This window comes from Dromiciops gliroides, chromosome 6 (assembly GCF_019393635.1).
Source record: "Dromiciops gliroides isolate mDroGli1 chromosome 6, mDroGli1.pri, whole genome shotgun sequence".
Taxonomy (NCBI): Eukaryota; Metazoa; Chordata; class Mammalia; order Microbiotheria; family Microbiotheriidae; genus Dromiciops; species Dromiciops gliroides.
In genome coordinates this window covers 2,606,142-2,667,089 of record NC_057866.1, presented here as the reverse complement: position 1 = coordinate 2,667,089, position 60,948 = coordinate 2,606,142, and the positions used below count along the sequence as shown (strand labels likewise).

The window sequence follows — 60,948 nt, the reverse complement described above, 5'->3', positions numbered from 1 at the left end:
GACTGTTCCCAGGCCATCCTTCTGGCTGGCTCCGGGCTGCTTTCCCATAAGGGTGCATGTGACCATCAAAGTGTTCTCCTGACACCTCCAGGCAATCCCACCATCTTTTCTGACTCCACTGGGCTACTGTAGCCTGCCTGATCCCAGCCTTCCTGGGCCCTTCTCCTGGGAGCAGGGATCCTCTCCAGGGAGATGCCAAAGGGAGGGCCTGTGGAGTCTGTCAGTCAGGAGCTGTGACGGTATCCCTGCTTCAGATGTTGTGACACCTCCAGACTTCATGGTGATGTTGAGTGCCTCTCTGGGTGCTCCCCAGGGGCTCCCTGCTCCATCATCTCTTCCTCCACGGAGGACTGCCAGTAGGGTGTAAGGGGTTTTTAAAAGATCCCCCAGGTTCGTTAAGCCCCGTACAGGCCACCAATCTGTAAGGGCCAAATTTAATATGGGAAGAGTTAATTGGGAGGCTGGCTGCAATATTGGAACTCAGAAAACAATGGGGGACCTCTAGGCCCTGAGCCTCCTCTCTTCCACACTGTCTCCTCCCCAACTGTTTCTCCCAGACTGATAAGAAACAAGATTTAAAAGCTTCGTTTCAAGAAAAACACAAAAAACCCAAGTTTTATTGATGAGAACAAATTTAGAAATAAGGACAAAGAAAAGCAGGAAATCCGACCTGTAAACTCGCCCACTGGACTCAGCTGCTTTGTGTTTAACTCTCTTTATCCCCCTGTGCATCCGAATTTAACTCTCTCCCCTCCTGCTATGTTCTCTTCTCTCTCTCTTTCTCTTCTCGTCTCCTCCTCCTCCTTTTTCCTCTACCCCCCCCCCAATAAAAAACCCTTCTCTTACAGGAAACCTGGGCCAACCACCCACATACCCCAAGCTAATTTGTTGGCACCCCTAGGGGCAGTGCCCTAGGCCAGCTGGGGCATGGGGTTTCCTTTGTGTACCCCTGCTGGGCGGAGGGAGCCAGGGCGTGCCTGAGGCTTTCTCATATTAACCAAGATGGGGTCCCCAAAACACAACCAATTCTTTTTTTTTTTTTTTTTCTTTTTGTGAGGCAATTGGGGTCAAGTGACCTGCCCAGGGTCACACAGCTAGTAATTGTTAAGTGTCTGAGGCCAGATCTGAACTCAGGTCCTCCCGAATCCAGGGCTGGTGCTCCATCCACTGCGCCACCTAGCTGCCCCAACACAACCAATTCTTACAAGGGAGAGCCCAGGTCTAACTTTGTGCTGTCAGCTTCTCCAATATAGTTCCATGGCCACAGTTCTCAAGTGGGGAGAAATCAGCAAAAGTAATCAATTTACCACCCCCTCAAATCTTCCCCTATGTGCACTGTTCCACCTATGGGCCTCCTCTCTGAGGGAGTGGGCATGGTCTCTTCTTGTCCTTTGTGATTCGATAATATTCGTTACTGGTTGTTTGGAGGGTAGTGCATTGCTGCCATCGCTGTCCTGCCTCTACTTACTTCACTGTGCCTCAGTTGGGTGAGCCTTCCCATGTCTCTCTGCATTCTTTGCATTTGTGGTCTCTTATGGCATATTGACATGCCACTGTACCCACGTATCAGGCTTATTTAGCTGCCCTAACTGATGAGTCCCCATCTTTTTTTTTTTTTTAGTGAGGCTATTGGGGTTAAGTGACTTGCCCAGGGTCACACAGCTAGTGTTAAGTGTCTGAGGTTGGATTTGAACTCAGGTCCTCCTGACTCCAGGGCCGGTGCTCTATCCACTGCGCCACCTAGCTGCCCTAGTCCCCATCTTTTTAAAAGATTGCACTCAAAGGTGACAACATCGAGATTCAAAAATTAAGGGGACTCACAGCCAGTACCGAATGAAACAGATATATCACACCTAATGAAATTTCAAAGGATGTGTATTAGGGTGTGTATGGCTATCTCTTGAACTTTTTAATGTATCGACCTCTATTACACAATGACACAAAGAGCAGGCATTCAAGGCTTGCTTACCAACAACAGACACAGCAATATTCTGTGCCAGCAACTGATAGGGAATAAAAGACAGAGGTGGTCGGCAAACCCAATAGACACCCCCAGAATTGTGACGACCTGCACATGGAGAGTGGCTCTCCTGCAAGAACCTGCTCAGACAAGCGGTTAAAAGGTAGGAACAGTTTCCAAGAGACTATTTGCGAGCTGTGAAAGATCCGTGAAAACGTGCCCCAAATAACAAAGGTAGGAGAAATGTCATGGTGGTGGGGCCATGGAAAGGATGGCCCATTGATTCACCGAAGGGGTCCAGCCATTGCGGATTTCCATCTAGAATCACTCAATTAAAGAGGCCATGCTGTCCACTCCCATTGAGCCAGTGTCCCTACAAATATGCACGAACCCTGGGGAAGTCAAGGGCAGAAACAAAGGTCTAGCAGGTACCCAAATCCTCATGGGGTACTCTTTTTGTGATAGCAAAGAACTGGGAACAATGTGACCAGAATTTGTCCCAATTCTCCTGACCCTCAAAAGCCCTCCCTGTTGCTATCTGACTGACCATCTTCTATTATTCATTCCTTCGGTTTGTTTTCTATTCAGGCCTGTATCTCCCCAATTGTTTTTATTGCTTGCTTCAGAACTGAAACTTACTTTTAAGAATTCTAGATTAGGGGGCATCTTAGTGGTGCAGTGGATAAAGCACCGGCCTGGATTCAGGAGGGCCTGAGTTCAAATCCAGCCTCAGACACTTGATACTTACTGGCTGTGTGACCCTGGGCAAGTCACTTAACCATCATTGCCCCCCCCCCCAATAAAATACATTTTAAAAAAAGAATTCTAGATTAAAAATGAGAGGTCCCAAGTCTGACTTTTGGCTCTGACACTATCTGTGTGACCCCCTAATCCCTCTGGGCCTCCGTTTCCCCCATCTATATAATGAGGGTGTTAGACTGGATGGCTTGTCAGATCCCTTCTGGCCCCAAATCTAAGAACTTGAGAGTTCAGAGGGGCTGAAGAAACTATGGCATACGAGTATAATGGGGTGTTATTTGTGGTGAGGAATGGAGAGGGATCCAGAGAAACATGGGACGATTTTATGAACTGATGCAGAGCCAAGCGAGCAGGGGCCAAGAACCAAGGAGAGACCGACTGCGACGGTGGAAATGAAGAGATGAAGGGGAACGGGCTGAATAACTGACACTGAGGCATGTCTTAGAGGAGAAAAGGCTGGGGACTCTAGGGCAGAGGGTGGCAGATGCCCACTACCAGGCCAGCTTCCCACAGAGGTTGCTTTTACTCTGTCCCAGGGGGGTTGGGGAAGGAAATGGTTCTGAGAAGAGGCCGAAAGGCATCAGTAAACCATGTTATTTATATCTTTGAAAGATCTTTAGAAGAGGGAGGGCTTCTAGAGCCCCTGGTTGTGCGAGTATGCTCCCAAATGGATGCTGTGGCTGCATCAGAGATGGGAGCTTGACACGAACGATTCAGGCCCAGAGCTGGTCACCAAGCTTCCCTTTTCTTGAGATGGCTGAGTTCTCCTCTGGTGTGAGTGGCTGACAGCTGGCTTTGTCTGAATGAGGAAGAGGAGGGGAGGGGCCCTTTGAGGAGCTGTGGACTTGGGGCCCCCTCTACCTGAGAAGTTGGGGGGATCCTAGAACAGAGGTCCCGCAGCATCCTTTTCTGTCATGGCCCTCTCTGGCGGGCCGGTTCAGCCCAGGGACCCCTTCTCACCATCAGGTTTCAATGCAGATAATACCAATATCAATAATAATGCATAAAATCACAAAGGAAATGATTTCTATTGAAGTACAGTTGTCAGAAGGTGACAAGTTACAAGGCCCCTCCAGGGGCCCAGGAATCCCAAGTGAAGACTCCCTGCTCTAGGGCACTGAGGGTGGTCGCTGGATTGTCGGGAACTCAGGGTGAGGGAGAGGAGGGGGACAGAGGAGGGCAGAGGGGCTGGGCCCCAATAGTGACTGTTCAGCTTCCCAACACTTTTCTCCTAAAAGTCCTCAGAGGTAGAGTGGAGGGGTCACTGTTCCTGACAGATGAGGAAGCTGGGGGTCCTAGAAGAGAGGCCGTCCTGGGTCACCTGGGGAGGGCATGGTGGCTGACTCCCACTCCCAGCAGCCTCCTGGGGGGCTGCCCCTGCAAGGGCCGGCTGCTGCCATCCTCAGGCAGGCTCCCGGGGAGCTGAAGGAAGGAAAGAAGACCCCCCCAACATCAGACCCTACTGGGGGGTCAGGGTGTACTGGCCCCTTCGGGCCAGGTTCCTGCCGTGATGGATGGTCAGCCAGAGGAAGGAGGTGAGAAACATTCCATAAACCTAAGGGAAGGAGACAGACGGAGAGTGAGGGGCCGGCCCTGGCGGGAGGGGCAGCAAGGAGGGGGACAGGCCTTGAGCTGGAGGCTCTGGCCTCTGCTGCTCCCTCCCTTGGGCCTTCCTGGGGCAAGACCCTCTGGGGGCTGGACTGGGCCATCGGTGGAAGGCCCTCCCGCCTCTCCACTCCAGGAGCCTTCTTTAGGAAGGAGCCCTTAGGCTGGGGAGTGTGGGAGGGAGGCAGGGAGGCAGCAGCAGAGCCCTGGCCAGGGCCTGGAATTGGGCACGGCTGCCCTCCCAACTCATTTGCCATTTCTCCTGCTCCAGGAGGACTGGGGGGAGCCGTAGGGACTTGCAAGTCCAGGTCGGTCCTCCTTTTACAGAGGAGGGAACTGTGGCGGCCGAGGAGGGAGGTGAGCGGCTCACACATGCACACACACACATGCACTCACACATAGGCATATTAACACATACCCCCCACAAATACACACATACTTACACACACCCACACAATGCACACACACACTCTTATACACATGCATACTCACACATACCCCCCACACTCTTACACATACACACTCATACAATACACATGTATATTTACACACGCATACTCACACACACATACATGCATATTCACACATACCCACAGACACAAATATTCACATACCACACACACATGTACTCACACACCCACACAATGCCCACATGCACACTCACACACATGCATATTCACACATACCCACACACATATCCACACACACTCTCACATGTACATACTCACACACATATACATGTAAACTCACATAACACTTAACACACACACTCACACACGCATACATACTCTCACGCACACACTCACAGATACACACTCACACATACCACACACACACACACACACACACACACACACACACACACACACACACAGTGAGTGTCAGAGCAGGAGTCATTCATTGGCAGTCAGAGGACCTGATTCCCTCTGTGGCTTGGGGTGAATCACACACTGCGTGGGCCTCAGTTTCCCTATCTGTAACATGCAGGCATTGAGTCTGATGGATGATCCCTCCTTCACTTAGAGGGTCCCCCCCCCCCCCGAGGGCAAGAAGGCCCGGACAGTGGGAATGGGAGTGGGTGGTCACGGGCCTTCTTCCTGGGCAAGGAGAAGGTGAGCCATCTTCGAAGCCCAAGCCTGTCCCTACCCCTGTCCCACAGGGTCACATCTCTCCCCAGTGGGGGGAGGAGGGGCAGAGTGCATACCACAAAGGCCAGGGTAATGCCGAGCAGGAGGCTGACGAATCTTAGGTACTCCCTCACAAAGCTTCTGATCTCCTGGAGGCATCCCTGAAGGGAGAGAAACAGGCTGAGCCAGCCAGACCCCCTCCACATTCCCACCTTGTGGGAGGATCAGGCCCCCCCCTTCCCGCTCCCTCCCCACCCTGACTCCCCATGTCCCATGTCCTGCCCGGAGCCTGACCTGTGGCTGTGACCCAAGACTAGCATTCCAGAAAACGGGGTCCCCAGACAGCCCCCGCAGGTGCCAGCCCTGCTGTTGCTACAGCCTGCTGATGACTAAGAGAACCCTCAGCCACCCACCTCCGCTGGGACCTGGGCAGGGGGCATAGGGAGCAGCCAGCCCTTGGGGCTGCTGCTTCGCTGAGATGTGCCAGGCACTTACTGGGCAGGCATTAGGTCATCAGAACATGCAGTTCCCATGCAGGGCAGAGAAGGGCCCATGGGGGGGGGGGCGCAGCTCACAGAAATGAGCCGCTTAGCCTCAGGAGAGATGCCTCCCATGGGGTCGGGCTGGGGATCAAGGGGGGTGATAACTGTCTGCAGGAATGGGAAGACTTCCTGGGGAGGGGGCTTAGTCTGTCTTCTTGGCCACAGAAGTCACTGTCTGGAGCCAGGGGAAAGGGCCGGAAGGTACAGAGCGGCAGACTTCATCTGCATGGCAGGGTGTACTGGCCCGGTGGCAGGTGGAATCGCGAATTGGCAGGTAGTGGCCTCAGGCGACCCCTTGCAGGGGTGCAGGAGAGGCTGCAACGGCTGGGCCCAAGCCCCTGACCCCTGGGGCTGGGTCCCCTCTCGGGGATGGGCAGCCAGGACAGAGGCCAGGGAGCCATTCATGCTTCAAACTGAGGCACAGGGTCAGAGACCCGGTTTTGGGTCCTGCCTCCATCCCTCACTCACTGTATGGCCCTGGGCAAGTCACCCAGTGCCCTGGAGCCTCAGTTTCCTCATCTGTAAAAAGGGGGCATACTTGCACTCCCTCCCCGGGGGGGCTGCCAAGGCCAGGTGGGAATCCTCCCTATGCTCCTCCCCTCCAAGCCAGGCCCAAGGTCTTCCCCCTTCCCAGCTGACCGGGCCTCGTCCCTACCTCTCTCTGCTGGTCTGCCCCACACAAGTCCTTCTCCTCCTGTCCAAGCCAGCTGAGAGGTGAGCTCTTTCCACAGCAGCCAAACTGGAAATGGCAGAGACCCCAGTGAGGGATGGCCGGAAAGGGGTCTGCAGCTGCCTGGCCGCCGGCCAGCAGGAGGGACAGCACTGACCACTCTCCTTCCCCACCAGTGCCACTGCCCATGCCCAGAGCCTGGAACTCCACCGGGCCCTGTCACGAGCATCTCCCCTCAAGCCTTGACACCCCCTTCACTCTCCTCATTTCAGAGACAGGGAAAGACTTTCCAGGGTCACAGGGAGACTGGAGGAGGGAGCCAGGCCTCCAATGTGACGCCCTTCCCATTTCTGAGTCCTGCTTCCTATCCTGCAGGGTGAGGCCGTGCTTACACTGGGGCCCTCCCTGGGGCATGGTCAGCAGTGGGCCGGCTGGGGCGGGTGCAACTGGGAGAGATCCTGTCAGCTGGAGGGCAGGGTCACACACCCTCGGCTCAGCCACTGAGAAGGAAATTTAGGGATAGGAGCCCCAAATGGGGGAGGGGCACCAGGGAGTGCCACGGGCAGCCAGGAAGAGAATGGTCATCCGCCGGCCTTGCCCTCCCTCCTCCTTTCCAACTCTGGGTCTGAGAACAGGAAGCCAACCCACACTAGCAAGTGAGACGGGTCATCCGCAGGGGTCATCTGCAGGGGTCATCCGTAGTCAGAACAGAAGCTCCTCTTAAGGGTGGGACTGTCTCACTTTTGATTCTCATTCTCCACACCTGGCATGCACCAAGGGATTAATAAATGCTGGAACAATTGAATCTTGGGGAGGTTAGCGGCCCACTTGTCAGGGAGGTATTAGAAGGGGCTCCTGGTGGGAGCTCAGTTAGACCTGATGGTTCTCAAGGATCCTTCCGAGCATGACATTCAGTGATTTTGTGAATCGATGACTGACAGAGGGTTGTTAGCACCAACAGGAAGGCAGAACAGAGATCTGTCAGGGCAGGCAGGCAGCAGCTGCTGCCAAGCCCCTGAGCAGGGTACCAGCCTCTCTCCCAGGGACTCAGAAAGAGAAGGATGCCTTTGTTGAGACTCGAGGCTGGCCTGTCATCGCGCTGCCCACCGAAGGCAGGAAAGATTACTTAGGGAGATGATGCAGCTCTTGGCCCGAGGCTGGAGAAAGCTGGCAGTCAGAGGTCATAGGACCCCTGTGTGATAGAAGGAGCAGGGCCAGGAATAGGGGTGAGAGATCTAGTGATAAGGGAGCTAAATGTTGTGGTGTCCATTTCTGACATGGACTCCTCCCTCTCTATCCTCCCCAGACCCCTCCCAATGCAAAGCTCATCTTCAGCCGACCCAGAACTCACCGTGTCATGGATGGCCACCAGCTTCTGCCTCCAGACATCGGAGGCGTTCCTCATCGCCTGTTCATAAGCCAGGTCATAGGTGTCAAGCACGGTGTTCTCTACCTGTGAAAGGGACCCCAGCAGGAAGGTGGTGAGGCTGGCGACTCCCTCTGTTCCCGCAGTCTCCTCCCCCTTCTCACCATTGCCCACCCCCATCATCACCGCCAAAGAGCCTCATCTGCCCCGGCGCACACAGCAGCTCCTCTCTCTCATCCCTGGCCCACTATGCCATCCCCATCGCCAACATCATCCTCATCTTCATCACCATCTGAAGGGACTGAGCAACGATCACATCTTATTAGGAAATTGAGAAAGTCGCTTTGATTCTCGTTTGGAATCGATTCTGTTCTGTCTCTTGACTGTTCTGCATAATCAGGTAAGTTTCTCTGAGATCAGTTATGAGGTGCAGGCTCCTCTCTGGGGTAAACCACTTTAATGAAAAGAAAGCTATTGTCTCTGTGCCACTAGCTGTCCTTGAAGCCGCGGTCACTCTGCTGTTAGTTATTCTTGCAGGAGGACTCACTCACTCACTCACTCACTCACTCACTCACTCACTCACTCACTCACTCACTCACTCACTCACTCAGAATTTCTAGCAACAAGATGGAAGCAGAGATTGTTGCTGGCCCCTGGTTCCCGAGGGCCTGTCAATCATCCCCCCCACCCCCCCCACCCCCACCCCCGACTCTGATTTTGTGACCAATCAGAGTCTTCCCCATCTATGAATCGGCCTTCTAGTTTGGGGCAAATTCATGCTCTGCTAATAAAGTGACTGGGCTCAGAGCTTGTGCCCCGGCTGACCTTCATTTCACTCATGATATTATGAAGAAGGAGACAGGCCCAGCCTGGTGCCATTTGCAAGCGTGTCCTGCCCTCTCCCTTCCTGACCGGGCGTGTCACCCGCCCATGTCTGGCCTTCACCTTCTACCTACTGAAATCCTCATTCTTTGAGGCCCAGCTCAGGCGCTGCCTCCTCTGTGACGCCCTCCCTGCACCCCCTCCCCCCCCCCCCATGAAATCCATCTTTCTTGGGCAGCTAGGTGGTGCTCTAGTGAATAGAGGGCTGGACCTGGAGTCAGGAAGGCATGAGTTCAAATTCCTCCCCAAACTCTTACTAGCTGTGTGACCTTGGGCAAGTCAATTACTTGGTTTTCTCATCTGTAAAAGGGTACCATGATAATCCCCACCTCCCAGGGCTGTTGTGAGGATCCCAGGCGATGGTGTCAGAGAAGCAATGTCTGAGTCTATGCCCGACCGACCCGTGTAAGGCTCCTCTTCTCACTTCTCATCTCCCTGGCGCGCTCTGCCTGGTGCTGTCTCTGCCCCACTCTCACATTATACTAATCTGCGTCTACGGCCCCTCTTCAGGCTTGTCCTCGGGCACAGTACCAGGCCCACGGGGCGAAGGAAAGAGAGTGGTGTTCCTCGCCAGGCAGGTTCTTCTGGGTGAGGTAGGCAGGTGGGCATTTCACCCAGACAGCAGACTGGCATGTCTGAGACACGCCTGGGCCACAGGGCAGGATGATGGTCAGCTGGGGCGGGGGAGAGACAAGGGGCCCCGGGGCTTTTTCCTCCTCAATAGAACAGGAAAGGGCAATGTGGCTGCCCCTCCCCCTTCTTCTCTGGCTGGGCCAGCCAATGGGAGGACCGTTCTACCCTGACTTCTTATTGATCCTCGAGCTCTGGGCACAGAGCCCAGGCTGCGTTCCTGCCAGGCAGAAATCAATGGGCCAGACAGCCAAGAGAGGAAGGGGACGCTTGAGGTGAGAACATCTCATCTTGCCCCATAACACTCGTAGGCCCAGGCTTCCTCCCCCTGTAGGGCCCTCCCCCCCAGGAGTGCTCCTGCCCCAGGGTGAAGCAGGCTCTCAGACCCTACATAAAGACCACTCTCACAGCTGGAATCTGTGCCCACTGTTCCCTGGGTGAGACCCCTCCCCTACCCCGCCCCCTGCCCAGGCTGGGTCAGGCCCCTCATCGGGGGACTGTCCACTCCTGGGGGCTAGCCTGGTACACTGCAGAGGATCCCAGGTTTGAGTGCTGGTCCTGCCCCTGTTTCCCTATATGGCCTCAGTTTCCCCCTGTGCCAAATGAAAGGGTTTCATAAGAGGACCCCAAAGGTCCAGGATGGGGGAGGGGGAGGTGAGCCCTGTGTCAGTCAAGAGGAAGCGGCTCAGGTCACCCCAGTCTGAAAGGGCCCTTCAGGACCCTGAGCCTCCTCTCAGCTGCCCACGGCTGATTTCCCTCCTAGATTTCAGGCTCTGCAGGCAAACCCAAGGGGTCCTTCTGCTTTGTCTCCTTGGCTGCCCACAAGGTCTCCAGGCCTAGGGTGGGTTCAATATTCTATGAATGAATACACGAATGAATGAACCCTGGGGATTTCCCAAGCCCTTCCCAAGTTTTCCTCCATTGCTTCCCCAATCCTTCTCTCCCCAAACCTCAGGGTGGCCCCCATTTCTTCCCACAACAAGTCCCAGAAGCTTTGCCTGCCCATCAAACCCCCAGCCCATGCACACAAGACATCCCAGTCAGACAAATGCCTGCAGGCTCAGCCTGGCATTCCAGGTGGGCCATAGCTTCCCTGGCTTCAGCTCCCTGGGCTGGTTCGCCCCTCCAGGCTCAGCTCCTCCCCCTCACATGCCAGGCATATTCCCACCTCCGAGCCTTTGCTCATGACATCCACCCAGGAATGCTTTCCTTCTGTAATGAGGGTCTGTGAGAAAATAATGATGAATAATAGGTTTCTTGGGGGATCCAGAGACACGTTCCTCAGTCCTTACCCTACCCCCCCCCAAAAAAAAGTCTAGCTCTCCTTGATCTGGGGCAAACCCAAGGGAACAAAAGAAATGTCTAGCTCAGTGAAGGACTGATAGAATCAAACCATACCTAGACAATGGACCTTGCCTTGAGCTCCTTCAGGGAGGGTCTAGTGCAAACTCTTCCTCAAAGTCATTCTTTTTTGGGGGGGAAGGGAGGCAATTGGGGTTAAGTGACTTGCCCAGGGTCACACAGCTAGTAAGTGTTAAGTGTATGAGGTCACATTTGAACTCAGGTCCTCCTGAATCCAGGGTTGGTGCTCTATCCACTGTGCCACCCAGTTGCCCTGTGGCAGCTGTAGAGTTCATTTTAACGTGGACCACCCTCAAGTCATGGCAACCAATGGAATTGAATGTCTTCCTCTATCCTCTTCCTCTCCTCTCCTCTCCTCTCCCTCCCCTCCCTTCCCCTCTTCCTCTTCCTCTTCCTCTTCCTCTCCTCTCCTCTCCTTTCCCTCCCCTCCCTTCCCTTTTTCCTCTTCCTCTCCTCTCCCTCCCCGTCCTCCCCTCCCTTCCCTTTTTCCTCTTCCTCTTCCTCTTCCTCTCCTCTCCTCTCCTTTCCCTCCCCTCCCTTCCCTTTTTCCTCTTCCTCTTCCTCTTCCTCTCCTCTCCTCTCCTTTCCCTCCCCTCCCTTCCCTTCTTCCTCTTCCTCTTCCTCTTCCTCTCCTCTCCTTTCCCTCCCCTCCCTTCCCTTTTTCCTCTTCCTCTTCCTCTTCCTCTCCTCTCCCTCCCTGTCCTCCCCTCCCCTCTCCTCCCCTCCCCTCCTCTCCTCGGGCTTTCCTCCTGCTTGCACTGACCACCATGTTGAAGCTCCCTCCCTGCTTCCTCTACCACAGCCTGAGACCATGAGAAGTTAGGGAGACACGCAGTCAATCCACTACCAGTAAATACTATTAATAAATCAATAACACGCACATGGCCCAAACTGTTGCCAACAGCTATAGCAATTAGATATTAAAAAAACACAGGAGCAAAGGGCAGCTCAGGGACCAAGGTGGGAGAGGGGTGAGCTGCCCCTGCCTGGGGCTGGCCACTGTGGAAGGAGTCTAGGCCTGCTATGGGCTCCCTCCCCACCTCCGCCATGGAGAGCTCTGCTCTAGTGCCAGTCCTGACCCCCTCAGCCTGGCACCAAGGCAGTTAGGCAGTGGCCTTGTCTAGGAGAGATGCTGACTTATCTGCTAGGAGAGCTTCCCTTCGGTACAGTGTAATCTCCCCGAGGGCAGGCAGTTGTCTTCATATCCCCAAAGCTTATTCCTTATTGATAATAATGATGATAAATAAGAACTGGCATTTCTATAGTGCCTGCCATGTGCCAAGCACTGAGGCAAGAGCTTTACAATTGTTACCTCATTTGTCCTTCACAACAACCCTGGGAGAGAGGTGTTATTATGATACCCACTTTACAATTGAGACAAACAGGGGAAGTGACTTGCCCAAGGTCATACATGGAGGAAGTGTCTAAGGCTGGATTTTAACTCAGGTCTTCTTGCCTCCAGGCCCAGTGCTGTATTCACTGTACCACCCACCTGACCTCCCAAGTGACTAAAAAAAAAAAAACATCTTCCAAACATGATTGTTGAATGAATGAATCCAAAATAACCAGGCCAGAGTTAATGATTAATACGTTTGTTGACTGACCGACTGACTGACCAACCAACTGCCTAATGGACTCAGAGGGTGCATCTACTGAGAAAAGTTAAGAGATCCTTTTTCTTAGATGTAAGATTGCCTTGGTGGGCAGGAGGAAGGAGTGCTGTGGTCCTGGCCTTGCTAAAAAGTTGGCCAGCATCCTCATTAGTAGCTGAAGTGCTCTGTCTGGGGGTCCTCACCTAGGCCAGGAAGGGAGCAAGTGGGAGGGAGATGCCCTGAGACCACAGAGGAGAGAGCAGGGCTTCCTTTGGTCCAGCAGGTGTAGAGTAGGGTTAGGGAAGACTGAATGGAGGTCTCATGAGGCTGCAGAGAACATTTGGGTAGAGGGGCAGGAGGCATGGGCACCCACAGAGGTCCTCCCTTCCCCTTCCCTCCCTCCCCCTCCCTTCCCCTTCCCCTTCCCCTCCCTTCCCCTTCCCCTTCCCTTCCCTCCCCTCCCTTCCCCTTCCCCTTCCCCTCCTCCTCCTCCCTTCCCTTCCCTCCCTCTCCCTCCCTTCCCCTTCCCCTTCCCTCCCTCCCCCTCCCTTCCCTTCCCTCCCCCTCCCTTCCCCTTCCCCTTCCCCTCCTCCTCCTCCCTTCCCTTCCCTCCCTCCCCCTCCCTTCCCTTTCCCCTTCCCTTCCCTCCCCCTCCCTTCCCCTTCCCCTTCCCCTTCCCCTTCCCCTTCCCCTTCCCCTTCCCTCCCTTCCCCCTCCCTTCCCCTTCCCCTTCCCTTCTGGACCCCTGGGCTCTGATGAGGAGGGGAAGGACAGGCAGGACCTCTGCAAATTGTGCCCGGAAGGCTGGGGTAGGGAGGCCAAGGACAGTGCCCCCAGACCTTATCAGGCGAATGAAACCCTAATTGTGTGAGGGGGTGGGGGATGTGAAGAAGAGCCCCTCCCCACCCCCAGCACAGAACAAGCCCAGAGATGGGTTTTAGGACTGGCAGCGTCCCTGAGGTTCTTGTTCTGGGCTGGGCTCAAAACCTCATGGAGGTGAAGGCCCATGGAAGCCAAGTCGCCAAGCAAGGCTTTTTGAAGCACCTTCTATGTTCCAGGCATTGAATACCTTAGAGACCACACAGTGCCCGCCCTTTGTACAAATAGGGAAACTGAACCCCAAAGAAGGTTCACGCCTCGGCCAAAGCTTGACGCTCTATGAGCTCCCTCAGTGTAAACTTTGGGTAAAAAGGAACCCCTCCCGGAAGGGGATGTGCAGGAGCCTGTGACGCGGGCAGTGGCTGGGCTTCTCGGGTCAGTAAATCTGCAGGGTTATCTGTCTGCTTCCGTCCTCCCTGTCCACAGCCTTCCTTCCTGCCCCGGGCCCTCGCTGGGCTTTCCAGGAGCAGCTGTGGCCAGCTGTGTAGATGCCTGTGTATGGGTGTCTGTGCACATAAGTGCACACACACGTGTATTTATGTGCTTGTCTGTGCAGCATGCACACGTGCACTGGAATATGGTATATCTGCATGGTGCTGCACAGTGTGCATGCATGTGTGTTTGCACACGTGTGTTTGCACAAGCATACAGCATGTGTGCATGCCATGTATGTGCCCCATGCATTGCGTGCACATGTGTCTCGTGCATGCGTGTATGTTTGAATGTCTACATTTATTCGAGTGTGTCTTATTACATGTGTCTGCACGTGTTTTGGGGGAGGGGGCCCAGACAGAAGGCCAGGCCCCACCTCTCCTTGGCTCCTTGGTGAAGGATCATGGGGGAGAGGGAGGGGAAGTTGGGAGGAGGAAACGCTTCTCTCTGTAGAAGCATCTTTTTAGGGAGAGTGAGTGTGTCAGGAAGAATTTGGCCCCACAGCTGCTGCTCCCCCCTCCTCGCCCCAAGCATTTCCTGAGCGCCCCACCCCCATCTGCCTGGGAGCAGCCTCAGGCCGCAGACTGAGATGGGGCTAAGGGCAGGCCTCCCTCTCTCCCTCCCTCCCTGGGCAGATCCTGTTGCTGCTCACAGAGGACAGGGGCTGGTCAGCAAGGAAGCCCTGTTTCTGGGACACCTGACCACTCCTGTTTGTTCTGGGAAACTCAGTTTCCTCTTCTATAAAATGGGGGCTAGGACCATCATGAGGCTTAGATGAGTCACGGGGAGTCCTGATTGATCCCTTATGTGCTGCAGAGTGGCCAAGAAGAGCCAAGAAGGCCAGCGGAACCACCCTGAGGAGTCCCAGGGTGGGTCCTGTGCAGCAGCAGCTGGGCACCAGGGGCAGTGCCAGCCCTGGACCCGCCCCCAGGGGGCCCAGGAGGACTGGCTGCATCTGGGAGCATCCCAAGTGGTCTTTGCTGGGGTTGCAGTCCATCCGGGACCCCTCTCACAGTGCATTTCTTTACATCAAGCCTCCAGTGGCTCCCCGGGACAATCCCACTGATTGCTTCTGGTCCATCCATCCATTCATCCATCCATCAAAGTGGCACAATGGGTAGAGCCAGGAAGGCTCAAGTTCAAATCCAGCCTCAGACACTTACTAGCCGGTGACCCTGGACAAATCATTTAGCCTGCCTCAGTTTCCTCAGCTAGAAAATGGGGGTCCTAAGAGCATCAACCTCGCCGGTGGTTGTGAGACCAAGAGAGATGCCATTTGCAAAGTGCTTTGTAAGGCCGAGCTCTGAGCTCTGAGCGCTCTACTGGAGGCTGCCTTCTGAGGGGACAGGGAGCCATTAATGACTGTCGGGTCTTCCAGTTCAGCCAGTCCCAGCCCCCCCCCCCCCCCCGAGCTCTGCTAGCACCTGGGCACCTCCTGCTCTGATGGCTCAGCCTCGCTTACGGGGACCTGGTCTCAGTGGTGCCTCTTGGGACTTTCCTAGACGTTGGCCAGTCATCAAGAGCAGGTCCTACAGGTGGCGAGTTCACTGGCCCAGAGTTTGCAGGCTTTCTTTTCCTCCTCTTTGGGTTGGGGGCATCTCTCATTCTGCAGCCCCCAGAACATTTCCTGTCCTCTGGGACCTTTCCAAGATGTCAGCCCCCAGCTCCCATGCCTCCAGGACCTAGTAGTGTTTCATCTGGGCCCTGCAGGGCAGCCTCGGGAGCCTCTTTCATCCCGGGCCGGCCTCTTCAGTCCAAAAGGCCTTTTTCTTGGCTGAGAGGACAGAATAGGAGGGGAATCTGAGAGCCCTGCTTTCCTTGTTCCAGCCACCCCAACTGTCCCATCTACCTCAGGCAACTGTCCCAGCCCTTCTCTGGTCTCCTCGTTGTCCCTGTCTCTCCTCACGGGCTCACTGGATGGGCCACACTCTCATGTCTGCCGCCTGCCACCTGCCCTGCTTCTACCTTCCACACACACCTTGTAAACACACATAAACGCCGGGCCTGGCTAGCGGCATCCTCCTTTTGCCTGTTTGTTTCAGACTTTCCTTCTTATCTGAATGTGTACCTTTGGAAGGTTTTTCTTGTAATCTTCCCCACATTCCTGGGCTGACTTTCCATGGGACTCTGCCTATCCTTCCTCTGAAAGCCAGGGCATGTGACAGATCCAGGCCAGCTCTCCTTGTCTTCCCTGGCACAAACTCAGAGATGTACAAGGGTGTCTTCTCTACCCCCACCTTGATTTCCCTGATTTCCACTCCAGCCACCAGAGACAGAGACAAAGAGACAAATAGACAGAAAGGGGGAGACAGGCAGAGAGTAAGTGGGAGGAGACAGCAAGAGAAGAGATAGAAACAGAGAGACATGTATGGAAAGCGAGAGGCAGAGACATAGCAAGAGACAGGGAGACACAGAAACTGAGGGACAGAGATACAGAGACAGAGGGGGTTGGAGAGATCGAGAGAACGAGAGAGAGACTGAGATCAAGAGAGTGAGAGAGACAGAGAGCAAGAGAGAGCGAGAGAATGAGAGAGAGAGTGAGACAGAGAACAAGACAGAGAGTGAGAGAGAGCGAGCAAGAGAGTGAGAGAGTGAGAGAGAGCGAGCGTGAGAGAGAGCAAGCAAGCTGGATAACTGAAGACTCTTCTCTCCTCTCCCCCAACTACCCACCTGGGGGACACCCCCCCCAGGTGTGGCCTGACCCCAGGCACACACATAGAGGGATCACATATGACTGTGTGTGGGCAGGCCACCCCGACTCAGACTGCTCCCCTTCAGGTGTGCCCTCTCGGTTGTCTTCTACCTCTCAGACATCAGCCTCTAGAGACCACAGCTGAGGGGCTGCCTCTGCTCTGTAAGAGGGGTGGTCACTGCCATCTCTCTTTTAGTTTAGGGACTAGAGGCAAAGCTTCAGGTCTTTAAGAATGGCAGGGCTCTCAAACACTCAGTCATCATAGTCGGGGACACTTGCTTTCTCTGCATAAGAAGGGGACATTCTGCCGGTTCCTAGAGCCCCTAGCCCCCTGGGTGTCCACATTTTCTTAGAACATAGAACAGTCTGCTAATGAGAACCCATTGCCTGCCTTTTAGTCTTCCTCCTCTGCCTCCTAGCAGAACTGACATCTCCACCCCCAGCCTGTATCTGACTTAAGGTTAGAAGGTCTCCTTTCTGTTTAACCTCTCAAGGGGATCTTCTACCCTTAGAACCCATTTCCAAGAGCTTTGCCAGTAAAGTCTCATAGGCATCGTGTGCATTTGAAGCACTGTGCTTTCTCCTGGCCCCTCAGAATCCTTTGGACTTTTCCACAAAAATGAATAGATGAGGGACATCATCCCACTGTGCAGGTTCCTACGCTCTACCTTCCACATACAAGCGTGGCTAACAACCAAACTGCATGTGCTTTAATCTAGCCTCTATCCCCAGGTCTGGAATCACATGCTGACCCCTCCTGTGCAATGGGGCTGTTGTGAGGAAAAGCTTTGTAACCCTCAAAATGCTCTAGAAATGGGAGCGATGAACTTTACACAGGTTGGGGCTGGGCTCTGGGACTGGGATCTCACTGAGAGAGGGGACTCCTGGGCAGGAAGCTCCCTCTACCAGGGCAGGGCAGTGATTGCTCCTTGACTTCTGGTCTTGGCTGCCCAGAGCAAAGAGAGATTACATGCCCACGGTCATCCAGGCAGGGCTTGAACTCAGGGCTTCCTGGCTTTGAGGCCAAATCTCTCTATCTCTCTCTGTCTCTGTCTGTCTCTCTCTGTGTCTGTCCCTCTCTCTCTCTCCTCTCTTCTTTCTCCTCTCGTTCTTTCTTCCCTCTTCTCTTTTTCTTTCTCCTCCTCCTCCTCCTCCTCCTCCTCTCTCTCTCTCTCTCTCTCTCTCTCTCTCTCTCTTCCCCACCCTCCTCCCCCTCTCCACTATGGCTGCCATCTCTCCAATTATCCTCCTCATGAATATTATTGTTATTATTTCCTCAAGCTTTCATTTCCTCCCCCAGAAGACAGAAATGCTGCCAAGCAGCAGGGAACGGGTTCTGCCTGTGCCCCAGGAGGGTCCTCTGCCCCCCAGGGCCTGGCACCCCTCCCCCAACTGGCGCTCCTGTCCGCTTTGCAGCAGGAAGCTGAGTCTGTTGTTGCAGAGTCCTGGCTTAGAGCCCTTGGGCCCATCCCCAGTTCCAGGAAGGACTTGGGAGCCAAGTCAAGATGCAAGTCCCGCCCCTAGGTGTGTGGGGGGTAAGGATGTGCTTATGCCCCCCATTGACCCCACCCTGAGCCAGACACCTGGGCCTCCTCAAAGCTTCCCAGGTCTTTGCCACCTCCAGCCACAGTGTTCTCTGATATCTCTTACCCCTCCATGCCAACTGTGACTTGTCCGAGTCACTAGACCTAGAGGTGCCACTTTCTCCAGGAAGCCCCTTGGTCTGCTGGAGGGAAGAAGTGCGGGCCTCTCCTCCTCTGCCGTCTTTCCATCTCTCTCAGTTTTCTGCCCTCTCCTGGCCTTGTGGCTTCCAGGCACCTAAGGGTCCTCCCACCCATACTAGTACATTGTCTGAGTGAACACCTACACCTCAGAAATCAGCAAACACTACGTGATGGAAAAATATTAATGATGCAGATTAAACTATGTTAGGGGCACATCTCTCCCCTTTGCCCCAGAGAGCCGGTTAACCATTTATAAGCAGACCCCTAGTCCAGCTCAGAGTCCTCCTCCCCCCTCCCCAATCTCCAGAGCTTGTCTGAGGAGGCGAGGAGGCTTCACTCACCTTGGAGGGCTCCCAGTATCTCCAGAAGGTCACTTGCACTGCCACAAAGAACACCAGGGTGAAGGAAAGGAAGCCCTGGGGAGACAGAAGAAAGACAAGAGACATTTGTTCAGCTGTTCCCAGAGAAGCCCAAGGGCAGCAGGAGGAGGAGGAAGAGCAGGAGGTCTGGGTGCCCCCCCCTGTCCTGCTAACAGCTACAAATACAGTGAGGAGAAGCGCCCCACTTACAAAGCATTTAGGATTGGTGGGTGGTCATGCCCCTGGCATCAGCCCCTCCGGGCACCAAGTACTTGCATACAGGGACTGCTTCATTCTTTGTCCTCGGGTCCCCAGAGCCCAGTCCCACGCCTGGCACATGGGTGGTGCTTAATAAAGGTTTGCTGCTTGATGGATTTCTAGTCACACTAAGTGCTGAGATCTGTTGGGTGGCCAACTGACCCAAGGATGGGTGTGAAATGGTCCCCAGGTTCACCAGGGAAGAGAGAGTGGACCTCCGGACATGAAGGCAGCCCCCAGACGCCTCTTCCAGCCCCACTACCAAACTCACCCTGTGGCCTTGGGAGGTCCGCCCCCTTCTGGGCCTCAGTTTCCCCAGGTGTAAAGCCAAGGGGCCGTCTGAACTGTGCGCAAGGCCCCTCCCCACCCTGACACCCAGCCGAAGAACAGAGAATGCAGGTCTGGCAGGCCCGGGTCAGGGAGGACAGGCCCCCTTACTCAGCTGGTCACCATCACCACCTGCCTGGCCAAGCGCACTCCACCCAGGGAAGAAGCCATGAACTTTGGTCTGGGGTTCATCTTAAAGCCAAGGAAGTTGCAGCTCAGCTGTAGAGGGAGAGGAAGCCATGGGGCAGCATCTCCCAGCACAGACACTTCTCCTGTCAGGCCAGGAGCCCAAGCTCAGTGTCTGAGGTGAGATGCATGGGGGAGGTGTCCGGAGAGCCTCACCTGCTCTGTTAGATGAAGGATGTGAGAAAGGTCACAAAGGTGTGGGCCCTGTGCCCCACACTGGGACATCTCCCAAGAGGACCAGTGTCAGGAAGAAGGTGCCCAGAATAACCAACCCCGGCTACACTCAATGGGCAGCCAAAGGGCACAAAGTGTGACCTTGGAATGATGGAAGGAGGCTAGGGGTCTGCACTGTGCTCTAAGGCAGTGACCTGAGGAATTCAGAGAAACATGGGCAGCACCCTCTGAACCAGGTGTCGAGTTTGAAGAACGACACGACTGGAAGCAGCAAAGATGCCCCTGGGCCCTGGGTAATGGACACAATTATGGCCCTGGCATACTCCTGTGGGAAGTGGGGCAGTCTTTGGAGGCAGAGGAGCTGGGTTCAGATCCTGGCTGCTACTTAATGCCCAGGTCACTGCTCCCCTCTCTGGGTCCCAGGAACTTATTTTTTTTTTTTTGCTTTGAATAGAATTTTATTTTCCAAAATATATGTAAAAACAAATTTTAACATCAATTTTTTAAAAACTTCGTGTTCCAACTTCTCTTCCTCCCTCCATTCCCACCCCCCCACCCACAAGAACTCAAACAATTCAAAATAAATTATACATGAGTAGTCATGGAAAAATTCCCATATTAGCTAGTTGTGAGAGAAAATGGTCAAAAAAACCCCAAACTTCAGATTAAGGAATTGTCAAAGAGGAAAAGAAAAAAAAATTCTTAAATATGTTTCCATCTGTTTTCAGATACTATCAGTTCTTTCTCTGCAGATGGGCTGCAATCTTCATAAGTCCTTCAGGGTTATATTGGATCATTGCCTTACTGAAAATAACCACGTGCTTCCCAGCAGATCATCCCCTACTATTGCTGTTATTTTGTATACAGTACATCTCACTCTGCTGCAGTTCATGTAGGTCTTTCCAGGTTTTTCTGATAGTATCCTGTTCATCACAACCTCTATATAGTACCTTAAACTTGACAGAGAATCTTCTTCACAAAAGCCCGGCCAAGTAGGTACCATATGTTTTGCCATTATAATCGATCATCATAACTATTTCCCTCCATCTCACTCCCTTCCCATGACATTTACTCTCTCTTCTTTTTACCTATTCCTCCTCAGAGGTGTTTTACTTCTGACTACCCTCCCCCTCCCTCTGCACTCCCTTTTTTCACCCTTGGGTCCCAGGAACTTAAACCCAAAATGGGGAGGGTGTGAACTTGACTTCTCTAGTCTCTTCAGCTCTAAGCCTGTGACCCAGAACCCTCCCCTCTCCCAAGATCAAAGGGGGAGGGCAGGTCCTAGAGGTGCAATATGGTGCGGATGGGGGAGATGTAGAGTTGGGACAGGTGGTTTGGGTTGAATGATCTTCTGTGCTGAGGTGTGGGACATACAGCGAGAACTGCTGGGCTAGCTGGCCCCGAGGCCTCTGTCACAGGGTCAGTCTGCGATGAAATATAAGATAACCTGGACCCAGAGTTTCCAGCCTTGCTCAGCCTCAGTTTCACCATCTGTATGATGGGTCTGACAGTCCTGGCACTGCTGACCTCTCAGCAGTATTGAGGAAAACACTTTTACAAACCTGAGAAAATGGGAGAAAAGGAAGGTTCCATCCTCTCAGACCCTGTCATACCCATGGCTGGGGCACCTGGCAGGGGCCAGGCTGGGTGCATGTGGAAGCTGGAAAGGCTTCACAGGGCTGGGGGGAGAGGGGCGTCTCAGGCCTTGGCCAGGGGGGGCTCTGTGCCTGGCGACTGAAGGATTCCATGCCCCAGGAAGGTGAGCCGTGTGGTGGACCAGGGAGAGTTCCTTGAGGGTTACCAGAGCCTGCTGAAGCAGCCCAGGGGATCGTGTCGTTCCTGCGTCATCCCCAACCCCCCCACTGCTATCTGATTCCCCTTCCCAGGTGACATGATCCGAGAAAATGGGGTCCTGGTCGGGAGATCCCTGGAACCAGGTCCCCTGTTCTAAGCACCAGCTTCCTGGAGCCCAGGTGTCCCAGAGCAAGCTGGGCAGAGGCCCGAGTGGCCTCAGGACTGAGGAGGCTCGAGTGTCATGCCAATCTACAGTTATGCCCATGAGGATCCCTTGATCAGCCCCCCCAGCAGTGTGGGGCAGGAGCCTGGGCTATTTGCTGGCTATAATTATTATTATTAGGTAATACTTGTAGAAATGCTCTGTAAACTTTAAACATGACATAAAAAGGGAACTGTCAGCTTTCCTCAATTTCCTTGTTTTATGGGTGGGTAAACTGAGAGAGAAGGGCCGCGTCCAAAGTCACGCATACACAGCTAATACACAGAAGAGCTGAGACTGGAACTCAGGTCCCCCACTCGCCAGGCCAGGGCTCTGAGCTGCAACACGTCCGAGGCTTCTCGATAGGAAGTTCCCCAGTTCTGCCCACAGACCTACCTATAGGCCCCCACCAGCCAGGGCAGGGACAGACAGCTGCACACGGGCAGCCTGCCTGAAATGCATGTGGAGGCATCTGCTCGCTCCCCCAGCAGCCTCTGGGGCAGGGGAGGAAGAGAGCGAGAGGCCCCAGATGATGGGGTATCCCTGTCCCCTTGCCCCGGCTGAGCTCTCAAGGATCCCCAGTACCTCCAAGGTCCAGGGCAGACTGGGGGCTGTGCCTGCTGGCCCAGTGGCTCCCATCAGAGAGAGCTCAGGCTCCCTCCTGGGGCCCCGAGACAGGGGGTGTTAGGTAGGACACGGGTCCAGGCTCCCAGACTAGCCTTCCCCTTCTAAACTGGAACACGAGTGGCCGGCTTTTGTGTTTCTCTAGCCCTCGGCTCTTGTATCCTTCACCCTCCAAGGCCTTTCATTTCCTGAGGAACTGACCCCCCGAGAGGAGCTGCCTTAGGAGGTCGGGGCAGGAAGAAGCACAGAGGCCGCCCCACCCCCACCAACAACGAGGTCCTGTCTTCCAGGGCTGGGATGTCCTGGTTAACGGAGAATAATGGAAGGGGATGTGGGAGCACCCACTTCTGGCATTTTAGAGCAGAGGGGACCCGGGGAAGTGATAAAAGAACCAAACACTTTGGTGACTGAAGAAATGTTAGTGGCAGAGGAGAGCTGCAGAGAAGGAATGTGTCTGACTTTGGGGGGTCATCCAGGGAACAGGGGTCCTGGGTAGCCCCAGACAAGTCCAGTCTCCCAGGGGACAAGAAGGGAGCCGAGATCACTCCTCTCTCTTCAGATGGCTTGCCAGGCTGCCCGCTGAGCCCTGCCAGGTTCTCCTTGGGAAGGTAGACTTGTCTGCGGTCACACAGCAGAGGTGTCAGCGTTAATTAACGGTATTCATTAATTCAGTCTGTATCACAACAGCACCACTTCTCTAGGCTTCAGACTTTCAGAACACTTGCTGTTAGCACACTCATTTGCCAGAGCGGCTACTGCAAGCTGACTGGCTCATCCCTGAGCCTCTTGGGAGTGGGATGATGGGGAAACTGAGTGCAGGACCTGACACCTGCTGGGGTTGGGTGGTTTGGTCTGCAGAGCTGAGCACTGCCCAACCAAACAACACCGATGAAGTGCCTACTATGTGTCAGGCACCGTGCTGAGCAGTGGGGAGCCACCAGGGGACCCCCCACTGAGGCTCTGCTGACCACCGGCCTCTCTCCAGAGCCATCTTACCCCACAGCACACACAGGACACCGCAGCTCTGATCCAGGCCAGCAGCACGGGCCTCAGGCTTCCTCATGGAGCAATGGGACCAGGATGCTCCTGCCAGGTACACGTCCTGGTGGTCTTGATGCAGCTGGGGGAGAGAGTGCTGTCCTTGTGCTCAATCCCAGCTCTCACCCGCTACTTGCCACTCGGTGGCTTTGACCCCATCGCCTCTCATGCTTTGCCCTGCCCATCCCCATTCATTTGTGGCCCAGGCTAGAGGAGCTGCCCTGGCAGACAGACCCCTGTCCTCAGCCACAGGCTGCCTGTGCTGCCCTCTGGGCCTATAAAGTGGGGACCAAGACCCCCCCAACAGGATCTTGTTGAAAGAAGTGCTTCACAGAGCTAAAGCATGAAGAAAACTGGGGCTGTTGTGAGGACTCTTCAAGTGCGTGTGTGTGTGTGTGTGTGTGTGTGTGTGTGTGTGTGACACACACAAAGCCTTCTGGGGACTGCCCCTCTAAGACTCAGTTTCCCTCTCTGTAAAATCAGGGGTCTCTCTCCACAAACTCTTCCAGCTCTGACAGTCTATGAGTTTCCCATGTGCCCAGCTGGGGACTCTCCTGAAAACCAGGCCAGCCATTCTGACTTCCCAGGGCCCCTGGGGGGCCGGACACTCCTTGCCCAGGCAGCTCCCAGCCCAAGGTGGAGGATCGGCTGGGGGGCGGCTGGGAGAGCGGGTGGGGAGACTGTCTGGGGGGCTGAGGGGGATGAAGCATGGGGTAGGGCTGCTTGCCTCCCCCTGACTCTGAACCTCCATGGTGGGCACTGTCAGGGCGCTATGGGGCACCTCGCATGCCAGCTGCTCTAAGGGCTGGACAAGATGCCTGGACCCCTGGGCCCCAAATGGGACAGGGGCCTGCCAGGAAATCTGGGCTTTTTCCTTCTTCCCGGCCGGAATTTCCAGGCTGGGCCGCCAGTCACAGGAGGCTTGACTTTGGGGCCATGCCGCCCTCTAGTGGTCAAGGAGGGCACCGCGGCTCTCTAGGCCAGCCTCCCCTTGGGCTCTGGCTCCCTCCCTCCATCCATTCGCTGGCTCTCTACACTCAGCTTCTCAGAGCTGACAGACTAAAGCTAGCCTCAGCCAAGCCTCAGTTTCCTCCTCTGTAAAATAAGGGGGGTCTTACCAGGTGACAGTGCTGGCCCCCTGCCCCTCTGCCACCCCGCGGGCTCCTGGGCTGCATTTCCTTTGTGCAGCTCACTGTCTGACTCCAGACACAAAGGGAACCCTGTCTGATGAACATCCTGAAACCTCCCTCGCCAGCCTCCCGGCCGGGGCTCCCAGAAAGCACAGGCGCCCTCCTGCAGGGGGGGGCAGCCCTCACTGGTGCGGGCTCGAGTGCACACACACACACACACACACACACACACACACACACACACACACCAGCCTCCCAACTGGGCATTCCTCAAAGCTCTGGCCTGGACCCTCTTCCCTTCTCTCTCAATGATCTCATCCACTCATATGGGTTTAATTATCCCCTCTGCCGATCACTCCCAGATCAGCAAACCCAGCCTGAGTCACTCTCTGAAGTTAAAGTCCTGCCCCATTAACAGCCGGACATTTCAAACTGAATGTCCCAGAGACACCACCAACTCAACACCTCCCCACCCCACTCCCACTCAAGCCATCCTCTCCTCTGAACTTCCCAAATTCCTTTGAGGGCACTGCCGTCCTCCCAATGTTGGTATCAGCCTTGGCTCCTCTCTCCATCTATCTAAACAGTTGCCAAATATTGTCGTTTCTCCCTCCATAACAATCCTTCCATCTGTCCATCCATCCATCCATCCATCCATCCATCCATCCATCCATCCATCCATCCATCCATCCATCCATCCATCTGTCCATACATCTATCCATCCATTCGTCCATCTGTCCATACATCTATCCATCCGTCAATCTATCCATCCATCTATCCATGCATCTATTTATCCATCCATCCATCCATCCATCCATCCATCCATCCATCCATCCATCCATCCATTCGTCCATCTGCCCATCCATCCATCCATCCATCCATCCATCCATCCATCCATGAATCTGTCCATCTATCTGTCCCTACCTTTCCATGGCCACCTCCAGTGAGCTGCCATTTGACCAAACTAATAACCTCCAACTTGTCTCTCTCCTTTCCAACTAATTCTCCAGAAAGGTGCCAAAGAGACCTTCCTAAAGTCCATGTGTGACCAGGTCACCCAACACCACCAAGGGTCCCTGTTCCCTCTGGAACCAAATCACAAACCCTTCCATTTGGCGTTAGACCCTCCACAGCCTGGCCTCGTCCTTCTCCTTGGCTTTCCCCAGTATTTCATTTCTCTGATCTTTTACCTGTGGCTTATTCCTAGTTTCTCTTGCTTCCCCCTCCTAGAAGGACTTCTTCCTCTTAGGAGCACCACGACTCAGCAGCCTGCTCACCCTCAAGCACCCACATTGGCTCCCTCCTCTTACTAACGCATTCCTTCCCACATTCCCTTCCAGATCCCGAACACAGCTGCCGTGAGTCCTCCCCACGTCCCAGCTCCCTCCCTCCAGCCTCACATGTCTTGGACTGGAGGCCTTTCCGTCTCCCGATTTCTCTCCTCCAGTGTCTCTGCAGGGTCTTTCCTCAGATGAACCAAACCAAGTCCTCTCCACATACATTTGGGCCAGAACAGAGGACTGGGGACTTTCTCCTGGGGGGCAGCATGATGCGGGGAATGAAGACTGGTGCCAGAAGGCTTCATCTCCTCCCTGAGAGAGGCCTGGAGCCCAGTACTGGAGTGGAGGGGCACAGGATCCTGCAAACAGCCAGAATGAGCCTCAGTGGCCAGTCTAACCTCTCCATCATACAGGTGAGGAAACTGAGGCCCACTCTTGCCTCACTTCCTAGGCCTCTGAATCTCCCTTCCTCTGGTTTAGCACAAGGTTGAGCCACAGGGCTTCAGAACCCTGCATTTGAGGCCTGGGAGAGAAGCCAAGTCCCAATGGAAAGAGGACAGGTGCCTCCCCAACCTGGGAGTGGGTCCTGGCCTGGGACCTGAAGGAGAGGCAGGATCCTGAGAGGCCAGGGAGGGCCTCTTTGGCAGAAGGCATGATGGAGTCTTGGGCTGCTGACAGATCCACAGCCAGCCTGACCCCGTGGTTAGCCCCGACCCCTACTGCTCTGCCACAGAAGCCACATGTCGTGGGAGGGAGGAGGAAGACCTGAGCTTGGGTTCTAGCTGAGTGGCGCTGGGCAAGTCCCCTCTGAGCCTCCACTTGCCCTTTCACAGTGCTCTTGCAGGGGGCTGGGGAAGCTCCCTGGTCCTCGTGCACACTTGTGAGCTGAAGTCAATCCTACATCCCTGGGGGCGGGGTTGTCACATTGCTGTTGGGACAGCTGACCAATGACTGTCTTCCTGCAGCACGAGGTTGGGACATCACGGAGACACTGCACAGAATGGTCAAACTGATGACCACTATCCACATGAGAGGATGAAAATGCCACCACTAACATGAAGGGATAAAGCATAGGAAATGACTAGGAAATGGAGGGAAATTTGCAGATCTTGGGAACACAGAAGCTGCTGTCATCACTCATCAACTGAAGGTGGGGAATTCAGCGGAAGGCGGCAAGCCTGGTCATCCCCCAGAAGCCTAAGGGAAGGATGAGTGTCTGGGGTTTGAATGTCTGGCTGAACACACAGGCATGATGGGTTCTTGGCAAGGGATGGAGGGGAGTTAACAAGGGCCGGTTAGATTCCACCTGGAGTCTTGTATCTCCCATCAGGATGGAGGCAGGGAAGAACGCTCACAAAGATCTGACAAGGCTTGTGTCACAAAGAACTCCAGGCTTGTCACTGGCAGAACAAGGGCTCTGGGTGGGGGAGGGAAGCATGGCTTCACATACACCTATATGAAAATGCATAAAATACAGGTAAGGGGAGCGGTACCAAGATGGCAGCACCAAGACAGCAGAGCCAGGACGGCAGAGAAAAGGCAGGAACCTTCCTGAGCTCTCTCCAATTTCTCTCCAAACAACTTTAAATCAAGCCTCAAAACAAATGCTGGTCTGGAGTGAAAAAACCCAGAAAAGGAGTGAAACAATTTCCCAGCCCAAGGTAACTTGGAAGGACTGCAGCAAAGGTCTTTTCACTTGGGTCAAAGGGAAACACATCCCAGCACAGGTGACCCCTAGCCCTAGCACAGACCAGCAGCACAGAGGGCTAGCAATGAAGCATCCAGCCCTGGCAGCAGGCTAGTGGCCAGGCCTAGCAGGCCTAGAGGACCCTGCACAGCTGGTGAACCCCCCGCCCCAGAAATCCTGGTGAAATAAGCATGACTAGGCCAGGAAAATCCAGAGCAGCAGGCAAACCCCCAGCCCCAGAACCCCCACACAACAGGCGAGCCACCAGCAACCAGCACAACAAGCCAGTGACCGGCCCCTGACGCCCTGAGCAAAAAGCTTGGGACATTACCCCTGTGCCCCAGGAGCAGAGCTCAACTTTAAAAGTCATGAAATAGCTCTCGTTGGCTCCGCCCTCGAAGGGAGCGGAGCGAGCCGCCTCTCCTGGCTTGAGGGTCAGCGAGGGGACGGCGCGGCTGCTGCTACCTGCTTCGCGAGCAGCTGCCGGAAACATGGTGGGACGGAGTGGGGCGATCGCTGCCGGTGTGTGCGGGGCCCTCTTCATCGGCTACTGTATTTACTTTGACCGCAAGAGACGGAGCGACCCCAACTTCAAGAACAGGCTTCGAGAGCGAAGAAAGAAACAGAAGCTTGCTAAAGAGAGAGCTGGACTTTCAAAGTTACCCGACCTTAAAGATGCTGAGGCTGTTCAGAAGTTCTTCCTTGAAGAAATACAGCTTGGTGAGGAATTACTAGCCCAAGGTGAATATGAAAAGGGTGTTGACCACTTGACAAATGCCATTGCTGTCTGTGGGCAGCCACAGCAGTTGTTGCAAGTTTTACAGCAGACTCTTCCATCACCAGTGTTCCAGATGCTTCTGACTAAGCTGCCAACAATAAGCCAGAGAATTGTGAGTGTACAGAGCTTGGCCGAAGATGATGTGGAATGAGAAACATGTCAACATAATAAAATCTTAATAAAAAAATTAAAAAAAAAAAAAAAGTCATGAAATAGGGGGCAGTTAGGTGGCGCAGTGGATGAAGCACTGGCCCTGGATTCAGGATGTAAGGGGCTAAAATTCTAGCCATTCTGTCTAAAATATCTAATGAGTGGTTGCCAATAAATTATAAGCTTTAGCAAGAGTTTAGACTTTTAAGCATTTATTAAGGAGAATAAGAATTTGGTGAAGAGAGAGAGAAAGGCCTTAATTCATCTATCTATCAAAGGGAGAGCTCATCCTTAGCTCCACTCTCCACCAGAGTCCTGACGAAAAAGAGGGAAAGAGCCAGCCTCGCCGCCTCTTCCTCCCGCAAGCAAATGTCACTTCCTGACTCCAAAGAAAAGCCACATGGCTTGCCCTCGGATGCCTTCTCCTCATGGCGGAGCTTTCCTACAGTAAATCTCCAGCAGGTGGCGGCATTCCAATCATTACAGTCCCCCCTTTTTTTCTTCAAGAAACACGGGGTGTTTCCTTGATGAAACAGTAAAAAATAACAGAATATAATATGTCAATAACAATACAGAAAAGGGAGAAAGGGGAAATTTTATCCAGAGGGGTGGTCCCTTATGAACCAGCGCTTTGACATTGACCTGCAGAGGGAGGGCCTCTGCAGAGAATACATGTTACAAATGGTGTATATAATAACAGAAAGGAAAAAGAAAAACAACAAAATGAAATTGTTCATTTAAGTCTTTGAGATCTTGTCTTCTTGGAGTGATAAGATAGGAAAACTAGACTCTGGTCTGAATGTTCTCAGAAAAGTTGGACTCTGGTCTGGACTCTGATCTCCAGCAGGTGGCATTATTCCAATCATTACACGGAGGACCTGAGTTCAAATCTGGTCTCAGACACATGACATTTACTAGCTGTGTGACCCTGGGCAAGTCACTTAATCCTCATTGCCCCGCCAAAAAAAAAAAATTAAAAATTAAAGTCATGAAATAGGCTGGGAAATGAGCAACAAAACAAAAACAAACAAAACAAAAAAATCCCTAACCATAGAAAACTATTATGGTGATAGAGAAGATCAAAACACAAACTCAGAAGAGGACAACTATGTCAAAATACCTACAAGCAAAGTCTCAAAGGGAAATGTGAATTGGTCTCAGGCCTAAAAGTTCCTCCTGGAAGAGGTCAAAAAGGATTTTTTTACGTCAAATAAGAGAGGTAGGTGAAAAATTGGAAAATACATTATGCAAAAGGATTATGAAGAGAGTTAACATCTTGGTAAAGGGAACACAACAAAATGAAAAAAATGTATGCAAAAATTCACTGAAGAAAACAGTAGAATTGGCCTTAAAAAGTAGAATCAAACAAATAGAAAAGGAGATACAAAAACTTACTGAACAAAATAATTCCTTAAAATTAGAATTGGTTGGAGAAGATGTGGAAAAATTGGAACACAAATGCATTGTTTATTTATTTATTTAGTTTTTAGTTTTAGGTGTTTTTTTTTTTTAGTTTTTTGCAGGGCAATGAGGGTTAAGTGACTTGCCCAGGGTCATACAGCTAGTTAAGTGTCAGTGTCTGAGGCTGGATTTGAACTCAGGTCCTCCTGAATCCATGGCCAGTGCTTTATCCACTGCGCCACCTAGCTGCCCACACTAATGCATTGTTGATGGAGTTGCGAACTGATTCAACCATTCTGGAGAGCAATTTGGAACTATGGCCAAAGAGCTATAAAACTGTGCATACCCTTTGACCCAGCAATACCACTTCTAAGTCTGTATCCTAAAGAGATCATAAGAAAGGGAAAAGGATCCACATGTACAAAAATATTTATAGCAGCTCTCTTTGTGGAGGCAAATAATTAGAAATCCTGGGGATGCCCATCCATTGGGGAATGGCTGAACAAGTTGTGGTATATGAATGTAATGGAATACTATTGTATTGTAAGAAACAATGAGCAGGCAGATTTCAGAAGAACCTGGAAAGACTTAAGTGGACTGATGCTGAGTGAAGTGAGCAGAGCCAGGAGAACATTGTACACAGGAACAGCAACATTGTTATAGCAATAAGAAAAAGAAATTGAAGGAATTAGAAAAGTAAATGAGGAAACAAAACCATCACTCTTTGCAGATGATATGATGATATTCTTAGAGAATCCTAGAGAATCAATTAAAAAACTATGTGAAATAATTAACAGCTTTAGCAGAGTTGCAGGATATAAAATAAACCCACATAAATCATCAACATTTCTATATATTACCAACAAAGCCCAGCAACAAGAGATAGGAAGAGAAATTCCATTTAAAATAACTGTAGACAGGGGCAGCTAGGTGGCGCAGTGCATAAAGCACTGGCCCTGGATTCAGGAGGACCTGAGTTCAAATATGACCTCAGACACTTTACACTTACTAGCTGTGTGACCCTGGGCAAGTCACTTAACCCTCACTGCCCCACAAAAAATTTAAATAAAATAAAGTAACTGTAGACAATATAAAATACTTGCGAGTCTACCTGCCAAGGCAAACCCAGGAACTACATGAACACAATTAGAAAACACTTTTCACATGAATAAAGTCAAATCTAAACAGTTGGAGAAATATTAATTGTTCATGGGTAGGCCAAGTCAATATAATAAAAAAGTCAATTCTACCTGGATTAATTTATTTATTCAGTGCCACACCAATCAAACTACCAAAAATTATTTTATGGAGCTAGAAAAAAAATTATAACAAAATTCATGTGGAAGAACAAAAGGTCAAGGTAATAAACGAAACAAATGTGAAGGAAGGTGGCCTAGCTGTACCAGATCTCAAACTACATTATAAAATGGTAATCATTAAAACTATCTTCTGTTGGCTAAGAAATAGAGTGGTGGATCAGTGGAATAGATTAGGTACACAATACATTGCAGTAAATTACTGTATTGTATGATCCAAGATTTTGAGACAGAAATTCATTATTTAACAAAAACTGGGGAAAACTGGAAAACAGTATGACAGAAAACTAGGTACAGACCAACATCTTGCACTATATACCAAAATAAGGTCAAAATAGGTACATGATTTAGGTAAAAAGGGTTATATACCATAAGCAATTAGGACAGTATAGCATTTTTTTATCTGTCAGATTTATGAGCAGGAGAAGAATTTGTGACCAAACAAAAGATAGCACTACCAGATGTAAAATGGATAATTTTGATTATATTAAATTTAAAAGGTTTTACACAAACAAAGCCAATGGAGCCAAGGTCAGAAGGCAAGCAGAAAAAGGGGGGGGATATTTACAAAAGTTATCTGATAAAGGCTCATTTTCCAAATGTAAAGTGAACTGAGTCAAATTCATAAGAATATGAGTCATTCCCCAACTGGCAAATGGTCAAAGGATATGATAGGCAGTTTTCTGAAGAAGAAATTAAAAGCTATCTATAATCATATGAATAAAAATGTTCTCAATCACTATTGATTAGAGAAATGCAAATTAAAACAGCTCTGAGGTACCACTTCACCCCTATCAGATTGGCTAATATGACAAAAAAAAAGGAAAATGATAAATGTTGGAGATGTGGGGACAATTGAAACACTAATGCGTTGTTGGAGTTGTGAACTCAGTCAACCATTCTGGAAAACAATTGGAACTATGCCCTAAGGTCAATGAAACTGTGCATACCCTTTGGCCCAGCAATACCACTACTGGGTCTGTATGCCAAAGAGATCATAACAAAGGGAAAACGACCCACATGTACCAAAAATATTTACAGCAGCTCTTTTTGTGGTGGCAAAGAATTGGAAATTGAGGGGATGCCCATTGACTGGGGAATGGATGAACAAGCTGTAGTATATGAATGGAATGGAATACTATTGTGCTATAAGAAATTATGGGCAGGCAGATTTCAGAAAAACCTGGAAAGACTTAAATGGGCGGATGCTGAGTAAAGTGAGCAGAACCAGGAGAACATTGTACAAAGTAACAGCAACACTGTGTGATGGTCAGCTGTGATAGACTTGGCTCTTCTCAGCAGTGCAATGATCCCAGACAATTCCCAAAGACTCATGAAGGAAAATGCTCTCCACATCCAGAAAAAGAACTACGGAGTCTGAATGCAGATCAAAGCAGACGATTTTCACTTCGTTTACTTTCCCCCTTTTGTTGTTTTTTCTTTCACAGCGTGACTAATACAGAAATATGTTTTTCATGATTGCACACATAGAACCTATGTCAAACTGCTTACTGTATAAAGGAGGGCAAAGGGAAGGAGAAAATTCAAGATTCAACATTTTATAAAAAAGAAATTGCTGGGAAAACTGGAAGATAGTTGCTGGGAAAACTGGAAGATAGTATGGCAGAAATTAGGCATAGACCAACATCTTACACCTTATACTAAAATAAGGTCAAAATGGATACATGATTTAGACATACGAGGTGATACCATAGGTAAATTAGGAGAGAAAGGAATAGTGTACCTATCAGATCTTTGGAAAGGAGAACAGTTTTTGACCAAACAAGAGATAGAGTGTATTATAAAATGCAAAATGGATGATTTTGGTTATATTAAATTAAAAAATTTTTGTACAAACAGAAGCAATGCATCCAAAATTGGAAGGGAGGCAGAAAACTGGGAAACAATTTTTGAGGCCAGTGCTTCTGATAAAGGCCTCATCTCTAAAATATATAGGGAATTAAATCAAATTTCTAAGAATCCAAGTCATTCCCCAATTGAGAAATGGTCAAAGGATATGAACAGCAGTTTCTGATGAAGAAACCAAAGATATCTATTCCCATATGAAAAAATGCTCTAAATCTCTAATGATTAGAGAGATGCAAATTAAAACAACTCTGAGGTACCACCTACCACCTATCAGATTGGCTAAAATGACAAAAAAAGGAAGATAATAAATGTTGGAGAGGCTGTGGGAAAATTGGAACACTAATGCATTGTTGGTGGAGCTGTGAGCTGATCCAACCATTCTGGAGAGCAATTGGAATTATGCCCAAAGGGCAATAAAGCTGTGCATACCCTTTGACCCAGCAATTCCACTTTTAGGTCTTTTGCCCAAAGAAATCATGGAAAGGGGGAAAGGGACCCACATGTACAAAAATATTTATAGCTGCTCTTTACGTGGTAGCAAGGAATTGGAATTGGAGGGGGTGCCCATCAATTGGGGAATGGCTGGACAAGTTGTGGTATATGAATACAATGGAATACTATTGTGCTGTAAGAAATGATGAGCAGAGGGAGTTCAGAGAAACCTGGAGGGTCTTACGTGAGCTGATGATGAGTGAGATGAGCAGAACCAGAAGAACATTGTACACAGTATCATCAACATTGAGTGTTGATCTACTGTGATGGACTATATTCTTCTCACCAATGCAGTGGTACAGAAGAGTTCCAGGGAACTACATGATAGAAGAGGATCTCCAAATCCAAGAAAAAAAAAGAAAGAAAGAACTGTGGATATAGATGCTGATTGAACCATATTATTTCCTTTGTTTTGGGTGCTGTTGGTATTTTTTTTCTATTTTGAGGTTTTGCATCACTGCTCTGATCTTTCTCTTGTAACAGGATTTAATGCAGAAATAGGATTAATGTTATTATGTGTATATATATGTGGTGTGTGTGTGTATATATATATATATATGTATATGTATAGAGATATATAGATATAACCTATATCAGATTACCTGCTGTCTAGGGGAGGGGGAGGGAGGGAGAAAAATCTGAAATTGTAAAGCTGTATAAACAAAAGTTGAGAACTATCTTTACATGTAACGGAAAAAATAAAATACCTTATACATTAAAAAAATAAATAAATAAATTAGGAAAAAAAAAGAAATGGGGAGCAGCTAGGTGGCACAGTGGATAGAGCACTGGCCCTGGATTCAGGAGGACCTGAGTTCAAATCTGGCATCAGGGACACTTGACACTTACTAGCTGTGTGACCCTGGGCAAGTCATTTAACCCCAATTGCCTCAAAAAAAAAAAAAGAAAGAAATGTACATTTTTTAAGGTAATGAGCTAGAGAAGGAAACAAAAGGAAGAAAAGTTGAATTCCTGATGATCAGGGAGATGAGGTGGGATGGGGCTCAGTCCTGGGATGTGCCTTGAGGAGCGAGGGCCTTGCTCCAAAGGACCCTCATTGAAAAAAGGGACAGGAAGAGGGTGGGGGGGTGCTGGAGGAAAGTGTGGAGTGACCATCCATAACATAGAGGAAGAGGTTGGAGTGATAACGCCATAGGGGTGAGCTTCAGACCTGGGGCTCCTGTGTCCCTAATGAGGTGGCCCTCACATTTTGCCTCACATCTCGCCCACTCCAGCAGATGGCCCGTCTGTTTTCCCTTCTGCCAACAGACATTTATTGTCTCCTCTATCCTGAAAAAGGCCTCCCTCAGTCCTTCCAAAGCCTCCACTCCCTCTCCTCTCACCCTCTCCTTCCCCCTCACAGTCTGGCCTTCCCATTCCACCAAAAGGCTCTCTCCAAAGTGACCCACAGTCTCTTAGGTGCCAAAGCCAGGGGCATGTTAGAAGTCCTCACTCTCCTCTGCCTCCCTTCGACCTTGGGCCCCATGGACCACCCTCTCCCCACTCCCTCCCCTGCTTCTCCTCCTCTATCTCTGCCCACTCCTCCTCTGCCTCCCTTGGCTGACCCTCCTGCAGCTCACAGCCTCTGACCTTGGGTGTTCCTCTTGTGCTCCGTCCCGGGCCCTCTCCTCTTCTCCCTTTGTTCCTTTTGGGGGGGGGGCGTGAGGCAATTGGGGTTAAGTGACTTGCCTAGGGTCACGCAGCTAGTAAGTGTTAAGTGTCTGAGGCCGGATTTGAACTCAGGTCCTCCTGACTCTAGGGCCGGTGCTTTATCCTCTGTGACACCTAGCTGCCCCTTCTCCCTTTATTCTTTTTCACTTGAAGGTCTCATCAACTCCCTTGGATCCAATGACACCCCCCCTCTAAGGCCCCACTTCTCCTGCCCTCCTCTGTCTGATGACCTCCTGTCTCCATCTCCAACATCTCCAAATGGATTTCCAGGACATTCCTCCCCCCAAACCATCCCCTCCCGCTCTCTCCGCCTGCCCTGCTTCTGTCAAGGGCAACAGCCCCCCCTCCCCCAGCCAGCCCCAAGTGTGTTCTCCTATATCCCTCACTCTCACCTCACCCTCCTGCCTCCTTCCCCACCCCTCCTAATCACCTTTGATTTTACCTTTGGAAAATCTGATTATACCTCTTCTCTGACTTCTCACTCCATCAGCCAGGTGCAGGCCCCCATCCTCTCACATTTGGACCACTGAAATAGCTGCTAGGGCTCTGCCTGCTGTAGTCTCTCCCACTCCAGTCTCTCTTTCATTCAGCTCCACCTTCCCCCAGCGGACCTCCCATGGCTCCCTATGGCCTCCAGGATCATATAAAAAAGGTCTGTTGGGTTCAAGATCTTCCTAACCTGCCCCCTCTACCTCTCCGGTCTTCTCACTCCTTATTACACCCCTGCCTCAATGCTTTTCTACTCAGTGGCCTCCTGCCTGTTCTCCATCTCTCAGCTCCCCCAGGCCTGGAAGGTTCTCCCTCCTCCACTCTGACCCACTGAGTGCCCAAGCTTCCCTTAAGGTCTGACTCACCTCCCACCTTCTGCAGGAAGCCTTTTGTGCTTCCCTATCTGTCGATCTGTTCTGTCTATTGTTTGTATCTGCTGGCTGCCGTGGTCTCCCCCATAGACTGGAGCCCCTGGAGGGCAGGGACTGTCTTATGCCTCTTTTTGTATCCCCAGCACTTAGCACAGTGCCTGACACGCAGTAGATGCTTGATAAATGTTGATTGAATTGAATTGGACAGGAGCAGGAGAGAGATGAGGAGCTTGGGAAACATTACAAATGTGGCACAGAAGCACGGTTACAGTCGTATTCAGGGACCTGAAGGACCTACATCCACTGGGGTGCGAGCTTACTCTCCCTTTGTCTTTCTCCATCTCTTTCTTGTTCTCTCCCCATCTCTATCTCTCCCCATCTCTCTCTCTCTCTCTCCTCTCTCCATCTCTCTCTTTCCATCTCTCTCTCCCCACCTCTATCTCTCCTCTCTTGTTCTCTCCCCATCTCTCTCTCCCTTTGTCTCTCTCCATCTCTCTTATTTCTCCTCTCTCCATCTTTATCTCTTTCCACCTCCCTATTTCTCTCCTCATCTCTCTCCTTCTATGTCTCTCTCTATCCTCTCTCGTTATCTCCCCATCTCTATTTCTTTCCATCTTTCCTCTCTCTTTCTCTCTCTGCTCCATCCTCCAAAGTAGAACAATCAATAAGAAAGTGTGGCTTGGGGAAGCTAGGTGGCGCAGTGGATAGAGCACCAGCCCTGGATTCAGAGGACTTGAGTTCAAATCCAACCTCAGACACTTAACACCTTCCTAGCTGTGTGACCCTGGGCAAGTCACTTAACCCTCATTTGCCCCCACCAAAACCAAAAAAAAAAAAGTGTGGCTGTGCCTTATACTATTGTTGTTATCCTTTTGGATGGTGGAGAAGCAATGAGAGGGATTCTGTTGCTCTGACCCTGCCTCCGATCAGCAAGAGGGACCAGTAACTGTAGAAGCAACAATACCTGTGAGGTGAGGGATGCCACACCATCCTAGAGTCCCTGCTAGAGATGCAGAGACCCAATCTGACCTCTTCCCTAGATTACAGAGCAGCAGACTTGGAAGGGTCTGAGGGAGAAGTGTATGGAGAGACGGGCTAGGGAACGCGGCTGCCCTTGGGCACACCAAGCCCAAGTGGCATGGCTGGTGGCTCAGAAGCGAGCATAGATGGGATCCCATAAATACAGTGGGTCTGGTGAAGTTGTACCAAGAAGGAAGCGAATGAAACTCTGAAGACGCAAGGGGAAGAAGAAAAGGGGAGGGAGCTGTGTTCCTGCAGGGCATTCATGGACCCGCCTCAGATCGAGAGGGCATGTGCAGAAGACAAAAGGGAAGGGAAGGGAAGGTTGACGGAATACTGACAAGCAGTTGGAAGCTTGTAGGGACCATGTCAGGAGGATGGACACAAGAAAGAAACCAAGCCGTGGGCTGGACGGGAAGGACAAGAGCAGCCAAATGGATGGTCGGTGCCGCGTGTGTTAGGGAGAGAGGCGCAAGAACACAATGCACAAATGACAGCCCCTGGGGTGGCCAGAGGGGCAGGTGAAAAGAGACACATCCAATGCCTACTCCACCGATCTCCCTTTCGACTGGGACAGGGTCAACAGGAAGGCAAACAAGCTGTTTCTGAAGGGTTCAAATCAGTCGCCCCCCACCTGCCACTGGTAGTGCTAGAAGCTCCAACCAACTGGGACTGAGGAGACCACACAGCAGTGATACCCAAAAGGGCTTTGATGTTGGGGGCTGGCGCAGGTTCAAAGAGAAGGAAGGAAGGCCCCGGGTTCGATAAAGAGTCGACTAAACAGAGCAGTGAGCACAGCTTTACCACCTATAAACTCATTTCATTGGACGATTGCGGAAATTAGGTCCCTTCTTTCTTTAGACCCCCTGGGTTATTCCAATTAGGGTTATCAGAGGAGTTTGATCCCACGGGCAGTGATTATTACCACTATACTCACTGTTAGTCAATCTAGTGAATCCACTCACATACCCAATGTCTGAGGAGTAAATGACCCAGCCTGGTGTGGTTAGGCCTGTGACTCAGTGGCATGAAATGTCCTTCAGCTATTTCTGAATCATACCCCACCCGTTGCTATCTTTTTGCTAGGGAAACGACCCTATGGCACTTGGCCAACAAGCCCTAGGAATTACTTGACCAATGGGTGACCTAGTCTACAAGAACCACCTGCAAATTTATTCCCCAATCTATTGTCCAACATGAGGCCAATGAAAGACTAGGATATCTGGATACCCTCCACCAGCTAATTTATACAAGCATGAACCAAGATTCTCCTGGAAGGTCAGATATAGGTTTGTCAACCAATGAGATGGTTTTACCATGCCCTTTTCTGTATCATTTGGGGAACAAGCCCTGTAAACTCAAGGCTCTAAGGAAAAGGGGGCATCTCGGGTAGTGAGGTAAACTCTAAGGTCCTCTCATTAGAGAGGGCCACAGACCCCTGATAAGGGGCTATTCTCAGTTTTCTTTTTATTGTAGTTTGACTCACCTCATTTCCCTTCTTTGGGCAGGGTGCCTCCACTGGTAGAAATGTGGATATTCTGTGCTTTAGCTCTATTTTAGCAAAGCTCTCATGTGGACAGATGAGAGAGACAGGACTCAGGGACAGTCCACTTGTATGGAGGAACATTTGAACTGAGAGAGGGGCTATTTATTGCATCTTGGGAGGTCTCACAGAGGGGGGTCCTAGGGATCTTTGCTTGGCTTTTAGTTTCTTAATGTTTTTCTCACTGGACAAAGACATAGATGGCACAAATTTGGGATAGGCACTTAGGACCCTGGGAGGCAGGGTCAGGATACAAAAGACTGGGACAGGCTAGATCAGAGATGTCAAACACACAAAAATACTGAGCCATAATCAGGATTCCCATGGGCTGCCTATTAATCTAGTTTCAAAATGTGATACTCTTTTATTGAGTTTTCACTTATATCGTGAGATATTTCCCAATTAGATTTTAGTCTGGTTTGGGCCACACCGGGGAGTGTTTGGGCTCCATGAGGCCTACCACTTGTGCATTGGGGCTGGAGCATTGGGCTGAATCAAACGGGAAGAAATTCAATAGGGATAAATACAAAGTTTTGCTCTTGGGTTCAAACAATCAACTTTACAAGGAGGCCTGGATAGACAGTAGCTCCCTTCTAAAAGACAACTCAGTCTGAATCAGCGTGTGCCCAGACAGTGAAGGAAGTGACATCCAGAGGCAGGGGGGGTCTGTGGCTAGTAAGGTGCCGGTTTTACCTGTTCAAGGCTCACATCGCTTTTTTTTGTTTTGTTTTTGTTTTTGTTTTTTTTTCCGTAAGGCAATGGGGGGTTAAGTGACTTTGCCCAGGGTCACACAGCTATAAGTGTCAAGTGTCTGAGGCCGGATTTGAACTTAGGTACTCCTGAATCCAGGGCCGGTGCTTTATCTACTGTGCCCCTAGCTGCCCTCAATGCCCACATTGAACAACATCTGGGCTTGATCTAGGCAACAGTGTTTAAGAAGGTCGTTGGTAAAGCGAGGGAAGGTGTCGGGAATGGAGAAAGGCTTAGGAATCAGGAGCCATGAGGCTGGATGTTTGCCTGAAGGATTCAGGGGGCATGAGTGGCCTCAGCCTTCTAGCATTAAGGGAAGAAATAGGAGCCTCACTTTGCTTGGCCTCAGCAGCAGAATCAGGGCAGGAGGTAATAAAGAGAGAGGCAGGTTTAGGAGGGGAAAGTGGGTGGGGGCCACGTGTGGAGGTAGTGAGCTCCCCGTGGCCTGGCCCGAGGACCCTGTGAGATAACACATGGAAAGTGCTTCACGAACCCCAAAGCCAACAGAAAACCAGCTATTACTGGAAGCCTTGCTTGAGGACAGGTTTGGCCAGAAGCCTTAGGGATTCTTCCCAGCTGGGCTATATTCCCATGGTCTCTCCCTTCCCCGGCTTTGAGAATGGGGAGGGCCCTGGGGACCGGGGAGGAGGAGGGCCCACCTGTGAGCATCGGGCTGGCCTGGGCCCATTCTGGTGCGAAGGCCTTTACCCCTCCCCTTCCCCTGGGTCTGAGGCACACTGCCCTGGGTGAGGAGGGGTCAGCACCAACATTATCCTCCTGAAGAAACGGAGGGAAGGAAGGGAAGGTTCTGGCCCGTGGTCAGTTAGCCCAGGCTCCTGCCTCTGAGTCCAGAGATCTTTCCACTCCTGTCTGGATCCCAGAGGAGCCACTGGCCCAGGGACCCAGCCACCCAATCCCTGGCTACTCACCCCAGCCATGATGCCCTTGGCTTCCCGCACCACGGCCACGGTACTCAGTAGGACCCCTAGGGCCAGCATGAAGGTCAGGAAGATGCCCAGGGAGAAAGCTGTGGGTCACAAGGACAGGAGAGATTTCAGGAGGAGAGGCAGCTCCCTGGGTGGGGGAGGGGGAGGGATGAGGTAAGATGAGGTAAGAACTGGGGAAGGAGCTTGGGGGACAGTCATGGAGGGGTGAGAGTCAGGGACTCCCTGGGGGGACAGAGATAGTCGCCCCTGCCTCAGCCTTGATCTCATCATCTGTTCTAGCACAAGTCTCCCATTTTTACTGCCCTTTTTAGAGTCCACGAAAGGTTTTCTCAGAATAGCCTTGAGCTAGTGTTACTGTTCCCATTTCAAAGCTAAAGAACTTGAGGTCAAGGAGTTAAGTGAACAGCTACTATAGTGGCAGATCCTGGGTGTCTCCCAGGGTCAGCTTCTCTCCTCTGGTCTGAGAGCTGTGGGAGGACCAACCCCTAAGTGGGAGGAGCCTCCTTGGCCTGGGCTGTGATTGGCTCCTCTCCTCCAGCCTGGTCAGCACAAGCAAGTCCTGGCTGCAGATATCTCGGCCCCTCACTTCCCCTGTCCTGTCCTGTCCACCCTGCTTCACCCTGAAGGCTCCTGTCCCAGGAAAGCCTCCAAGAACGGAGGGTGACAGTGCTCAAGCCACTCCGAGGCCCCTCACCCTTCAGGGCACCAACCCTCCTCCCAAAAGACAGGGGCAGCTCGGCATCTGAGGATGTACAGGAGACCTGAGTTCCTAGGACATGCCTCGAGATATCCAAGAACTTGGAAGTCTTGAGAAATTGTCCAGTACAACTTCCTTATTTACAGATAGGGAAACTGAGTCCCCAGGCTTTCCCAAGGCTACACAGGAAGTAGCCAGTTACTGTCTTTTCCATTTGCCAAACATGGCTCTGCTCCCCCTCATTTCAAGTCTTGTCTCCCCTTTGTGCTTCAACTTCTCTGATACCCCAGACCCTAAAAACAATCTGGAACTTGCTGAGCGAAGCCAGTCTGGAGCTTTGAAACTGGAGGGCTGGGTTGGCCCCCTTCTCCAGGTGAGGAGCCCTGAACCAAGAGTCCCAGAGATCTGGAGCCCAAGAGTCCAGCAAAAAGCTGTGAGGCTGTGGCCGCAGAATCAGAGGGAGCAACGCTTCACTTTACACTTGAGGAAGCTGAGGCACAGAGATGGGCAGAAGCCCGCCCAAAATCGCCCAGGGAGGGACACAGTTTGAGCTGTGTTCCTAATTCATTTCCTCATTTTACAGAAAAGGAAACTGAGTCTGTCAAGGAGGCACTGGCTCAGGGTCGCACCCAGGACCAGGTGCTGGCCGGAGGACTCACCCCATCGATACATGAGTCCATAGGGATTGTTCCCTGGGGAGATGGTGTGGAGGATGACAAAACGGTCCCCGAATCGGGTGAGGATGGTCAGCATGCCCATGGAGAGGCTCAGCAGCTGCAGGGAGACAGCAAGAAAGAGAAAAGTTGGGGGGAAGGGTGCTCCTGGCACCCAGCGGGGCTGCCCCAGCCTAAGGGAGAAAGGATCCCCTGGCCTCCCCCACGACAGGATGCTCTGGGGCCATAGGCCATGGGGAAGGGAGGAGGCTCTTGGCCTCCCTCTTGTGCCATGGTTGGGATGCTGAGAAAGTCCCTTGACCCCTGTGGGCCTTGGTTTCCCTCTTTGAGCAATGGGAGGAAGTAACCATTATCCCCTCCCTCCTTCTTGAGGTGGGGGTGGAGGGGTGGAGAATAAACTTTGTCAAGGAAATAAAGAAACAAGGTGGACGGGTGAGGGAGTGAGCCACACAACAGTGCTGGGCAGGGTAGCCATCCCAATGGGCTTCAGCCTTAACTGAATGGCGCTTGGCATTGGACTGGGGAGTCTGGAGAGGCACAGAGGGGCAGAGAATGCAGGTGAGAGGCCTCAGGACCTAGAGCCTGGAAGGGCAGTTTGCCTGAGGCCTAAAGAAGGGGTGACGTCACCAGAAATGTCTGGGCCTGAACTAGAAGCCAGGTGTCCCAACTCCCAGGAGGTGCTTTTCCCATACAACCCTCCGGGCTGATCTCCACCCCTATGCAGAGCTCAAACCCAGGGGGCTGCAAGGTGGAAATGCCCCTCCCTCAAACTCTAGGGCCTTTACACTAGGGAGCCAGGTGCCCACTGAAGGAGGGAGGTGTTGGGTAGCATCCAGGCCAATGAAATTAGTCCAACCTACCCCCTCACCCACTCCCACCCCTTAGCCTCAGTTCACTGCCCACCCCCAAGGGAGGGTGGCCTGGTACCTTGTGCAAGAGGAAGAGGAGGAAGGGGGGGGAGGAGGCAAAGGAAGCAAAGAAGGAGGAGGAGGAAGGGGAGGGAAAGGAGGGGGAAGGCAGGAGGAGAAGGAAGGGGAGGGGGCAGAGGAGGGAAGGCAGGAGGAATGTAGCAACCACCACCATCAAACAGACCCCTGGACCCCGCAGCTCAGGCCTCCAGAGCCCTATGGTGAGGGGAAGGTCTCTGCCCTAAACCAAGCCCCACAGGCCCCCTGGCTCTGGCTCCGAGCTGGGCTCCAGGCTCCAGGCTGCTCCATCTCTGGGCTGGTCTATGCCCAGCTCAAACCGACAACTTCTCTCGGACTCTCCTGACAGACCCACAGCCCTGAGCCAGCTCCCATTTCTGCTCTTCTCTCTGCCTCAGTCCAAGGCTCAGCCCAGGCCTCGGCCCCCAGGCCTGGGGAGCCAGGACCTTCCTGCCTGCAGTGACAGGGCTGGTGATAACTTGGGTTTCTGGCTGTCCTGATAAGGCCCTGCTCCCAGCGTGCAGTCAGAGGCCTCCACGGCCTCCCAGGGGCTTCTGCCCTTGACTCTAGGAGCCCTTTGAGGGCCCAGCCTGGGTGGCCCCTGGACCAGCCACCCTTACCACCCCCATGGCCCCACTAACCACCGAGCCCAGAAATTACCAGGGCAAAGAAGCAGGTGGCCAGGAGGCTGGCACTTAGCAAAGCGAACCCGACACCGAGGGGCTCATGTCAGCAAGCCCTTCCTCTCTCCCAGGACTTCAGCAACACGGCCAAGCCCAGCAAGCCCCAGTCTGTGGTTTCCAGTAGAGCGGAGGCTGACAGCCGCAGCCTCCTCAGATGGGCCGCAGAGCATGGTGGGAGATGTAGTTAGTGTGTCTGAGGGGGAGCTGAGGGCCTGGCCTTGGGGAGCCTCTCAATAGAGCCTCCAGTCTGCCCCGAGGAGGCCCTGGCCACCCTGAGCTCTCTGCCCCAGGCTCCTGCCGTTCATTGACATAGACGCCATTAGGCTTTTCACTTCCTTAGGAAGCTCAGTCCCTGCCTGTACCCACATCCTAGGCCCAGAGGAACAGGTTCTGAGGGGTCTCTGCTACAACTTCCTCTCTGTGCCTCCAATGTTTGCTTCTACTTCTCTCTCCAGACACTGGTGGGAGGAAGGGGGGAGAGAAAGACAGACAGATTAGGAGAGAGGAGAGACAGCTAGACGGACAGACAAGAGGAAAGAATGAGAGGGGCAGGATGGAGGGAGGGGCAGAAAGAGGAAGGGGAGAAAGAAGAGAGAGGGGAGAAGAGACAGGAAGGAGAGAGAAACAAGAAAACAGAGAAGGAGGCAGAGACAGAGATAGAGAGGAAGGAGAGACAGACAGGAAAACAGAGACACAGGGAGAGGCAGAGCCCAAGAGAGCACACTAACTTACAATTGTCTGCAATTCTCTCCCAAGTGACCTGGAGGCCCTGCCTGTCCCACCCCCTTGGCAGCACCTGCTGCTCTTGCTCTGCTAACCTAAGGGTGGCATCTGTAGCCTGAATGACTGAGAGCCCCAGTCTTCTTGGGGATCCAAGAATCCAAAGCCCTCTTTTCCCAAAGGCCTCCCTCAGGGTCTTGCCTCACCTTCACCTGTAGCTTCATCTCTGGCTTCTGGAGGCAGGAATTCTGTGGTGACCTCTTACAAAGGAGGCTGGGGGTGGGGGAGAGAGACCGGAAGGGTTAGGCTTAGGAGCCTGGACTCCATTCTTTTAAAGCAAAATTTTTATTTTTTTAAGTGCCAACAAATATAAACATTTCAATATACCGTACTAACGAAAAAGAAAGGCATTGAGGAGGCACTGGGTCTGGTGTCAGGGAGTCCCCGGCTTACCTACAGCGTCAGACTAGCTGTGTGGCCCTGGGCAAGTCACTTTACTCTGCCTGTCTCAGAGTTCTCAACTATAAAATGGAGCTAATAAGGGCACCTCCCTCACAAAGTCCTTCCGAGGCTCAAATGAGACAATGACACTGGCACATGGGAGGAGAGTAATCAGTATTTTCTTCTTAGGTGAAATTTTGAATTTGTCGCACATCGCTGTTTTCTTAAGCGCACATTGGATGAAAAGCGAGTAATAGAACCGGCCCTGCTTGTCTGGAGCCCACCCAGCGCCCCTCCCCGGCTTCCTTCTGTCCCCTCTCTTCTGGGTGGGTTTTTAATGTCATATTGATGTGATTTTCTTTCTTTTCTTTTCCCCACCCGTGCTAGGTTCGCCACCCGCCACTGGCCTCCACAGGAGGCCAGACAGGAGGCCTCTAAGGCAAATCAACCCATTGGGGATGGGATGGTGTCCCCCTCCCTCGGCCCAGCCCCTGCGCCCCTCCCCCTGACCCACGCCGCGCGCCCCTCCAAGGAGGCTGCCCTCTCCTCCAGCTTCGGTCCGAATTTTTGTCTTTCCCCCCAGCGGGGGTCCCGAGGTCCCTGAGAGAGGCTCTGTCCGACATCACTGTGGTCCTGGTGCTCATTCTACCTCCAGCTCGGCTCCTGTCCTTCATCAGTTCGTACAGATGTTCTCGCAGCCCTGAAGCCTTTTCTCCTCTCGCAGGCGGCAGGAACATTCCATCCCTTTGATAAAACAGAATCTGTATAGCCATCCCCCATTCTTTGGGCAGCCCTTTGTTTCCAGTTTCGTTACAACGAAAAGCGCCCTCCGTATACCTCTGGGTCCTCTGTCTCAGACTCCTCGGAGTACTCAGTAGTATTGCGGGCTCCGAGCCGCTCACCCTGCCGTGACTTCGGGACTTAGCTCCAGTTTCGCTCCAGCTGGGTTCTCCCTTCGCTCTTCAGAGATCTCCCTGAGGGGCTTCGGGCCAGTTCTCTCCCTTGTCTGGACCGCTTTCCCCACATCGGGAAAATGACCCGGGGCAGCATAGTCTCAGAAAGCAGCTGGATCTGTAGTTGTCGGAGGACTTGGCGAAGTCCGTCCGGGCTCTGCTGCACCCGGGGTGGGGAGTGTTTAAAGAGGGGCCACATGGGGGCCAGGAAAGAACCGGCGGGCTGCCCAGCAGCGCACCAACCCATCCACAGTAAGTTCAAAGTCGGGCCAATATTGAGGGGGGTAACCAGCCTCGGCAGTGCCCAAAATACCTGGAAGGGTGGGGTCGAGCCCCTTCCTGCCCCCCTCAAGCAGCAGAGTCACGGTCAAGGTCTTCAGGAGGTCCTGATTCCACCCAAGGAAGTCCCCAGAAGAACAGGCCCAGGGCCCAGGAACTACCCCAGTGGGAGGTCGCAATCTTACTTCGTGGTGGTCACCAGCGAACTGGAAGCCCTTACCAAGTTACTCACACACGCCGGGACATACCCCATCCCTGGCTGCTCCGCTCTGCTCCTGGGGCTCCAAGATTTCCCCACAAGCCCAAAGGCCATTCAATCCGGAAGCCCTGTGGGGCGAGGGACATTCAGCCTCGACTGCTCTCTTCCCCTCCCCCCGCCCTTCCCCCTCCTCCTCCCCTCTTCTTTTCCTCTCCTCCCTCTGCCTCCCTCTTCTCCCCCTCTCATCCTCCTCGAGCTGCAATTTCCAGCAGGTTCCAAGTACATGGAGGGGGACTCGGGTTTAGCATCCTTTTTCAACCGGGACCCACCTGTGTAATGAGCCCCCAGCCAGGACAGGGCTCTGGTGCTGCCCCATCTCTGCCTCCTTCACCTCCTCTGCCTGCTCTGCTGCCCCTCCATTCTCTGTCCAGCACAAGCCGCCGTTGTGCTTCTGCTACTCCTTAACATGCAGTCGAAACTGGGTCAACTTTTCACCCTCTTCTCCCTCCAAGTCCCCCATTTCTTGTCAGGCAGGCCAGGGGTAGCAGGATGCAAGGAGAATCAGAATGGCCCGAGCAGAGAGGGCCCTCGGCCCTCATCCTCTGCACCTCCCGCCCAAGCACACAGAGGGGCAGGCATCTTTGAATGTAAGAGATGCAAAGGAAGAAAGGTGAGAAGGGGAGGTGTGTGTGTGTGTGTGTGAGAGAGAGAGAGAGAGACAGAGAGAGAGACAAGACAGAGAGAGACAGAGAGAGACAGAGAGACAGAGAGACAGAGAGAGACAGAGAGACAGAGGAGACAGAGTAGAGACATTGAAACAGGGAGGCCTGCCGAGACAGAGAAAACTGTATGTCAGAGAAGGAGCAGACAGAGGCTCGAAGGTTACCCAGGCCTGTGGCTTGGTGCTCCCTTCCCCATCATCCGAGGAGGGTCCTTCCAGTCTGTGTGCGCTCAGCCCAGGTGCCATGTGGCCTTTGCACATCTCCAGCTTGTTCATGGCTGTTTCTTCTTGACATAACTGAATAATTAGCTGTACCCCCCCCCATAGAGTAGAAGCTGTGGGGAGGGCAGAGATTACTTCAGTTTTGCCTTTGCATCTCCATGCCCAACTCAGGGCCTAGCATTTAATACCTTACATTTTAATCCCTTGCCAATCCATTGGGAAAGGCTAAACAAGCTGTGGTATATGATACTGATAGAATATTATTGTGCTCTAAGAGATGATAAACAGGATGACTTCAGAAAAGCCTGGAAAGACTTGTATGAACTGATGAATAGTGAAGTGAACAGAATCAGAACATTGTGCACAGTGACAGCAAACACTGTGCTACTATCAAGTGTGAATGACTTAAATATTCTCAACAATACCATTTGGATCCAAGACAATCCCAAAGGACTAATGATGAAGCAATTGTCCACCTTCAGAGAAAGAACTGATATTGTTTGAATACAGACTGTAGCATGCTATTTTCCCCTCCCTCTCTCCCGTTCTTCCTTCTTCCTTCCTCTCTCTTTTATTAGATCTTCTGTACAAAATGGAAATGTTTTACATGATTGCATATATATAACCTATATTTGATTGCTTACTGTCTCAGGGAAGAGGTAGGGATAGAATTTGGAACTCAAACTTTTTTAAAATGTTGAATAACTTGTTTTAATTTGTAATTGAGGAAAAATAAAATAAATTAAAATTTTAATCCCTTAAAGGTTGCACTAAGACTTTTTCGACACCCTGCATTTTGGAAATTACTTTTGTGCATATGTTGGTTTCCACAAAGAAATATAAAGTTTTTGTTGTTGTTATTTTTATTAATAGCTAGCATTGACATAGCACTTCAAGATTTGCAAAGTACTTTACAAATAATATCTCAGTTTATACTCACAACTCAGGAAAGTTGGCTCTATAATTGTCCTTCTTTTACAGATGAGGAAACTGAGGCAGAGAGTGGTTGAGTGACTTTCCCAGGTCATACAGCAAGATTTGAACTTCATGATTCCAAGTCCAGCACTCTATTCATTAAATCACCTAAATGAATTCTACATTCTCTCTCTCTCTCTCTCTCTCTCTCTCTCTCTCTCTCTCTCTTTTACTGCTCTAGGATTTTTATTTTTTAAAAAATGTAATGAACATTTTTATTTATAGTTTTGGGTTCCAATTTTTATCCCTCCTTCCCTCCCTCCCCTCCCCCTTCCAGAGTTGGCAAATAATCAGATATGGGTTATACATATGAAATTATGTAAAACATATTGGTAATTTTGTACAAAAAGCTTGATTAAAGAAAAAATGAAAGAAAGTGAAAATAGGTTGTGTTTCCATCAATATCAGTTCTTTCTCTGGAGGTGGATAATATGTTTCAACAGTCCTTTGGGGATTGTCCTGCATCATCATATTGTTGAGAATAGTCAAGTCATTCACAGTTCATCAAACAATATTGCTGTCACTGTGCACAATGTTCTCTTGGTTCTGCTCACTTCACTACAGATCAGTTCATACAAGTCTTTCCAGGCCTTTCTGAAGTCATCCTGCTAGTCATTGCTTATAGCATAATAATATTCCATCACCATCATATAACACAGTTTGTATGTTCCCCAATTGATGGGCATTCCTTTGGTTTTTTTCCAATTCTTAGCCACCACAAAAAAGAGCTGTCAGAAATGAAATATAAGGTTTATAAAGTCACTTTTCTCTCAGTGTTTCCAGCAAGCTAAGAGTGTCAGGAACATAACAGGCACTTAATAAATGCTTATTGACCCACTGCTTGATGAAAGCCTTTGACTTGATCCTGTGAGCAGGAGCCACAGAGGCTTCTGAGCAAGGAGGATCTTTTTTTTTTAATTTTTTGGTGAGGCAGTTGGGGTTAAGTGACTTGCCCAAGGTCACACAGCTAGTAACTGTCAAGTGTCTGGAGTCTGGATTTGAACTCAGGTTCTCCTGAATCCAAGGCCAGTGCTTTATCCACTGTACCACCTAGCTGCCCCAGCAAGGGGGTATCTTGATCTGAATGGTGCTTTAGGAGGATTAGGCTGGCTTACAATATCAACCATCAAGCAAACTGGCAGACTGGTGCCTGGAGGATGGCTGGTATATCCCTTATTGGGGTTCTGGGGAACCCTAACAATTTGGTAATGCCTTTTTAGTGCTATAGCTCCTGAGCTCCCACTGGTACAATCTCCTCTGTGATTATGAATAGATAAAAATTAGTCACCTTTAAGAAAGGAGTAATTGATGAATTGATGCTGAGTGAAGTGAGCAGAACCAGGAGAACACGGTACACAATATCAACAACATTGTGTGATGATCAACTGTGATAGACTCAGCTTTTCTCAGCAATACAATGGTCCAAGACAATTCCGAAGGACTCATGATGGACAATGTTCTCCACCTCAAGAAAGAAGAACTGTGGAATCTGGATGCAGATTGAACCGTACTTTTTTTGGTTTTGTTTTTTGTTTTTTGATGTTTTCCCTTTTGTTCTGATTCTTCTTTCACAGCATGACTAATGCAGAAATGTGTCTGATGTGATTGTACATATATAACCTATATCAGTTTGCTTGCTGTCTCGGGAGGGGGGAGGGAAGGGTGGGAGGGAGAAAAATGTGAAACTAGAAATCTTATAAAGACAATGTAGCTGGAAAATAATAAAATGCTTTTATGACTAAAAAAAAGAAAAAAGGACAAACAACAACTTTCTCACCCATAAAAAAAGAAAGGAATAATTGCTAAAGTGGCATAGTAAGAACAGTTGGTACAAGACATCTTCCCACTCTTCCCCTATCCCCACCAAATGTCTGTCCCACCTTCTCCCATCAGTGAATATAGAACTCAGAGGAAAGCTGTCTTCAGTTTAGAGAGAATATTTGGTGGATGGATAGTTCATGGCTCCTAGAAGTCCTTTCCCTGGAAGTCTCTTCTGGGCTCCTTATAAAGTGCTTGAAGATACCTTTCATCAATATGTCTAGTGTGCCCTCGCCTGTGTCAGCTGTGACAGGGACACAGCTGGGACTAAGACACTTGATGGGAATTCTCAAATCCTCCAGCCCTCCAGAATTTACAAGTCCCTTCTCAGGTGTCGGGGTGGGGGGTGGGGGGAAGACTGACATCAAGACCAAATTTTCTCTTATAATATAAATGTCCTTCATTGTCTATTTCACCCAATGGCTTTCAAGGACTGCTAAAATGATGAAGGACAGAGATGGAGACAAGATGACAAAGAAGGAGGAAGCAGGACAGTCAGTTGCCCCCCCACAAATGCTCCAACAATGATCTAAGACCGAACCAGACTGAGTCCAAGAAGAAACCACAAGGGACCATGTTTCCAGTCCAATATCATAAATCTGGACCTACAGTGAAGTGACTAGGGTTGGGATCACAGATTCTGTGCCCAGAGCATAAACTAAACCAGCAAAGCAGGGATTCCCAGAGGTCCCTGGCCCAGAACCAGCTGCATGAGATCTCTCAGAGAAGATAATAGTGAGGACCTCAGTGCCAAATACCCAGGCCACAGGTCGACCAGAGTAGATTATGGATTCCGTCTCTATCTGGGACAGCCACATGGCAGTCTTCCAAAGGGACTAGGAATACAGATTCAGCTGCCAGACTTCCCAGGTAGGCTAGCAAGGCTAGGGTTTTCCAGAAACCAGAATGTTACAAAAATGAGTAAACAAACAAAAAAGACAAGTCAACTAGCATTCTTTTATTTCACTTTTAAATTTTTTTCATTCATTTTGAATTTCAGCACAGAAAGACAAAAGAGAAAATTTCCATGTACACAGCACAACATAAAAGAGGATTCAATATAAAACCATGAATTTCCATTTCACACTGTTTACTACACATTGCTTTCAAAGCTACCCTGCTTTTCTGTGCTTCCTTCTAATTTTTCTTTTGTTCTCTGCTGTGCACTTTTTTTTTCTCCCTATTTTCCCACCATACCCTAGAGAAGGTTACCATTAGGAAAAAACGTGTATATGTACATATGTGCATATATACTCATACACACATACACATATATACATACACACACACATAAAACCATACTATACATACTTATATTTATCAGTCCTGCCTTCATTGGTCCTTTGTAGTTGAGTTGAGTACTTATAATACTCCAAATGACTTAGTCATTCAAAGTTGTTATTAGAACAATATTGCTGTTACTGTATACAATGTTCTCTTGGTTCTGCTCATTTTGCTCTTCATGATTTCATGTAAATCTTTCCATGTTTTCTAAAAATCATCCAGCTCATCATGCCTTACATCTAGTAGTAGTATTCCATCACACTGCTATACCACAACTTGTTTAGCCATTCCCCAATTGATGGGCATCCCCACAATTTTCAACTCTTTACCACCACAAAAGAGAGCTGCTAAACAATATTTTAGAACATCTTAGTTCTTTTCTTTCTCCCTAGTCCTCACAGTAAACAAACCTAACAGTAGTATTGCTGGGTCAAAGAGTATACAGTTTTATAACTCTTGAGAATAATTGCAAATTGCTTTCCAAAACGGTTTGGATCAGTTCACAGTTTCAAGTAGTGAATTTGTGCTTTTTTTTTCCACATCCCTCCAACATTTGTCTCCTTCCCTTCTATCATCTTAGCCAATCTGATAAGTGAAAGATATCTCAAAATTGTTTTGATTTATATTTCTCTAATCAATCATGATTTAAAGCATTTCTCATATATTATATATACCTTCCATTTCTTCATTGAAAAACTACCTGTTCACATCCTTTGACCATTGTCAATTGCAGAGTGACTCATATTCTTATAAATTTGCAAAGTTTTTTGTATATTTGAAACATGAGGCCTTTATCTGAAAAACTGTCTATAAAATTTTTCTCCCAATTTTTGGTTTTCCTTCTAATCTTGGCTACATCTGGTCTTTTTTTTTTTTAACAAACCCTTTTGAGGGTGGCTCGGTGGTACAGTGGATAGAGCACTGGCTCGGAGTCAGGAGGACCTGAGTTCAAATCCGGCCTCAGACACTTAACACTTACTAGCTGTGTGACCCTGGGCAAGTCACTTAACCCCAATTGCCTCACTTAAAAAAAAAAAAGAGAATTGTGACCTTGGGCAAGTCACTTAACCCTCATTACCCTGCAAAACAAAAACAAAAACAAACCCTTTTGATTTTAATGTAATTTAAATATCCATTTTATATATCACAATGCTCTCTATCTCTTGTTTATTTATAAACTTTTCCTGTCCATAAGTCTGATAGGTAATATGTTCCACATTTCTTCCAATTTTCTTATGATATCTCCCTTTATAGGCAAGGTCCATATATCCATTTTGACTTTATCTTGGTAAACAGTGTTAGATATTGGTTTACCGTTGAATTTCTGCGAGACTGCTTTCCAGCTTTCCCAACAAATTTTTACCAAATAGTGATTCTTATCCCCAAAGCTTAAATCTTTACATTTGTCAGCCATAGATCATTTGCTACTGTGTTTCATATAATCTACTCTGTTACACTGATCTACCTTTTTTATTTCTTAGCCAGCACTAGATAGTTTTTATAATTCCTGCCTTATAGTGCAGTTTAAGATCTGTACTGCTAACCCTCCTTCCTTTACATTTTTTCATAGTTTATTTATATTCTTGACCTTTTGTTCTTGCAAATGAATTTTGTTATGTTTTTTCTGTCAGTAAAAGAATTTTTTGGTCATTTAATTGGGATGGCATGGAATGGATGACCATTTTTATAAAAATATTTTTTCATGAACTATTTCCCAATTACATGCAACATTAATATTAATTTTTTAAATTTTGAATGGAGCAGGGTAGAGGCAAGATGGCCAGAAGTTGCCTTAGTTCTCCCAAATTCCTCTCCAAACTACTTTCAGTGAATGCCTAAAAATAAATTCTGAAGCAGTAGAATCAACAAAAGAACAACAACTTAGAAGGCCTACAGGAAAGGCCTGTCTTACCAGGGTGGAGCACAGTCAATGCAGGTCATGTCTCAGCAAAACAGCAGGAGGCCTTAGGAGCTCTCAACCCACAGACTGTCAGAAGGAGATGACAGAGGATACTTTGCTGGCACTGGGAGCAGGACTCTTTTGCATTACCCATACATGAATATAAGTCCTAGTCCCAGGGTGAGGACGTGCACTAGCACAACAAACATCTTGGCAGTAAGGGAGGAGAGACCCTGGTCACAGCTTCAGGAGCAAAAAACAGTGGCTTCTGGTTACTCACAGACCAGAGCACATTCCAGAAGAACGGTGAGCACATATCTCCTTAGATCAATATACCACCTTAGAAGGACTGAAAACATACAGATCCCAGAACCAGCTCTGAAAACAATAGCATGAAAAACCTAAAGCTTGAGACAGTGTCCTCTCAACCCTGGGAGGAGAGCCCAAATTTGACATAAAGGCAAAAGTCAATAAACGGGCTAGAAAAATGAGCAAATAACAACAACAACAAAATAATCTGACCATAGAAAGTGACTATGATGACAGGGAATATCAAGACACAAACTCAGAAGAAGATACCAAAGTCAAAATAGCTATATGCAAAGCCTCAAAAAATGGCAATTGGTGTCAAGTTAAGAAAGAATTTCTGAAGAGCTCAAAAAAGGAATTTAAAAATCAAATGGGGGGGCGGCTAGGTGGCACAGTGGATAAAGCACCGGCCCTGGATTCAGGAGTACCTGAGTTCAAATCCAGTCTCAGACACTTGACACTTAACTAGCTGTGTGACACTGGGCAAGTCACTTAACCCCCATTGTCCTGCAAAACAAAACAAAACAAAAAATCAAATAAGGGGACAGCTAGGTGGTGTAGTGGATAAAGCACTGGCCCTGGATTCAGGAGTACCTGAGTTCAAATCTGGTCTCAGACACTTGACACTTAACTAGCTGTGTGACCCTGGGCAAGTCACTTAACCCTAATTGCCCTGCAAAAAAAATCAAATAAGACAAATAAGAAGGAAATTAGGAAAAGAAAATCATGAAAAAAGGAGTCAATACCTTGGTAAAGGAGGCATCAAAATATATTGAAGAAAATAACACCTTAAAAAAGCAGAATTGGCCAAATGGAAAAAGATGTACAAAAATTCACTGGGAAAAAACCCCTTAGCAAGTAGAACTGACCCAATGGAAAAGGAATTACAAGAGTTCATTGGAAAAAAATTCCTTAAAAATTAGGATTGGGCAAGTGGAAGTTAATGACTCCATGTTACATCAAGAAACAGTCAAACAAAATCAAAAGAATGAAAAATAGAAGAAAATGTGAAGTACCTCATTGGAAAAACAATTGACCTGGAAAATACATCCAGGAGAGGTAATTTAAGAATTATTGGACTATCTGAAAGCCATGATCATAAAAGACATCATAATAGATATCGTTTTTCAAGAAATTATCAAGGAAAACTGCCCTGATCATCTTAGAACCAGAGAGTAAAACAGAAATTGAACAAAACCATCAATCACCTCCTGCAAAGGTCACCAAAGTGAAAAACGTCAGAAATATTATAGGCGATTTCCAGATCTTCAGGTGAAGTTTAAAAAAAAAAGCAGAGGTAGTAATCAATCTCAAACAAAGCAAAAGCAAAAATATTTCTAATTAAAAGAGATAAGGAAGGAAACTACATCTTGCTGAAAGGTACCATAGACTAGGGCTTTTTTTTTTTCAGAGTCATATTTGAACTCGGGTCCTCCTGAATCCAGGGCAGGAGCTTTATCCACTATGACACCTAGCTTTCCCAGACCAGGGCTTCTTAAACTTTCCATTCATGACCCCTTTTCACCCAAGAAATTTTTACACTACCCCAGGCATATATAGACATATAAAATAGGTATGCATAACCTTTCACTGTTGCCAAATTTTCTGCGATCCCCACATTCAGTTATATGACCCCATAAAAGATCTGGACCCACATTTTAAGAAGCTTTGCCATAGACAATTAATTAATATCAATACTAAACTTATATGCCCCAAATAGCATGAAATCCAAATTCTTTTTTTATATAAAAGTATTTTATTATTTTCCAGTTACGTGTAGAGATAGTTTTCAACATTTGTTCTTATAAGATTTCTAGTTTCAAATATTTCTTCCTTCCTCCCCTCTCTCCCCCCTCCTTATCTGTTAGATATGATAGACCTCAGAAGAAAACTGAATGGAAATAGAATGGAATATACCTCTTCTCAATGATATCAGGCATCTACACCAAAATTGACCATAGATTAGGTAATAAAAGCCTCAAAACCAAATGGAATAAAGCAGATGTAACAAATGCACCCTTTTCAAATGATAATGAAATTTAAATTACATTCAATAAAGTCCATGTAAACTTAGATTAAAAATTCACTGGAAATGAAATAATCTTATACTAAAGAATGAGTGCTTCAAAGAACAAATCATAGAAACAATCAGTAATTTAATTAAAGAGAAGGACAAAAATGAGAAAACACCCAAATTGACGGCATGCAGCCAAAGCAGTACTTAGGGGAAATGTTTATCTCTAAATGCTTACACCAATAAAATAAAGAAAAAGCAGCTTAATGAATTGGGCATACAACTAAAAAAAAAAAACTAGAAAAAGAACAAATGTAAAATTCCCAGTTAAACACCAAATTGGAAATCCTGAAAAATCAAAGAAGAGATTAATAACATTGAAAGTAAGAAAACCATTGAGTTAATAAATAAAACTACAAGCTGATTTTATGGAAAAACCCCAATAAAACAGATAAATCATGGGTTACTTTGATTTTTAAAAAGAAAGAAGAAAACCAAATTACCAGCATCAAAAATGAAAAAGGTGAATTCACCACAAATCAAGAGGAAATTAAAACAATTATTGGCAGTTATTTTGCCAAATTATATATCAATAAATCTAACAATATAAGTGAAATAGAAGAATATTTACAAAAATATAAATTGCCCAGATGAGCAGAAGAGGAAATAGAATACTTACAGAGCCTTATCTCAGAAAAAGAAATTGAACAAGCCATCAATGAGTTCCCTAAGAAAAATAATTCCCAGGCCTAGATGGATTTACAACTGAATTCTACCAAACATTTAAAAAACAATTCCAACAGTATATAAACTATCTGGAAAAACAGGCAAAGAAGGAGTACTACCAAATTCTTTTTATGACACAAATATGGCATTGATACCTAAACCAATTTCTCTAATGAATGTTGATGTAAAATTTTAAAATAAAATACCAGCAAGGAGATTACAGCAATATATCATGAGGATCATACACTATGATCTGGCGGGATTTACATCAGGAATGTGGGGATTGTTCAATATTAAGAAAACCATCAGCAAAATTGACCATATCTATAACAAAACTAACAAAAATCATATGATTATCTCAATAACTGCAGAAAAACTTTTGACAAAATATAACACTCATTCCTATTAAAAAACATGAGAGGGGGCAGCTAGGTGGTGCAGTGGATAAAGCACCAGCCCTGGATTCAGGAGTACCTGAGTTCAAACCCGGCCTCAGACACTTGATACTTACTAGCTGTGTGACCCTGGGCAAGTCACTTAACCCTCACTGCCCCGCAAAAAAAAACCCCAAAACAAAACAAAAAACAAACAAACCAAAAAAAAAAAAACACGAGAGCATAGGAATAATGGAGCTTTCCTTAAATGACAAGTAGTATCTAAAACCATTAGTAAGTATTATTTGTAATGGGGATAAGCTAGAAGCTTTTTCCAGTAAGATTCAGGAGTGAACCAAGGATGCCCATTATCACCACTATTATTCAATATTGTACTGGAAATGTTAGCTATAGCAATAAGAGAAGAAAAATAAATTGAAGAAATTAGAAAAGTCAATGAGGAAACAAAACTATCATTCTTTTTTTTTTTTTAGTGAGGCAATTGGGGTTAAGTGACTTGCCCAGGGTCACACAGCTAGTAAGTGTGTGTTAGTGTCTGAGGCCAGATTTGAACTCAGGTACTCCTGACTCCAGGGCCGGTACTCTATCCACTGCACCACCTAGCTGCCCAAAACTATCACTCTTTGCAGATGAAATGATGGTATACTTAGAAAATCCTGGAGAATCAACTAAAAAACTAGTTGAAATAATTAACAACTTCAGCAAAGTTACAGGATATAAAATAAGCCCAGATAAATCATTAGCATTTCTATATTTTACCAACAAAGCCCAGCAGCAAGAAATAAAATGAAAAATTCCATTTAAAATAATTGTAGACAATACAAAATACTTGAGAGTCTACCTGCCAAGACAAATCAAGGAACTGTATGAACACGATTAGAAAGCAATTTTCACATGAATAAAGTCAGATCTAAACAGTTGGAGAAATATTAATTGCTCATGGGTAGGCTGAGCCAAGATAATTTACTTATTTAGTGCCACATCTGTCAAACAACCAAAAATTGTTTTGTAGTGCTAGAAAAAATAATAACATAATAAAATTCATGGGGAAGAACAAAAGGTCAAGAATATCAAGGGACTCGATATCAAAAAATGCAAAGGAAAGTGTCCTGCCCATTCCAGATCTCAAATGAAGTGGTCATCATCAAAACAATCTGGTACCGGCTAAGAAACAGAGTAGTGGGTCAAAGGAATAAATTAGGTACAAAAGACATGGCTACACATGACTAAAGTAGCTTATGGTTTGATTAAACCCAGAGATTCAAGCCTTTGGGAGAAGAATTCGTCATTTGACAAAAACTCCTGGCAGAAACTAGGTATAGATCAACATTTTACACCATATACCTATGGAGGAGGGACTGAACAAGAAATAAAGCATTACCAGATATAAAATGGATAATTCTGATTATATTAAATTAAAAAGGTTTTACACAAACAAAACCAACAGAGCCAAGGTTAGAAGGAAGGCAGAAAACTGGGGGGAAATTTTTACAGCAAGTTTCTCTTAGAAGGGCCTCACTTCTCAAATATATAGAGAATTGAGTCAAATGTATAAGAATGAGTCATTCTAATGTGGAAATGTTTAACACGATTATTTATTATTTAAACCTCAAAAGCTTCTGCACCTAGGCACCTAGGGTAAGAAAGGAAGTGGTTGAATGGGAAAAAACAACTTTGTATCAAATTTGTTTGATATGGGTTTAGTATCTAAGATATGTAAATTCTATATCTATCTCTATCTAGTAGCCATTCTCCAATAGAGAAATGATCAAAGGATATGAACAGTTCTCCCAAGAACTAAAAAGTAGGGCAGCTAGGTGGTGCAGTGGATAGAGCACCAGCCCTGTAGTCAGGAGGACCTGAGTTCAAATCCAGCCTCAAACACTTTACACTTACTAGCTGTGTGACCCTGGCCAAGTCACTTAACCCCAAATGCCTCACAAAAAAAGAACTAAAAAGTATTCACAATGACATCAAAGAATGCTCTCCTAGTAGTTCTAGAAGTTCTACCTCATACTCTGCAAATTGGCAAAAATGACAAAAAATGGCAATGGTCAATGTTGGAGGGGTTGCTGAAACATAGGCACACTAATATGTTGTTGGTGGAGCTGAGAAATGGTACAACCCAGTCTAGAAAGAAATTTGGAATTATACAAATAAAATGACTAAAATGTCTATAGCCTTTGGCCCAGGGACTCCATTATTGAGCTTATGCCTCTAGGAAGCTATTGATAAGAAGGAAGTTACCTTTTTACTCTAAAATGTTTATAGCAGCACTTTTTGTGATAACAAAAACCTGATAATAAAGTTGATGCCCATAGACTGGGGACGGTCACACAAATGGTGGCTGATGAATGGAATAGAACGTTACTGTGCTGTAAGAAATGATGTGTGTGATGGATGCAGAGAAGCTACAAGGTCTGTATGGACCTGTGCAGAGGGAAGTCAGCAGAGTCAAGGAAATATTCTACAGAGAACAGTGACACCAAAAAGCAAAAGAGAATGTAATACAAGAACAAAGGCCAACCAGGAATTAAATAGAGAGATGATGGGGCACCTCCTGCCCTGGCCCTTTGGGCAGTGGGAGGGCCACAGGTGTGATACATTACACAGATTTTCAGGTTTTTTAAAGGTACTGATCAGATGGGCTGATTTTTTTTCTCTCTAAAAATTCAATTTGTCATGGGGGATGGCTCCCTCAAAGTTGCCAGTGATCTCTCAATGGCCAGATCTTTTCTCTTCCACCCTTCTCCACCTCTCTGCTACATTGGGCACTGCTGACCACGCTCTCTTCTCTGATACTCTCGCTCCTTTCGTTTGGGGCTTCCTGGTTCTCTGCCTACCTCTCTGTCCATCCCTTCTTCTGTGTTGGTTCATTATAGATATCATCCATGGTTGGGACCTGGGTCCTCACCTCTTCTCTATCATCAATCGGTGACCTCGGAGAGGTCAGCTCCCATGGGTTTAGCTATGATCCCTATGCAGATGGCTGAGTCCCTGAGTTCTATCCATGCAGTCCCTGATCCTCAGTGTTTTGCCTACTGGACATTTCAAACTCAATGCCTCAGAGACATCTTAAACTCAACATATTCAAAAGGGAATTCATGACCGTTTCCCCAGCCTCCCCCTCTTCCAAATTTCCTTATTTTTGTTGGATCCTTTCCTCATTCTCTGGGGGACCTGGGGACCTGAAAGGCAGCGGGACCCAGGGCAAAGATTTGGAACAGAGGCTCTGGGTTCCAATCCTGGGTCTGCCCTTTACCATGCCTGGGTGACCTCAGGCAAGAGGCCTCATTGTTCTGGATATGATTCCTTATCTACAAAGTGAGGAGGTTAGACCCCAAGACTCTGAGTCCCCTCCCAGTTTTCAACTTCTGTATGCCTTCTCACCCTCTTCTATGGGAGACAGAACATGGCGGGGGTCAGATACTGCAGCAAACACCAGTAGGAAGAAAGGCCACCCGGTGGGCATCTGAGCTGCCAAAGTCCCCCCATAGACTGGCCTCTGTCTCTGGGGAAGAAGGAAAACAAAAGGGGAAGGATTGCTGAGTGCTTCCAGACTGGAAGCTCACTTAACCCACCTACAGAGACTTGGGGGTGGAAAAGGCGGGGCTTAGGGTGCCTAGAGCCAACTGAGGACTTCCAGCTGGGAACCTTTGAGATCATTTAGTTCAACTCCCTCATTTTAAATTTTATTTATTTATTGTGGGGCAATGAGGGTCAAGTGACTTGTCCAATGTCACACAGCTAGTAAGTGTCAAGTGTCTGCCTCTGGATTTGAACTCAGGACCTCCTGAATCCAGGGCCGATGCTCTATCCACTGCGACACCTAGCTGCCCCCAACTTCCTCATTTTACAAAGAAGGAAACTGAGGCCCCGAGAAAGCAGGGGACTGGAACACGGTCAAGCTTCCCGTCTCCAGTCAGCGAGGTAGTGGAGTGGGTAGAGCTCTGGGCCTCCGGTCAGGAAGACCCAAGTTCAAATCCAGCCTCGGATGTACTAGCTGTGTGACCCTGGGTCACCTCAGTTTCCTCATCAGTAAAATGGGAATAACAACATTGACCTCCCAGGGTCGTTGTGCGTATCACACAAGATAACAATTGGAAAATGTTTGGCACAGTTCCTGGCACACAGTAGGGACTTAACAAGTGTTTCCTTCTTCTCTTAGGTCCCGGATCTTTTCCATTGCCTTACCTGTTCCTTGGCGGAAGGGAAGAGCCAGAGAAGCCATGGGCCACCAGAGGGCGCCAGGGTCTGTGGACCGCCTCAGTCAGTGTCCCAGAGGAAGGAAAGCTGGGCATAGCCTGCGGGTAGCCTCTGGGCTCATGGCACTCTGGCTGGTGTCTTTGGACCCAAGTCCATCCTGGCTCAACAGAGGCTCATTTCACAGGCATTTTGACCAGCTGGCAGAGATACCCTCCCCCCACAAACCTCTTGCCACTTCCTTCTACATGTGTTAGAAGAAATTCTTGCCCTATCTCCCCTCATTTCCCTGACAACCCTGGGGTGGCAGGAGGCAGATACAGAGACCTCCTGTGCTTCTCACAGGGCTGATTCAGCTTGGACAGGCAATGGCAATTCACTTGGAGAGGGAGGGAGAGACAGGCACGCAGAGAGGCAGAGACACACATGACCCTGAGAGAGGCTTCAAGTGGAGACAAGACAAAAAGATTGAGTCGGAGCCACAGAACAGAATGCAGAGGAAAGACAAAGTTTGAGAGACAGAAACAGGGACACAGAGGAAAGAGGGGGTGACAGGCAGAGAGGAGAGACAGAGGGAGAAAGGCAGATACACATTAAGGACACGGCCAGTGGAAGAGAGAGAGACAAACCCAGAGAAGAGACACACACGGGGGGGGGGGGAGAGAGAGAGAGAGAGAGAGAGAGAGAGAGAGAGAGAGAGAGAGAGAGAGAGGGAGGGAGGGAGGGAGGGA

At 49.2% G+C, this 60,948-nt stretch overlaps 2 protein-coding genes across 2 annotated transcripts; one reads left to right on the top strand and one right to left on the bottom strand.

Moving 5' to 3' along the window:
* Positions 1-1,197: 1,197 nt before the first annotated feature.
* Positions 1,198-44,956, bottom strand: TSPAN32 (tetraspanin 32). The gene is given in 12 exon segments (XM_043972030.1): positions 1,198-4,274; positions 5,529-5,612; positions 6,649-6,732; positions 8,015-8,116; positions 18,564-18,638; positions 40,061-40,158; positions 41,435-41,549; positions 43,036-43,062; positions 43,064-43,098; positions 43,421-43,427; positions 43,985-44,051; positions 44,730-44,956. Coding segments are annotated over 12 exon segments (1,017 nt in total). The 3' UTR covers positions 1,198-4,178.
* LOC122731626 (mitochondrial import receptor subunit TOM20 homolog) lies at positions 27,667-28,225 on the top strand. The gene has a single exon (XM_043971861.1). The coding sequence runs from the start codon at positions 27,773-27,775 to the stop codon at positions 28,208-28,210; it is 438 nt and encodes a 145-aa protein (XP_043827796.1). The 5' UTR covers positions 27,667-27,772; the 3' UTR covers positions 28,211-28,225.
* Positions 44,957-60,948: the final 15,992 nt, after the last annotated feature.

Excerpts from the sequence above, each read along its gene's own strand:
- LOC122731626 (XM_043971861.1), top strand. The coding sequence starts at position 27,773 with ATGGTGGGACGGAGTGGGGCGATCGCTGCCGGTGTGTGCGGGGCCCTC.